We start from the raw sequence: 72,089 nt of genomic DNA, 5'->3' as shown, positions 1-72,089 counted from the left end.
ATAAAAAATTTAGGGACTACGGAGAATCATGGATACATATTTTCAGCCATATGGCTACAGAGGACATTTGATACAGCCAAAATGTTTTAGACCCTGGGTCATTTGTATAGGCTTCTCACGAAATTTAGTTTAAAGTCGAGTAAGAGTCGATCCGCACATTTTTTTCGAGATCGAAATAGGACAAAACTTATTGGCCTGTCATCATTTTAGAATTGTGGATTTTAATAAAAATAATTTTCAGGAACTATGTTTTGGAATTGGGCATTTTTTTACATTTGTGGAGATTTGAAATATATTTTATAATAACTTTTGTTAAATCGTGAATTTAAATAATGAATTGTTTTCTTGGAATGCGGATTTAATTTTTTTTTTTAATAAAATAAAATATTTTTCTGGACATTTTCAGAGACTCTTTAAAATATTTCCAAAAAATTAATTGAGGTCCTGGAATTTTTTGAAATTTTTTTCAAGAACTTTTTAGAATTGCATTGCCTTACCCCCTGGTAAACATTACCATCGTTCTCCACTAATAAACGAACGTTGTTTTTATAAAAACAACAATAAAGGGATTAAGCCTGTCCAATTTGCAACAACAGAATTGTATTTTTTAAATTTTTAAAGGACCTCAAAAAAAAATGTTAACTCCTGTTTTTTAATATTTTTCAAATGATTTTTTGTAAAGTTTGCAACATCTCGTAATTTTGGTCTTAGACCCAAGATGTTATGCATCGATCTTCCTATCTAGCCGAGCTGAGTCGATCTGTAGATGTGTGTCCGTCCGTCCAGTACCTTCCGACTTTTAATTTTTTGACCTCGGGATAAGAATAAACACAGTCGTTAGCCATCTCTTTACAACCCTATGCGACTCTCCAAACGTCTAATTCAAATTGTTTATTTGGTTATTGCCACGGTTTTGTATGTCACCGCCACTCCATTTCATTATCTATTCAAAATTCAATTTGTTAGTCTCACTTTGGTTTCTTGTTACAGCTGCAGTTTTTTTTTCACTTCGTGTCATTGCATTGTTGGCCGTTTCGCATATTTTTTGGTAACATTTCAAATTTTTTTCCTGGTTACGTTTCCACATATTGTCAAAGTATCGGTTTTTATTGCCATATATTTGCGTAGTTTTAGTTTTATTTATTCATTGGGGTTTCAGAACAACTACTTTTATGAATGGGTGTACGACTTTTTTTTGTTTTTCCGATCGAGTTGTAGTTCGAGTTCATCAATTTGTTCGTTGTAGATATTTATGAACACATCATCTCATCAGTTGATACACGGCTGCTGCTGCTGCTGCTGCTGCTGTGTTGCAAATATATTTTCGCCATCCACGCACTCATACAAACAAACATATTTATTAATATTGATAAATATATGGGAACAGTTTCTTTTTTTTTTTTTTGTTTTTTGCGAGAGAGTTTTGTTTCATTTGATTACTTGTGTGACATGGCAAATAATAGTGGATTTTGGTTTTATATGGGAAGTAGGACAGTGTTTCGAAATATTTTATTTTTCAGAAAAATTGCTGTAATTATTTTCGTATTATTTTTACAAAAATTACAGCAATTGTTCTGAAAAATATTGTTTTTTTTTCGAAATTGCCATATCTTGTAAACGGTTAAAGATATTGAAAAAAAAAAAAAAAATAAACGGCAAAAGTTAGCACAAATCAAGCACAACCCAGCACAACTTTTATTTTTTCGAAATTCGAAAATTGCAATCCTGGCATACTTTCAAAATTGTCGTTCTTTTTCGAAATTGGTAAGAGGTATCGAAAAAAAATTAACGGCACAAATGGGCACAAACCGAGTACGACTCAGCACAACTTTAATTTTTTCAAAATTCGAAAATTGCAATTTTCTCAGATTTTTTCGAAAAAAAAATCTTTTTTCGAATATCTCACAAATTTTTTCGAATTTTGAAAAACAAATTTCGGCACAATTGAGCACAATTCAGCACAACTTTTCTTTTTTTCTAAATTCAAAAATTGTAATTCAAACGGAATAAATGTGAATAAATATTTTGTGTTTTGCACCATCGCTCGTTGCTGTGAGACTGGTAGCGTAGCCCGACGTCAAGGAAATGGATGGAAGAAAACAACAACATCAGCAGAAATGGTTCGAAAAGTAAAGAAGCGACTTGATCGAAACCCGCGTCGCAGTGGCCGAAAAATGGCCCAAGGTAAAGCCATTAAAATTCCAAAAAGTGCAAGAACTTACACCGCAACCGAATGAAAATAGACTCAAACGAACTAAAAAGTTGGTTCACTTGGCCGAAAGTGTTGAACTGCCGAATTTGGTTTTCTCCGATGAGAAAACAATTGTTGTCCAGCAGTTTGTTAACAAACAAAAGATCGTGTTTACTTACCAAAGAGGTCAGCTGAAAATGTGCACATTCGGTTGGCCACCAGAACTCAAGCGCAGGCCAAGGTGATGTGTGCCGCCATAACAGCCGATGGTCGCTCTCCGCTCGTATTAATCGACCGTGGCATAAAAAAAATGCCGAATATTATCGAGAAAATATTCTGGAGGGTGTATTAAAGCCTTGGGCCCGCAAACATTTTGGCCGCATACCTTGGACATTCCAACAGGACTCAGCACCATCGCAGTCAACACGCGCCATCCAAAAATGGTTACAAAATGAGGTTCATCGCTTCATTTTCAGCACCAATCCGTTGGACTATTGTGTCTGGAGTGTTTTGAGAAGCAATGTTGGCAGTAAAAAATACCAAAGTGTCGATCACTTCAAGCAAGCGCTTAACCGGGAAAGGTCCAAAATACCGCAGAGAAACATTCGGGCAGCGTGTGCCGGTTTCATTGGCCGTTTGAAGGCCATAATTCGTGTCAAAGGTGACCAATTCGAACAAATCTAAAGTTATTCTAAAATTTGATGCTTTTTCCGACATTTTTTGCTTTTATTCAATAAAATTAAAAAAAAAATGTCAAAATTATGGCGTTTGACTTTGTTGCAGTTTTTTTATCTTAGCGATTCTAAAATGAATGCAATAAATTCGTACAATTTTAGTAGCAAGTCATCTCTACATCCCGAAAGTGAACCTAATACCTAATATTACAATTCTTCCTCGTACACTTTTAGGTTTCTAGCCCTGTCTGTTTGTCGAATCCAATACATTTTTATACCCTCCACCATACATAATATGAAGGGTATAATAAGTCCATCATTCCGCATGTAACCCATAGAAATAATAATTTTAGATATAAAAAAATTATATATTTTCTTGATCAGCGTAAAATTCTTAGACGATACCTCTCCGTCCGTCTGTAGTCTGTTGCAATCACGATAGAGACAAAACGAATAAAGACAGGAAGTTAAAATTTTGCACAGATCAGTCTTTTGTCTGCTGGCAGGTCAAGTTCGAATATGGGCTTTATCGGTCCACGATAACGTATAGTCCCTTTATAACGGTACCCCCCTCCCCCCAATATTCGGTATTTTAATGATTGTAGCCAAATGTTTCAATGAAATTGTCTGAAAATACACAAAGGAGTCCCTTCTTAGTACTTTACCCACTGGAAGAGTGTTGTCAACATAGGTCCACGATATCTTAAATCCCCCATATAACGGTACCTTCCAATATTCAGTATCAACTACATTTTTCAATGAATTTATCTTAAAATCCATACTAGAAGTTCATTCTAAGCACTTTACCCCTGGAAGGAAATGACTGTATAGACCCACGATATCGAATAACCCACATGCAACGGTACCCCCGATATTCGATATTTTGACGATTTTAGGGACATTATTCACCGGAGTTGTTTCAAATTTCGTATTTAGATTTAGTGGTTGGTACTACAAAATTGTATATGCAGGTACAGGTCTTCCTAAAGGACAAATATATCAGCACCTCCCTATATTGTTTTTTTTTTTTGGACGATTTCAGATACAATATTAAAATTTGTTTGCAATTTCCTACATGAAGTTCCCAAAAGGTGCTACAACCTGTGACAGAAAATTGTCTGTGCAGGTCCAGGTCTTAGTATAGCCCCGATATAACGGTACCTCCCTATATTCGGTATTTTGATGATTTTAGCTATCACTTCGAGAAGGATTATATTAAAACAAGTAAAAACATTAAGTTCGGCCGGCCCGAACATTTAATGCCCTACACCTTAGGGTAAAGGAAACATTAGAACCTATTATGATCCACAAATAACAATTTTTAGACATATTCGTGAGAGAAGGTTGAAATATGGGAGCTATACCAACACGCGAACCTATACATACAATGTATCGCAACCGGAGCTAGAATCCTAGAACCCATTACGACCAACAAATACCAATTTGTAGACAAATCCGTAAAAAAATGTGACAAAAATAATCAAAATACCGAATATCGGGAGGTGCGGTTGTATGGGACTACACCAAAACGTGAACCGATATATCTCAAATCTCATATCAAATTGTTCTGCTCTACGTCAAATAATGTGGACTGTATCGTGACTTCAACAAACAGACGTACATCGTTAAATCGACTTAGAATTTTATTCTGATTATGAAAATGTATATATATATATATAAATAAATATATATATATATATATATATATATATATATATATATATATATATATATATATATATATATATATATATATATATATATACTTAATGGGGTCTACGACGAATATGTAGGGAAGTTACAAACGGAAGAACATAGTTAATATACCCTCCTTTCCCAGGTGGAGGGTATAAAAATATATATCGGAGCCGAGTTCCAGCAAATGGAAACGTACATCCTGAAATTCACTCCATTTGGGCTGAGCCATTATTTGCCGATCTGTATAAAATTTGGCAAAGGTATTTTCCGAGCTCTAATATATATGTGGTAACAAATATCATTGTTGTCTAATACATACTACGAATGTGAGGGATTAAAACAGCAAATAAGATGAGACATATATATGGGAGCTCTAGCTATATCTGAATCGATTTTCCCCAAATTTTATGTACTTGCTTCCAAACTGAATTCGGTGGAATATACCAAAATTCAGGTAATTTGGTCAGATATTGGACATTTGGTGCACAATTAAACCGAAATCGGATGAAGATATATATATATATATATATATATATATATATATATATATATATATATATATATATATATATATATATATATATATATATATATGGAAGCTATATCCAAATCTGAACCGATCTTCATAAAATTTGACAGAGGTATTTCTGGGCTGTACCTGATATCTGGTACCCACGATCAGAGTTGTCGAATGCATATTACGAATGTGTGGGATTTAAACACCAAATCGGATGAGCATATGTATGGGAGCTATATCTATATCTGAATCAATTTTCCCCAAATTTGATGTACTTGCTTCTAGACTGAATTCGGTCGGATGTGCCAAAATTCAGCTCATTTGGACTGATATTGGATATTTGGTGCACAATTAATCCGAAATCGGGTGAAGATATATATATGGGAGCTATATCTAAATTTTGAGCCAGTTGTTGCCAATTTCAATAGGGTTCGCCCTTGGTCCAAACAAATATTGTTTGGAAAGTTTCATCTCAATCGGATAATAAATGCGACCTGCATTTTGTTCACAAGAATACATGGACGGACGGGCGGACTGACTGACATGCATAAATCGACTCAGAATATGATTCTATGAAGATCCTCAAAACTAACTATGGGTCTATCTCGCTTCCTTCTCCACGTTACAATCAAATGCACAGAGACATAATACCCGTACTATGTGGTGTAGGGTATAAATATATATTGGAGCCGAGTTCCACAAAATAGAAACGTATGTCCTGAAATTCACTCCATCGAAGGCATATTACGAATGTGAGGGATTTAAACACCAAATCGGATGAAACATATGTATGGGAGCTAAAGCTATATCTGAACCAATTTTCACCAAATTTAAAGAGTTGAAGAGTGCGATTATCACAAATTTCAATAGGGTTCGTCCTTGTGCCAAATTTCAATATTTGCCGAATGGAATATTGCGAATATTGTTTGCAAAATTTCATCTCAATCGGATAATAAATGCTACCTGCATTTTTTTCACAAGAATGCATTAACAGACGGAAGGACTGATATGCATAAATCAATTCTTATCAGGCGTAGGTCAGACATTAATTTTCATTAATGCATTTGTAAACAAAAAATTTCACCTTTTTGCTGGTTTTGCTTTCAAAATGACCTGTGAAGTGTAAAATTTGAAATCGCGATGAAGAACCTTTGATACACCTTAAAATTTCTCCACTTCCCGTCATATCTTCAAAAAGGCTCCTCTTTAAACCAAAATCTGCAAGGAAACACTGTAACCCATTTTTTTTCTATCGCCAAATGTTTGATTAAAATATGAACAGAGAAACTAACGACCATTTGGATGAGTATTTTGTCGGCCATAAAAGTACATTTAAGCTTTAAAAAAATAAAACCTTTTTTCCATTTTCGTCATGGAGATTTTCTCGTTTGACATTGGATAATTTCGGATGCAACAAGCGAAAAAATGGATTCCGCACGGGTATTAACTAAAGAAAATAAAATTCAATTACATGCTGTTGTTGTTTTTTAGAAATAAAAATATTCATTATTTTTTGGAGAGATTAAAATATATTGACAAGTAAAAATGAAAAAAAAACAAGTAAGCAAAGGCTACAGTCGAGCGGGGCCGACCGTTGAATACCCTACAACACTGTAATAAGTGATACAGTTTATATAGGCGAGATACTCGAATGAATTCCTCAAGATATTGTGACAAATAATAAAAGAAAACCATCAGGTTTCGTTCTATAATTTTCGAATAATAACAACTTAAGCTAATTTGCTCATTTCCAATTTATTGGTAGATGTTGCACGTACATGGTCTTCCTAGATCTGGAACCAATATTTCCCAAAGACCTATAATTTCTTAGAAGTGGCAAAAGATTAACATATGTTATTGGTTTTTGACTGAAACGCATCTATATGAGATACAGCCATTTGACTATATTCGTTAACGAAATAGTCAGAAGTGCGTCTTTCCTGTATTTTTGAATTCTTCAAAAAGTCACTGGAATGGACATTTTCGTATTTTGTCTACAAAAGTTGGCAAACTCCTTCACACATTGAATATTTTTGGATGGCCATCCAAAACTGCTTGGCTTTTGCAATGTCCGGTAACCCCCATTCAAATGTGCGTGAGGATTGGGCGATAATTACGACCTGCCGACAATTTTGCAGTTTTTTGGTCCATTTCAACCCCTAAATATATGGCGATCATCTCCAAAAAGAGTAGGCTTCTATTCTGACCCTCATCTTATCCCCATGCAAAATTTCGTAAGAATCGAGCCATAAATGCGATCTGTATATGATATCCTGATATCCTAACTACTTAGTTTTGTTAGCTGTAGAAATATTACCAAATGTTTAATTCAAAATGAAAATATGCCAAAAATATGACAAAATTGAAAAAATATGAGAAAATTTTACAAAATCAATATTTTCATCTTTAGAGAGATATTTTTATGCGATTTTTTTAGACGTTTTTTCTTTCCTGCCAAGAGGCCATTCTGAATTAATGAGAACTGTCGAAATCAGTTCAGCCGTTCTCGACATATAAGAGATCTTTCAAGCATATCTTCTTTGATAAATATATATATCGCACATATTTTGCTATATATCCGATTTGTTGGATGTTAACATCAATGTAAAGGTCAGAAGTAACCTTGTCGTGGCTTTGTGATTTCGCCGGGATTTAAAATATTCGCGGTTTAATGAAAAATTTTGAATTTTTTCAGCACAAAATATATGGTCTATTTTACCCGCTAAATATTATCCGATGACCACCCAAATTGGTAGGCTTCTTCCCAGTCCTAAACTCTAGCTACATGCGAAATTCCGCGTCGATTGGTCTATAATTGCGACCTGTATAGCTACTGCAAAATCCGACATTTTTTCAGTATTTGGTCCATTTCAACCCCTAAACATTTGGCGATCATCTCGAAAAGAAATAGGGTTCTATTCTGGCCCAACCCCGACCTCCATTCCAAATTTCGTGAAGATCGGGACATAATTGCGACCTGTAGAGTGATTACAAATTAACATGGACAGACGGACAGACGGACGGACGGACATACATAGCTAGATCGACTCAGCTCGGCGAGCTAGGATGATCCATATATACTTTCCTATGTGGGAAACCAATATTTCGTGGTGTTACATAATTTTTGGCCCAATCAAACTTATAATACCCCCAACACATAGTGTTGTACCTTTTACAAAGGTCAAATTCAGTGGGCAGCGGCACACAATTGCAGATGTTCTTTTTTTTGTAATCAGCCCACAAACATATTATTTTATTGAAAAATAATTCCAATACAATTATGACATATGCATTTTCGCTTATCAAAATCACTTGTTTTCTTTTCCCACCCATTCGGCAATTCATTGAAAACATTCATTCAGTAGATTGTCATCAGCTCAAAGATTAAGATGAATTTCTACGCCATAATTTGTAGTTTATGTTTTGAACTGGCCCTGGGCCAACAACATTTGAGATATTTCAAAAGTTATGGTAAATCGTAATTTATTTTTTTTTTTTTTATTATTATTGTTTTCATTTTAGAAGTTTTTTTTGGAAAATGAAAATAAAAACAAAAACATTGTTTTGCTTTCAGATCATCCCGGCAAGTGTGTTTTCGGCGATCTGGTGTTATCACCCGGCGAAGAGGGTCAACCCAAGGGCAGTTGTTTGCGTTTGGTTTGTCAACAGAGAGATGGTCTTGGCACACTAAAACTGTGAGTTGTTATTGTTTGACATCGTTTTTGTTTGTTTTCTATTTTTTTATAAACAAAATAATAAATAAATGTTTATTAAATTTTTGTAGTTGCAACAATGGCAGCGCCGTTAAGCCCCGCTGTCGACTTGGTGCCCTGATTAATCCGAATGGCGTATATCCTGCATGCTGTGAGAGACAAGTTATTTGTGACTAGATTAATTGAAACAATTTGTGATATATATGTTATGAAAATTAATTTTTAAATGGAACAGAGGACTATTTGTTATAAACAAATATTAAAAGTGCACTTTGTATTTTTATACCATCCACCATACTATGGAGGATATATTAATTTTGTCATTCCGTTTGTAACTCCTCGAAATACTCATGTCAGACCCAACAAAGTATATATATTCTTGATCAGTGTAAAATTCTAAAAAGATTTAGCCATGTCCGTCTGTCTATCTGTCCGTCTGTCTGTCTGTTGTAATCACGCTATCTTTCAAACGAATTGAGATAGAAGGCTAAAATTTTGCACACGTGTTTATTTTTCCAGTAGGCAGTTCGTAAATGGCCATTTAGGTCCACGTTTTCATATAGCCCCCATATATAAGTACCTCCCGATATTCGGTATTTTGATGATTTTAGCGACATTATCCACCGGAATTGTTTCAACTTTGGTATTTGAAGTTCGAAATGGATACTACAGCCTAAGACAGAAATTTGTCTCTGCAGGTCCACGTCTTCGTATAGCCCCCATATAACGGTACCTCCGGATATTCGGTGTTTTGATGATTTTAGCGACATTATTCACTGGAATTGTTTCGAATTTCGTATTTGAAGTTCGAAATGAATACTACGGCCTAAGAGAGACAATTATCTGTACAGGTCAAGGTCTTCGTATAGCGCTCATATAACGGTACCTCCGGATATTCGGTATTTTGATGATTTTAGCGACATTATTTAACGGAAATAACGTATTTAGAGTTCGTAATGGAAACTACAGTTTGTGACAGAAAATTGTCTATGAAGGTGCAGGTCTTCGTATAGGCCCCATATATCAGTACCTCCCTTTATTCGGTAGGTACAATACTCACCGAAATTTTTTGAGATGTCGTATTTGACGTTCGTAATGGATGCTATAGCCTGTGACAGAAAATTATCTATGCTGGTCCAGGTCTTCGCACAGCTCCGATATAACGGTACCTCCCTGTATACTATATTTTGATGATTTTAGCTACATTATTCGCCGTTTATTTGAAGTTTCGAATTTGAATATAGTAATGACTTATGACAAACAAGGCCTATGTAGGTCCACGTCGTATAAACCCCAATATAACGGCTATATTCGGTGTTTTTAAAATTTTAACAGAACTTGTTTTTTCAAGTTTCGCATTTGAATATTGTAATGGCTTATGGCTACTGGCTACTTGATTTCATAAATATGCTTGACAACATATATAATTTCTAACTAATTTCTTTGGCACGAATTATGGCCTTCAAACGGGCAATAAAACCGTCACAAGCTGCCCGAATGTTGTTCTACGGTATTTTGGCCCATTCACGGCGAAGCGCTTGCTTGAGTTGATCGACACTTTGGTGTTTTTTAGTGCCAACCTTGCTTTCCAAAATACTCCAGACACAATAGTCCAACGGATTGGTATCCGAAGATTTTGGTGGAAATGAAGCGAGGAACCTCATTTTGTAAACATTCTTGGGTGGCGCGTGCTGAGTGCGATGGTGCTGAGTCCTGTTGGAATGTTCAGGGTCTGCGGCCAAAATGTTTTCGTGCCCAAGACTTTAATACACCCTCCAGAATATTTTCACGATAATATTTGGCATTTATTCTGATGCCACGGTCGATTAATACGAGCGTCGGCTGTTTGGTGGCCCACACCATCACCATGGCCGGTGCTTGAGTTCTGGTGGCCAACCGAAGGTGCACATTTTCAGCTGACCTATTTGGCAAGCTAACACGAATGTTTTCTCATCGGAGAAAACCAAGTTCGGCTGTTCACCACTTTCGGCCAAGCGAAACAACTCTTTAGCTCTTTTAATTTTTTTTTCTTTCTGTTGCGGTGTAAGTTCTTGCACTTTTTGGAATTTTAATGGCTTTACCTCGAGCTCATTTTTCAATATTTGCCGAATGGAATATATGCTCACAAGCCTGCAACGCGGGTTTCGATAAGTCGCTTCTTCACTTTTCGAACCATTTCTGCTGATCTTACTGTTTTCTTCCGTCCACTTCCTTGACGGCGGGCTACGCTACCAATATCACGGTAACGAGCGATGGAACGAGACACAAAAGATTTATTCACATTTAATTGCTAGAGTGCTCTAACGATAGCCACTTGTGGTTTTCCAGCCAAATATAATTAAATCACACTATCACCCTTGAATTCCATCACGAATAACTTTTTTTTCTGGAAAATGCTCACAAAAATGATATTTTACGCTTGTAAACAATATAATGAACTGTCACTGGAATAATTTTAACGGCTGTCGGACGAGTAGCTTAGAAATGACAGCAGTCTGAAGTTGGTTGCAGTTTTTTCTGCCCTCTGCTCTTTTCCATTATCCAATACTAAATTTTATACTACTTAGTACTTTTCCCACCATTATTGTACACATTTCCGAAACCACATGAACAGCAACCCTAACAATAAATTTCAGATTTCAAGCAGTATCCTTTCACTCAAGACCAAATATAGTACTAATTAATACTTTTCCTGCACTTGTAGTGCACATTCCAAAACACCTCTTTATCAATACTAAATTTCAAAATTCCAGCTTTATTTGTTCCCCCTTAACCAAACTGTTCCAAATTTTGTACCATTTACTACAATTCGCACCCTTAGTACACTTTTCCAAAACCACCTTCATATATCAAACTTACTTTCCAAACCTTGATACTCATGCCAATTTTTAAGTTTTTAGATCTATCCGTTCGCATTAAACCAAATAGTACCATTTTTATAGTTTAGTACCATTTCAGAACATTTCTTAATCTAAAGCACCGATTATGATACATCTATTCTGCACTCTATCAGTGACTCTCATTCCAAATTTCAGAATTATAGCTCATTCCGTTTGCCAAATACAAGGAATTCAATTTTCGTACATTTTAGGACTTTTTGTAACCATTTAGTACGAGTTTTCAAAAAGCCAGTATTATCACGCGCCTATGCATCAAGACTGAAGCTTGTACAAAATTTATAGATTCCACTTCAGTCATTGAGTATGGGCGTTATTTCACTACTTGGAGGTACATAGAGTGCGTGGTGTATCAAATGTATGAAATTAGCCAATCATGTATATGGGAGCTATATCCAAATCTGAGCCGGTTTTAATACAATTTGTCAAATTTATTTTTGTATCAAACTTCGTTACGCATTCCAAATTTCATTGAAATTTGTGATATTTAGCCGTTTTGGTGCAAATCGACGGAACATATGGGAGCTATATCGGAATCTGAATCGAATAAAATATAACTTAGCAAATTAATTTTTTGCCACCTTTTTTTACACATTCCAGATTTAAACTGAGCAACAGGTATGCATACAATTTTTTATACCCTACAACACTTTGTGTTGGGGGTATTATAAGTTTGATTGGGCCAAAAATTATGTAACACCACGAAATATTGGTTTCCCACATAGGAAAGTATATATGGACCTTCCTAGCTCGCCGAGCTGAGTCGATCTAGATATGTTTGTCCGTCCGTCCGTCCGTCTGTCCGTCTGTCCGTCTGTCCATGTTAATTTGTAATCACTCTACAGGTCGCAATTATGGCTCGATCTTCACGAAATTGAAAATGGAGGTGGGGTTAAGGTCAGAATAGAACCCTATTTCTTTTGGAGATGATCGCATAAAATTTAGAGGTAGAAATGGACCAAAAACTGAAAAAATTCCTGATTTTGCAGTTGCTCTACAGGTCGCAATTATATACCAATCAGTGCGGAAGTTAGCATGGGGCTAGAGCTTAGGACTGGGCAGAAGCCTTCCAATTTTGATGGTCATCGGGTAATATTTAGTGGGTGAAATAGGCCACAACATTTGTGATAAATAAAAGTAAAATTTTCCATTAAACCGCGAATATTTTTAATCCCGGCGAAATCAGAAATAGACGAACAGGTCAATTCTGACCGTTTCGTAGATGCCGATAGTAAATATGTCGGTTATATATACAGAAATATATACAATGTATATATAGAAGGAAGGGGATGTTAGGTAGAATGCTTATATCTTAAGAATGGCTAGACCGATTTCGGCAATTTTTGTCAATTCAGAATGCCATCTTGACATAAAAATATAAAATCTAAAAAAATCGCCTAAAAAGATGCCTATTATCATGTTATTATAGATTTTGTAGAATTTTGTGACTTTTTTTATTTTTTCATATTTTTTATCGCATGCAATTTTTTCAATTTGACTTATAATACTTTGTAATATTTTTTCACCTTACAACACAGGTTGGGGATATTATATAATTATTGCAAATATCGTCCGATCATCACGAAAATTTTCACAAGGGTACGGTTGGGCTCAGAAGGGCTAGGCCTATTGTTTTCTAAGACGTCCGCATTATATTTAGGGGTTGAAATGGACCAACAATTAAAAAATTGTCCTGATTTTGCAGCCAATATTAAGGTCACAAATAGAAACCAAAGGACACGAATTCTCGCATAAAGTTAGAGTTTAAGACAGCAGGTAGAATGGACCACTACTTTTGTGGGAAGAAATACCAACATTTCCATTCTACCGAAACACTGAAAATAACTTACAAGCAATATTCAAGAGGCGAATTTTTGGCTTTTTTATGCTGATTTCGTTGACGAATATAGTAAATTGTCATAGACAGCAAATCATATAGAAGAGTCTAAATTTAGAGACACAGATGGGCCTCTTCCTTTTGGAAATGATCGCAAAATATGACCCAAAAATAGAAAAAAATTCTGTTCACACAATTGAAGCCAATTGACGCGCCTGAGAAGAGAGTTAATGACAGGGAAAGTTCTAGCATTTTGGATGACCATTAGATTATATTTAGCTGTAAAATGGAGCGCAACGACTAACAGCACGAAGGAGTGCGTAAATATTGGGCAAATGCCCCTAGGCAAAATACTAAGGGTAATATCTGGGCAGTGTTCCGTGACGCAATTTCAAAAGCGAAATCTTCCAAAATGGATTTGGACATAAGGGGGCTTCTAACATATTGTAGTGTTGTAGGGTATCACATGGTCGGCCCCGCACGACTATAGCCTTTGCTTACTTGTTTTTTTTTTTTTTTTTTTGAGTTACCCCCAATTCTGTTGTTATTATTTGGAAATTAGCTTGAGATCATTAATTACAAACAAACAATTAAAGGTACAAATACGTTCCTCGTCGCCGATGAGTAGTGCCATCTACATGTGAAGCAAGAAACTATTTTATTTCATCATTGAATGGTTCAAGTCTTTGATTATCATATACATTGGTTTTTGAATTGGTAGTACAAATATTCATGTGCAACCACCCTGAAATAGGGGAAACGGGTTACTTTGAACCGTTTCAAGCTATTGCCAGTGTATTATACATTTTGTAGAACAGTTTATAACAAAACATAATATTTTTGTCATGTTTGTATAACGGATTGTATAACACCCAATTATTAAAATTTAATATACTGTTATAAATACGATTCTAACACATTATAATAAATATAACACAATTTCACAAAAAAATACTTTATTCAACAAATTTGAGTTGGAATAGGAAAATATTCCTACCTGTAATATTATGAAAAAATTATGCATAGCGTAGCAACCAAGTAGGAAGTGTCTGGGTATATCACCAATTTTTTATATTGTCTGTGAGACATTGCTAACATTTCATTACCAGCTTCAATTTTCTCCCAATAAAAAGAAGCCCAGAAGAAACGACTGTTCGAATCTTGAAATTTTGAGTAATAGTCACTCTTCGTTCAAAGGTTTAAGACTGGGTTTTTGGTTATTCGTACTTGAACGGTTCGAAAAGGTACTAATGATGCCCTTTGTATTTGAGGAAGCTGTAGAGCTAGAACTCTAAATTTTGAATGAAGGTCACTGATTTAGTACGATAGGTATACCAAATGGTTTTTGGAAATTCGCACTATAAGTGTACGGAAAGTATTAAAATGTACTAGATTTGGTACCATTTCGTATCGAAAAGTACTAAATTTATTACAACTTAAACTTAAATTTATTACAACTTAAATTTACACTACTGGCGGACTGTAGGATTGGGCTATGGAGGAAGTTTTCGGAATTTGTACTTATGCACTCGAAAAGTACTCAATTTGTACTACATTTGGTACCATTTCGTATCGAAAAGTACTAAATTTAGTACAATTTAAACGGATAGAGCTGGAATCTTGAACTTTGAAATTTAAACTACTGGCGGACTGTAGGATTGGGTTATGGAGGAAGTTTCCGGAATTTGTACTTATGTACTCGAAAAGTACTCAATTTGGTACAATTTCGATTTGGGTGCACCAAAAGGGCTGGAATTTTTGGAAATTTCGAAATATAGGGTGAGATGAAAAAACTGCAATCAACTTCTGACTGCTGTCATTTCCAAGCCACTCATCCGACAGCTGTTAAAATTATTCCAGTGACAGCTCATTATATTGTTTACAAGCGTACAAAAGCATTTGGTTGAGAATTTTCTAGGAAAAAAGTTATGCGTGGTGGAATTCGAGCGTGATAGCGTGATTTCTTTACATTTGGCTGGAAAACCACAAGTGGCTATCGTTAAAGCAATCCAGCATTTAAATGTGAATAAATCTTTTTCTGTTCGAAACATCGCTCGTTACCGTGATACTGGTAACGTAGCCCGATGTCAAGGAAGTGGACGGAAGAAAACAGCAACGTCAGCAGAAATGGTTCGAAAAGTAAAGTGGCGACTTGATCGAAACTCACGTCGAAGTGGCCGAAAAATGACTCGTGAGCTGAACATATCGCAATATTCCATTCGGCAAATATTGAAGAACGAGCTCGGGGAAAAGCCATTGACATTCCAAAAAGTGCAAGAACTTACACAACAACAAAAGCTGTACGTTCGGCCGGGCCGAACTTTTAATACTCTCCACCATTTGGTACAAATTTGGCAATTTCCAAAAAATTAAATCCATTAAAAATTCTGTTAAAATCTTAAAAATACCGAATGCCTATACGATGACGTGGGCCTGCATAGGTAACTTTTGTCATAAGTTATTACAAAACTTGAAGAAAAATCTGTTTATAATGTTGCTAAAATCATCAAAATACCGAATATGGGGGGTGCCGTAATATTTGCGCTACACGAAGACGTGGACCTGCACAGACAATTTTCTGGCATGGGCTGAAGTATCCATTACGAACTTCACATGCGAAATTTGAAACAATCCCGGTAAATAATGTCGCTAAAATCATCAAAATACAGAATATCGGTGGTACGGTATATGGGGGCTATACAAAGACGTGGACCTATATGGCCCATTTTCTGTTTTATGCTGCAGTATCAATTACGAACTTCAAATACCAAATTTGGAACGATTCCGCTAAATAATGTCGCTAAAATCATCAAAATACCGAATATCGGGGGGTACCGTTATATGGGGGCTATATGAAGACGTGGACCTACATGGCTCATTTTTTGACTCAGTATGTAGTATCCATTACGAACTTCAAATACCAAATATGAAACGATTCCGGTAGACAATGTCGCTAAAATCATCAAAATATCGAATATCGGGAGGTACCGTTATATGGGGGCTACACGAAGACGTGGACCTGAACAGATAATTTTCTGTCTTAGGCTGTAGTATCCATTACGAACTTCAAATACCAAATTTGAAATAATTCCGGTGAATAATGTCGCTAAAATCATCAAAATACCGAATATCGGGAGGTACCGTTATATGGGGGCTATATAATAACTTGGACTTACATGGCCCATTTACGAACTTAATCTGCCTACTGGCAAAATATACATGTGTGCAAAATTTTAGCCTTCTATCTCAATTTGTTCGATAGATAGCGTGATTACAACAGACAGACAGACGGACATGGCTAAATCGTCTTAGAATTTTACGCTGATCAAGAATATATATATATATACTTTGTTGGGTCTGACATGAGTATTTCGAGGAGTTGCAAACGGAATGACAAAATTAATATACCCTCCATAGTATGGTGGAGGGTATAAAAAAATATACTCAAAAAAGCTAAAGAGTTGCTTCGCTTGGCCGAGAATATGAAAATGTGCACCTTCGGTTGGCCACCAGAACTCAAGCGCTGGCCATGGGGATGGTATGGGCCACCGTAACAGCCGATGGTCGCTCTACGCTCGTATTAATTGACCGTGGCATCAGAATAAAGTCCAAATATTATCGCGAAAGTATTCTGGAGGGTGTATTAAAGCCTTGGGCACGCAAACATTTTGGCCGCAGGTCTTGGACGTTCCAACAGGACTCAGCAACATCGCACTCAGTACGCACCACCCAAGAATGGTTACAAAATGAGGTTCCTCGCTTCATTTCCAGCGCACAATGGCAACCAAAATCTCCGGATACCAATCCTTTGGACTATTGTGTCTGGAGTATTTTGGAAAGCAAGTTTGGCACTATAAAATACCAAAATGCCGATCACCTAAAGCAAGCGCTTCGCCGGGAATGGACCAAAATACCGCAGAGCAACATTCGGGCAGCGTTTGACAGTATCATTGGTCGTTTGAAGGCCATAATTCGTGCCAAAGCTGACCAATACGATTAAAATTTAAACTTATTCGAAAATTTGATGCTATTTCCGACATTTTTATACCCTCCACCTTGGAAAGGTGGAGTCGGTCTGTCCGTCTGTCTGTCTGTTGAAATCACAATACAGGCCACATTATTTGACGTAGAGAGTCAAAATTTAGCAGAAAAATTTGTCTTGTGTCTAGGATGGTTGGTACTGAAAATGACATATATTGGTCCACGTTTTGGTATAGTCCCCATGTAACGGTACCTTCCGATATTCGGTATTTTGATGATTTTTGCCGCATTTTTTCATGGATTTGTCTAAAAATTGGTATTTGTTGGTCATAGTGGGTTTTAGCTGCGGTGGCGAAACATTGCATGTATAGGTCCACGTTTTGGTATAGCCCCCATATAATGGTACCTCCCGATATTCGGTATTTTGATAATTTTTGCAATTTTTTTTTTTTTTTGGATTTGTCTAAAACCTGGTATTTGTTGGTCATAATGGGTTGTAGCTCCTCGTTTGGTATAGCCCCCATATAGCGGTACCTCCCGATATTCGGTATTTTGATGATTTTTGCCACATTTTTCATGGATTTGTCTAAGAATTGGTATTTGTAGGTCATAATGGGTCTTAGTTCGTGTGGCGAAACATTGTGTGTATAGGTCCACGCTTGTGTATAGCCCCCATATAACGGTATATCCCGATATTCGGTATTTTGATGATTTTTGTCACATTTTTTCACGGATTTGTCTAAAAATTGGAATTAGTTGGTCGTAATTGGTTCTAATGTTTCCATTACCCTAATCTTCGATATTCACAATATCGATATTCACAATATCTTCGATATTCTTCGATATTCACAATAACCGAATTCGAGCCTACCACTTTCATTGAGCTTTTATTAAAAAAAAATCGTGTTTGCGAAATAAAATCTAGTTCATTGCCAATAAATGTTTGAACCATAAATTTTTGATACGGCACATGTGTCATGTGAATTCATGTCCATATTATCTGTCAATTGTATCTTCACTTGTAATTGTTTACGATTTTTAAATTATGTCAGTTGTTTCTGTTTACCGTTATAATTTGTTTTTTTTTCTCTCTCTTTCTTTTTTTTTTTTGTTCGAATTGATATACATTTTATTGTCCAATTTAAGTTTTTATTTTCAATTGTCGCGTCGTGTATTATGTCAACTGTCATCGGCGTTTTGTATTAACGCAAATACAACAAAACGTCAGATTTTGAAACGTGCTAAGTTGTAGCTGAAGTGGTTTACAGTTTTCAGGCGCTTTGCTTTGAATGATGTCTTGATTGAATCGTACGTAGGTCGACCGATTGTCCACTTGATGCCCATATGAATGTCTGCAGTTTATATTTGATGGCATGTCATGTTACATTTTTGTAATTCCTATTGATGAATATTTTGTTTTATTATGATCTGATCTACAATCACAAGTTTACTACTCAAACCGCATTGTAAAGGCTTAAAAATAGTACGCATGATGACCCACTTGTAACCTTACGATAATTATTTTAACCCGGAAAAATCGTTCGCCCGTGCAAAGCAAGAAATGTAGGTCAAATGCCAAAAATGCCTCACAAAAATCCCAGCACAATTCAATTGAATAATACGAAGTGAGACTAAACTTCTCAGCACAAAAAGAAGAGGGTTTCCCTAGTCACAATTTTCTAAATGTTTATACCCTCCACCATACACAGTATGAGGGTGTATTAAGTTCGTCATTCCGTTTGTAACTCATAGAAATAATAATTTTAGACTCAACAAAGTATACGTCTTCTTGATCAGCGTAAAATTCTAAGAACGACAGCCCTGTTCGGTACCCGGAACCCCCCCGAAATTCGGTATTTTGATGATTTTAGCAACATTTCTCATTGGAATTGTCAAGGAGTTCCTTGTGAGTACATTATTCCCTGAAAGAGAATTATCTATATAGGTTCACGATATCGTATAGCCACAACATAACGGTACACCCCCCCCCCCCCCCGCGATATTCGGTATTTTGATGATTTCAGCCACATATTTCAATAGAATTGTCTGAAAATCCACACAAAGAGTTCCTCCCTAGAAGAAAATTGTTTATATAAGTCCACGATAACGTTAAGCCCCCCTATTAGGGTACCCTCCGATTTTCCGTATTTTGATGATTTCAGCCAAATTTTCAATGGAATTGTCTTAAAATCCACACAAGGTGTTACTTGTGAGTACTTTATGCCCTAGAAGAGAATTGTCTATATAGGTCCACGTTTTAGCATAGCCCCCAAATAACGGGACCAGCTGATATTCGGTATATTCACGATTTTTGCGACATTATTCACCGGAATTGTTTCAAATTTCGTATTTGAAGTTCGGAACCCTTACTACAGCCTATGACAATAACTTCGTAATAGTCCCCATATAGCGGTTTTTATTAGATCGGTATTTTTCAACGGAATTTTCCTGAAATTTTTCAACTTTCTTCCAAATGGTGGACGGTATAAAAAAGGCCGATCTTAGCTGTTTTTTTATATATAAATGAAAATGATGTTAGTTACTACGCCTATAACTCAAGAACACTGTTTTAAGCACCCTCCATATCGAGGAAAACTGTCGAATGTATATTGAAATTGGTGAGAATCGGTTCAAATTTAGATATAGCTTAATTGTGCGGCAAATGGTCAATATCAGTCCAAATGACCTGAATTTTGGCATATCCTACCGAATTCGGTTTAAAAGCCAGTACATCAAATTTGGAGAAAATCGGTTCAGATACCACTATAGGCCCGAAATTTATGTTTCATCTGATTTGGTGTTTAAATCCCTCACATTCGTAATATGTATCCCACAAAAATAATATTTGGTACCAGCTATCAGATACAGCTCAGAATTACCTCTGCCAAATTGTATCAAGAGTTGTTCAGATTTGGATATAGCTCCCATAAATATCTTCAACCGATATATCAGTACAAATGACCTAAATTTTGGTACATCCGACCGAATTCAGTCTAGAAGCAAGTACCTCAAATTTGAAAGAGAAAATCGATTCAGATATAGCTACGATATAGCTCCCATATATATTTTTCATCCGATTTGGTGTTTAAATCCCTCACATTCGTAATAGGTATCCCACAAGAATAATATTTGATACCAGATATCAGATACAGCCCAGAAATACCTCTGCCAAATTGAGAGCTGTTCAGATTTGAATATAGCTCCCATAAACATCTTCAACCGAATTCGGGTGCGCCAAATGGACAATATCAGTACAAATGACCTAAATTTGGCACATCTGACCGAATTAAGTCTAGAAGCAAGTACATCAATCAGTTCAGATATAGCTTTAGCTCCCATATGTATATATGTTTCAGCCGATGTGTTCTTTAAGTTTCTCATATTTGGTACCAGATATCTAGTAGAGCTCGGAAATAACCTTGCCAGCTTTTATCCAGATCAGCTAAGATTTGGATATAGAGCCCACGCTATCTTTCGAATGAATTGAGATAGATGGCTAAAATTTTGCACACAGTAGGCAGGTTAAGTTCGTAAATGGGCCATGTATTTCCACGTTATCATATAGCCCACATATAATGGTACCTCCCGATATTCGATATTTTGATGATTTTAGCGACATTATTCACCGGAGTTGTTTCATATTTGGCATTTGAGGTTCGAAATGGATACTACAGCCTAAGACAGAAAACTGTCTGTGCAGGTCCACGTCTTCTTATAGCCCCTATATAACGGTACCTCCCAATATTCGGTATTTTGATGATTTTAGCGTCATTATTCACCGGAATTGTGTCAAATTTGGTTTTTGAAGTTCGCAATGAATACTAAATCCTAAGACAGAAAATTGTTTGTGAAGGTCCACGCCTTCGTATAGCCCCCATATAGAGGTATCTCCCGATAATCGGTATTTTGATGACTGTAGCTACATTATTCACCGATTTTTTTTCTAAGTTTCGCATTTGAATAATGTAATGGCTTATGAAAAAAAATAACCTATGCAGGCCCATGTCGTTGTATTGACCCTATAATATAACGGCTATATTCGGTATTTCTAAGATTTTAATAGATTTTATTGTTTTTGAGAAATACCAAATTCGTTCCAAATGTTGGAGGGTATTCAAATTTCGGCCCGGCCGAACTTACAGCTTTTTTACTTGTTTTTATAAAATTCTTCTCGAAGTCATGCACTCTATATAGCAATGTTTATTCTTATAAAAAATAAAAATGTTTCCGTCAAATTATTTGAAAATCGATTCAGAAACAAAATTAAAACTGGTATAAAGCCAAAGTTTGATAGGTGGTATAATCTACTATAAATAAGTTCCCAATATAAATTCTTTTTTTTACGAGAGCTCTTCTAAATATGCATATCGGTGTAGGGTTTCATATAGTTGGCCCCGCCCGATTTTTGACGTTTCTTTACAGTTTCTCAGTGTATCAGAAAACTTCGTATTTTAATTTGAATAAATTCCCAGGTGTCTCATATTTAAAAATGCACTGCCATTATTCATGTAATTTTGTCCCACATTTCTAATCGGAATTGTCTAGAATATGTTATTTCAAGCTCTAAGTTTGCATGTAATTGCTAATCTGTTTTTAATTTGCTTGGTTACAGGTCGAATATCGAATAATATATTGGGAGAGCCATTATTTTATAATTTTTTTTTTTGTATTGTAGGAGGACAATTGATTAAAAACTAAATTAACTGTCAAAGTCCCATATAGTGAAATTCTGCGGGAGATCTATTGTGACAAAACAATTTAAATTTAAAAATATTAAATTAAAAATTGTTATTGCTTTTTTTAACAAATGTATGTACATATTTCATTCATTTTTCAAAAACAAAACTAATTATTGAAGGGTATTTACAATTCTGAGTTAACAACTGCCAGTTAATGTTGGAGAAAAAAACCCCAACAGATATTTTGTAATGAGAACAATTGTTACAATTTGGGTCGAGGTCGAAAAAGCATTCTGTTAGCCAAGCTGTCAAAGCGACCTTTTCATAATTATTTTTTCCATAGATACCAAATGTGAGGGCTGATGCCAGTTAAATTCGTTGTTAAAACTAATTATTGAACTAAATGTGATGTGGAAACATATGTGACCTTTGTTCGATAATGAATTGACTAATATTTGCTTTATTGTCTAACCTTTAGATTCTTTGAGAATTTGTGGTTACACAAGATATGGCATTGACAAATCGATAGAAAAAAATTACAAATTTATTACAAATGATGTTTTGTTTATTTCTTGGGGCACTTTCATTTTTCGAGTTACAAAATCAGTTTATAAATATAAATTTAATTTGATATATTTTTAGATTTACTGGAATTGCGGCTGAATTGTGAGGCTATTAATAACTCACACAATATTTTGATTAATTTGCGGAGCACTTTGATTGATTATTTCGTAGCTGGTTGCGAATTTCATAAAATGCCTCTGGGCAATGGCTTCCATTTTACCAATCATTTTATTTTGTAATAAAACATAGGTTGAAATAATTGATTTTTTTCTACAAAAAAAAAAATAAATAAATAAAATAAAAATAAATAAATATATAAATAGAAATTAAAAACAAGTTAAAAATATCAGTCGGATTGGCCGACAGATGTATACCCTCAGCCAATGTTCGATTATTTACATATATTTTTATATTTACATATATTTTTAATATTTTATGATTATTAACCCTCTATGAAGTAGGTTTTGAAGGAATGGGCCAATATTATCTATTTCGTATCGGACCTAAATAAATATGATATAAATATTGCAAACTGCCAGGTTTGGACTATATTGGTTACTTTTTTCACTTTCACTTTATATGAGATATGTTGTAATTTTTAGCAAATATTAAAACATGAGTGAGGTACAAGATATACCCTCCACTATTCTATGGAAGGTATATTAAATTTGTCATTACGTTTGTAACTCCTCGAAATATTCATAATAGACCTTACAAACTATATATATTCTGGATCAGCGTAAAATTCTAAGACGATCTAGCGATGTCCGTCTGTCTGATCGTCTGTCTGTCTGTCCATCTGTCTGCTGTAATCACGCTATCGAACGCATTGAGATAGAAGCCTGATATTTACCCGATACCTCCCGATATTTGATGTTTTCATGACTTTGGTGACATTATATACCGTATTTATTTGAAGTTCGTAATGGGTACTACAGCCTATGACAAAATTTTTGAATGCAGGTCGAAGTCTTCGTATAGCCTCCATATAACCGTACCTCCCGAGATTCGGTATTTTCATGATTTAAGGAACATTATTCACCAGCATCGTTTCAAATTTCATACTGGAAGATTCCAATGGGTACTACAGTCTGTGGCAAAAATTTTTGTATGCAGGTTCAGAAATTCGTATAGGCCCCATATAACGGTACCTCGCGATATTCGGTATTTTCATGACTTTAGCGACATTATTTACCGGAATTATTTCGAATTTCCTATTTGAAGTTCGTAACGGGTACTACAGCCTATGACAGAATTTTTGTATGCAGGTCCAAGTCTTCGTATAGCCCACTTATAACAGTACCTCCCGATAGTCGGTATTTGACGATTTCAGCAACATTATTCACCGGAATCGTTTCAAATATCGTATAGAAAGATCTTAATGGGTACTACAACTTATGGCAAAGAAAATCGTATGCAGGCCCACGTCTTCGTATACCCTTAATGTGAAGGTTCCTCCCGATACTCCGTATTTTCATGAATTTTACGACATTATTCACCGTAATTGTAGACAATTTCGTATTAGAAGTTCGTAATGGAAACTACAGCCTTTGACAAAAAATTTCGCATGCAGCTCCACGTTTTCGTATAGTCTCCATATAACGGTTTTCATTTAAGTAGTAGTTTTCGGATTTTTTTTTTTTTTTTTTGAAATTTTTCAATTTCCTTCCTACCAGAAGGGGTTTACAGATATACACATCCTTTTCACAACAGATCTTGTGCTAGCAAAAATGTTTCTATGTGTAAAATTTCGAAGAGAGTTGGAAGCTTATTTCGTTTTCTTGGTGGGTTTTGTTTTTCAAAATCTTGAAACCTATGTGAGGGAGGTACCAGAAGCAATGATCCGATCTCTACCATCTTTATGCCAGATGTTGTGATTATGAACGTATTGGCATGAACCAAGTCTGAATGTAATAATATAATTATTTCGCGTTTTATGTGCTACTTTACATGGATATTCAAAATTGTGACCCGTTTTGGGGGAAGTACCAGAAGTAATTGATCGGTACATCCCATCTTCATAAAATGTTTTTTTTAGTAAAAATAATGGGATGTGTGAAATATGAAGAGAACAGGATGCTTATTTCGTTATTATGATCGTTTTGGTTATTCAAAAATATTGGCCCTTTGTGGGGAAGGTACCAGCAGGAACAGTCCGATCTCTATCACCTTTGTGACAGAAGGAGTGGAACGATATATTCCATCCGCACACCAGACCTTGGGTTAATAAAAATATTGTGATGTGTATAATTTAAAGGCAGTCGGGCTTTTACATCACATTTTATAATTATTCAAAATGGAACTTGATGGAGTGGACCGATACTGCCAATTTTCGCAACCGGCCTTAGCAAAGTTGGAGCAAAATCGGATTATCCGATCTCTTTCTGTGCAGTGAAATATATATATATTTTTTTCTTTTGAAAACTTCGATCTTCTGTGGGGGAGTTGCCAGAAGAAGGAGACTGATATTGTCCATCTCAGAACTCGATCCAAGTTTGATAAAAATATTACAATGTACGAAATCGCTTGATATATCTTGAAACCTATGTTGGGGAGGTATTAGAAGGAATGGTCCGATCTCTACCATCTTTATAGGAGACTAGCTGAACCCGGTGCGCTTCGCTACCCCTTTTGATTTTATATGCATTCAAAATTTTATTTACGAATATATGTTGGTTAAAAAAAAAAAACAAATTTAAAAATTAAAAAAAAAAAATTATTGCACTACTTTAATGCGTAAATAACCAAAACCATTAGAAAAGCAGTAACATGACATACATACACGAAGGGTTTGTCCTTCGGATTTATTTATTTCATAGCAAATACCAAGCGTGCAGTAAACTGCAATCTTTTGAAGTTGAGTGGCATTTCTATTGCAATTAGTGAATTCGAAATAGCAACATACTTCGTCGTAATAAGCGTATTTCAAATCAATTGTTGTGTTGTTTTTTAGTGTTAGCCTAAGGCGTTGTGGGTCAATGGTTCTTATTAAAATCATATTCCAATCTGATCCGATTTAAATATAATTAAAAAAAAAAAATATACTTTTACACCAAACTCCGCCACACCTTTCATATTTCATTGAAATTGGTGCATCAAATATGTGAAATCGGCCGATAATATATATATGGGAGCTATATCCAAATCTTAACTAATTTCCAATTAATTTGTCACTTTTATTATTGTAACCAAATTCCTCCACACATTCTGAATTTCATTGGTATCGGTCATATATATCATGTTTGGTGCATAACATATATGAAATCGGCCGAAATATATATGTTAGCTTTATCCAAACCTCAACTGATTTCAATATAATTTGGCAATTTTTTCTGCTGCCAGATTTCGACTCTCTCGCTTTGGGTGCATCAAATATGTGAAATCGGCTGAGTATATATATGGGAGCTATAATCAAATCTGAGCGTATTTGAATATAATTTGTCAAATTTATTTTTGTACCAAATTTAGCCACTCATGCCGAATTTCATTGGAATCGGAAATACGTATCGTGTTTTGTGCATCAAATATGTGAAATCGGCGGAAAATATATATGGTTTTTTTTATATTTATTTTCTAATCAAAATCCCGTTACATATTCCAAATTTCTTTGGAATCGAACATACATATCGTGTATGGTGCATAAAATACATGAAATCGGTCGAAAATATATATGAGAGCTATATCCAAATCTAAACCGATTTTAATATAATTTGACAAATGTATATTTGTTTTAATTTCCGCTACACATTCCAAATTTCATTGAAATTAGAGATACATAGCGTGTTTGGTGCATCAAATATGGGAGCTATATCCAAATCTGAACCGATTTCAATTTAATTTGACAAATTCATTTTGGCTCCCAATTCCGTTACTTATTTTAAATTTCATTACAATTGGAAATACATATCCTGTTTGGTCTACCAAATACATGAAATCGGCCGAAAATGTATATGGGAGCTATATCCAAATCTGAACCGATTTCAATATAATTTGGGAAATCAATTTTTTAGATAAAATCTATCACACGTTTCAACTTTCATTGAAATTGGGGATACATAGCGTGTTTGGTGCATCAAATGCTTGAAATCGGTCGAAAATATATATGGGAGCTATATCCAAATCTGAACCGATTTCAATTTAATTTGACAAATTTATTTTCGGATTAAATCCCGTCACACATTCCAAATTTCATAGGAATCGAACATTCATATTGTGTTTGAGGCATCAAATGAACGAAATCGGTCGAAAATATATATGGGAGCTATATCCAAATCTGAACCGATTACAATATAATTTGGCATACTTATTTTTGTTACAAATTCCGTTACGTATTCCAAATTTGGAGACTGTATCTTCAACCAATCAATAGATATGTGCATATAAAATCTAAATTTTTGGGAGGTACCTCCGATTCTGATGCTATATCTCCAGTTCCAAGTGGAAATTCAAAAATGTATATAGCCTATGTTACTTTCAGGTGATGTTGCAATATATAAGGGAATTTTCAGGGAAATCTATTCAGCGGTTTTCGAGTCCATAAATTACAAACAAACCAACAAACAAACAAACTAACAAACAAACATACAAACATTTTCCTCTTTTATAGATATAGATTTTGTGTTGATAGAAATATTGACATGTGTGAAATATGAAGAGAACCGGTTGCCTATTTCGGATTTTATAATCCTTTTAGTTATTTAAAACTTTGACTCTTTGTAGGGGAGGTACCAGAAGGAACAGTCCGATCTATAACATTTTTATAACAGATCTTGTATTGATGGAAATATAGAGATGAGCCAAGTCTGAATTGAATCGTATGTTGATTTCGCGTTTTATGAGCTTCATGGATGCTCAAATTCTGACTCGAAGGAGTGGACCGATATATCCCGTCTTCACACCAGACTTGGGGAAATAAAAATATTGGGATATGTGTAATGTGAAGACAATAGGACTCTTTCATAACTATTATAACTATTTAAAATTTTGAATTGTGGTGGGGGAGGTACCGGAATGAATGGGTCGATATATCCCATCTTCACAGCAGATCTTGTGTTAGTAAAAAATATTGGGATGTGTGGAATAAGAAGAAACCCGGATGCTAATTTCGAATTCTATAATCGTTTTGGTATTTCAAAATGTCTAACCTTTGTGGGGGGATGTACCGCAAGGAGTGGACCGGTGTATTTAATCTTCACACCAGATCTTATGTTAGTAAAAATGTTGACATGTGTGAAATTAGATGAAAATCGGATGTATTTTCTTCGGATTTTATGAGAAACATATTAATTCCAAATTTTGAGCCGTTGTGGGGGAGGTACCAGGAGAAATGGTCCGAATGGAATTTTGTGTTTTTTGAGCTTCATGGATGTTTAAAATTTTGACTCCCTTTGTGGGGGAGGCACCAGAAGGAGTGGCTCGATATCTACCATCTTCACACCAAGTGTTGTGCTAGTAAAAATATTGGGATGTGTGAAATTTGAAAAGAATCGGAAGCTCATTTCGCATTTTATAAGAGTTATAATTATTCTAAATGTTGACCCTTTGCATGTCATTTTGTTACCCATTTGCAAAGTTTGCACAAAATTGGATAATATTTTCTTATTTATACGGAAAATTATTTTCTGTGAAATTTTCGATTTTTTGTGTGGGAGGTATCTGAAATTGGATCGATATTGCCCATCTCTTAGGCAACAACTTGATCTAATATTGACAAAAATATTACGATGTACCAAGTGTGGATCAAATCAGATACTCCCTTCGAATGTTATCATACGCACCGGCCAGCCAGCCAGACAGACAGATGGACATATCTTGATCGACTCCAAATGCCCTGAAACGCATTTGCTCCAAAGAGACCTAGGGTCTAAAACCGTTACTTCGATAAGGCACCTTTTGGTCGTATCAAATCGTATATAACCTCTCCAGCCATATGGCTGAGGGAATATTTAGATCTTCAGTTGTTCAGGTCTTTTACATGCCTTCCACACAAAAAAAACAAGTTAAAAAGCAGCATGTTCGGCCGGGCAGAACTTTGAATACCCTCCACCAATAGGAAAGAATTTGAAATTTTTCAAAAAATTAAATTCTTAAAAAATTCTGTTAAAATTTTAAAAATACCGAATACAGCCGTTATATTGGGGTCTATACGACGTGGACCGCAACATTATATAGACATTGTTTGTCATCAGCCATTACCATATTCAAATTCGAAAATTGAAATAAACGGTGAAAATATCGTATATAGAGAGGTACCGTTATATCGGAGCTGTGCGAAGACCTGGACAGACAATTTTCTGTTACAGGCTGTTGCATCCTTTACGAACTTCAAATACGACATCTCAAACAATTTCGGAGGGTATTGTACCTAAACTCGTCAAAATACCGAATATAGGGAGGTGCTGATATATGGGGCCTAAACGAAGACCTGGATCTGCACAGACAATTTTCTGTTATAGGCTGTAGTATCTATTACGAACTTCATATACCAAATTTGAAACAATTCCGGTGAATAATGACCCTAAAATCATCAAAATACCGAATATCGGGAGGTACCGTTATATGGGGGCTATATGAAAACGTGGACCTACATGGCCTATTTACGAACTTAACCTGCCTAATGGAAAAAAAACATGTGTGCAAAATTTTTGCCTTCTATCTCAATTCGTTCGAAAGATAGCGTGATTACAACAGAAGGAAAGACGGATGGACAGACAGACAGACAGACGGACAGACAGACAGATGGACATCGCTAAATCGACTTAGAATTTTACGCTGATCAAGAAGAATATATATACTTTTTTGGGTCTGACATCAGTATTTCGAGGAGTTACAAACGGAATGACAAAGTTAATATTCCACTCCATAGTATGGTGGAGGGTATAAAGAAGATATCGAAGGCCCCTTAAAAGTTTTTTTAATTGATTTTTATTTACCATCCATTGCTCGCATTATTAATTTTTTTTATTGCATCCATTATCGACAGAGATCTACCTACTGTGCTACACGTACTCTCTCTCTCTCTCTCACTCTCTCCCTGTATCCCAGCTCTTTATCCAACTCGCTCATATCGATAACAAATTTCAATCAATCACTCTCCAAATTAACTTTTACATTTAGCGCGATTTGAGGTAATTTGTAAAACACATTTTCGTCGGATTCCAATTAAATTATAACAAACGATTTCAATCACATTCACTTATTCACATCATAGCTGTCAAAATAGGCCTTCACAGAGTGATTTCTCTGGCTTCCAACTATAAATGATAAATTACATGGACATAATTGCAATTTATGGGTAGAGCAGAAGAAAACTCCCCATAGCTGACATTTCCGTCACTTCATTTAACAAATTTGTTTCCAAAAATAAAACAGCGTTTTCAAAAAAATAAAAAAAAAAACTCCAAGAGATATTCATTGAATTGTAAAGCTACCACACATATTTACATGCAATTTTTGCCATGGTCCAATGGAGCCAAACTGACTGCGCCACAGATGATGATGATGATTTACTACCATGTGTCGGCTGCTGCTGCTGGTGTTAGTGTTGGCAAAATTTGCAGCCATAACCGTGGTAATAATAAGACAACATTAAAGCGTTTATCACTTCCAAATTCATATCAAAAAAAAAAAAACGATTTCACTTAGCCATTTTCTCTCCGCATCTGCAACTCCCGTTGTTACTCCAGCAAATCTTCACAAAAATAAATTTCGATTTTCCCCCCTCTTGTGTAATTGTGTGTGATTAGCAGATAAAACCTCTTATTAATAATTGTATTTCTTTAACACTTTTTTCCCCGTTGTTGTTAAATGCCTTGAAATTAAACTTTACAAAATTATTTATTTACACACACACACATTTGCATATTACTTTGTTTACTGCATTAATTTCAATTTACCATTCACCTTCCTCAGCTAAAATAAAATAAAAAAGAAGTGAAATTTCTTTTCAATTCCCAAGTATCCACCGGAAAAAAACATCGAAAACTCTTTGAAATGTGAAAGAAATTACAAATGTTTAAACAATTACAACACCAAAAAACAATATGGGAAATGACAATAGCCGTCACAGTCACAAGGAATGACTCGAAACGGTGGTAACGATAGGTGCAAATACTTACTATTATTTAGTAGTAATACCCTTTATGCCCTACAGAGGGTATATATTTGATAGATCAGAAAAATATGACAAATTGAACTAAGAGGTTAATTTGAACGATATCCACTTCAGGGCATTTGAAGTTGATCTGACCATACCCGTCCATTTGCCAGGGGAACCAGATTTCCCCGAATGCTCGATCCGTTTCCCTCTTAAATTTACCCATCTTAACACTATCAACAAGCATTGCTCGAGTTCAATGATAAGAATAAATTATTTCATGCAAACATACATTATAATCACCAAAACATAGCATAGGGTCAAAATTTTGAATAATTATAACTCTCATAAAATGTGATGCTCTTCACATCCTACACATCTCATTTTTATACCCTCCACCATAGTATGGAGGGTATATTCATTTTGTCATTCCGTTTGTAACACCTCTAGCTTCCGAACGAATTGAAGTAGATTGATAAAATTTTGCTCAAATGTATGTTATGTCTGCAGGACTTTTGGTATTGAAAATGGGTATAGCCTCCATATAACGGTACCTCCCCATATTCGGTATTTTCGCCAATTTAGCGACATTATTCACCAGAATTGTTTCAAATTTGGTATTTGAAGTTCGAAATGCATACTACAACCTACGACAGAAAATTGTTTATGCAGGTCCACGACATCGTATAGCCCACACACAACGGTACCCCCCGATATTCGATATTTTGACTATTTTAAGGACATTATACACCGAAGTTGTTTCAAATTTCGTATTTAGAGTTCGTAATAGGAAGCACAGAATTTTAACGGATTTATTTTTTTGAAAATTTTCCAATTCGTTACAAATGGTGGAGGGTATTCAAAGTTCGGCCCGTTCGAACTTACTGCCTTTTTATTAGTTTTGTCATAATACTCTCTACGCCCTATCGAAGGTATATTATTTGATAGGTCAAAAAAATGACAAATTGAAAGGGTTAATTTGAATGAAATCCATTTTAGAGCATTCGGAGCCGATGTTTTTCGAGTTCGAAAATATGTAAAACCTAAAACCGGGCATTTATTTAATTTATTAGCATCGAACTCGCACAAAATTCTTAGTCACTCCTTTCGATTCCCTGCGCACCATAGCTCAACAATAAGCATAACACTGCGCGACGCAAAAATTATTTCATGGAAAACGGAGTCGGTTATGAAAGTAGTGTAAACAAGTAAAAACACTGTAAGTTCGGCCGGGCCGAACTTTGAATACCCTCCACCATTTGGGACGCATTTCATGTGTGTATATTTCGAGGTGTCACAAGCGGAAAGGCAAACTTAATATTCCCTCCATACTATGGTGTAAGGTATAAAAACTGAGAATAATTTGAAAAGGTCAGTTATTTAAAACAAACCAGAACTGTAAGTTTTGAAGGTAATTACATCGGTATTTTGAAAGTTTCGCCCATTTCTAAAAATATTCGAGTGAAGATTACTTGGAATCCATGTATTTAGGAACACAATATCACTGACAATAATGCGAGCAAAAATTTTTGTAAAATATGTCCAGGCTAAGTCGTATAAATTAAGGGGTATTTCAGATCCTCCTTAAACTGCAACCAACTGCAGACTGTTATCATTTCGAAGCCACTCATCCGACAGCTGTTAAAATTATTCCAGTGAACGCTCATTATATTTTTTCTAAGCGTCCAAAAGCATTTTGGTGAGAGTTTTTCAAAACAAATTTGTTCGTGATGGGATTAAAGCGCGATAGTGTGATTTCTTTATATTTGGCTGGAAAATCACAAGTATCTTTCGTTAGAGCACTGTAGCATTTAAATGTGAATATATCTTTTGTGTCTCGTACCATCGCTCGTTACCGTAATACTGATAGCGTAGCTCGACGTCAAGGAAGTGGCCGCAAGAAAACAGCAATGGTTCAAAGGTGACCAATGCGAAAAATCTAAACTTATTAAAATGTTATGCTATTTCCGACATTTTCTGCTTCCATTCAATGAAATTTAAAAAAAGGAACAATATGGCGTTTGACTTTGTTGCAACAAATGAAACCGCGGTCCGAATGTTGTTTCGCGGTATTTTGGCCAATTTCCGGCGAAGTTATTGCTTGAGGTAATCGACTATTTGGTATTTTTTAGTGACAACCTTGCTAGCGAGGAACCTCATTTTGTAACCATTCTTCTGAGTACGATGGTGCTGAGTCCTGTTGGAATGTCCAAGGTCTGCGGCCAAAATGTTTGCGTGCTCAAGATGTTAATACACTCTCCAGAATATTTTCGCGATAATATTCGGCACTTATTTTAATGCCAGGGTCGATTAATACCAGCGGAGAGCAACCATCAGCCGTTATTGCGGCCCACACCATCACAATTGCCGGCGCTTGAGTTCTGGTGGCCAACCGAAGGTGCACATTTTTAACTGACCTCTTTGGCACGAAAATATAATCCTTTTGTTTGTTTACAAACTGCTGGACTACAAATGTTTTCTCATCGGATAAAAACAAATTCGGCAGTTCACCACATTCGGCCAAGCGAAGCTACTCTTTAGCTCTTCTCAGTTTATTTTTTTTCTGTTGCGGTGTAAGTTCTGGCACTTTTTGGAATTTCAATGGCTTTACCCCGAGCTCATTTTTGAATATTTGCCGAATGGAATATTGCGATATGTTCAGCTCACGAGGCATTTTTCGGCACAGCGATGCGGGTTTCGATCAAGTCACTTTTTTACTTTTCTAACCCTTTACGCTGATGTTGCTGTTTTCTTCAATCCACTTCCTTGGTAACGAGACACAAAAGATTTATTCAAATTTTAAATGCTGGAGTGCTCTAACGATAGCCACTGTGGTTTTCCAGCCAAATATAACGAAATCATACTATCACGCTTGTATACCATCTCGAATAACTTTTTTTTCCTGGAAAATTCTCACCAAAATGCTTTTGTACGCCTGTAAACAATATTATGAGCTGTCACTGAAATAATTTTAACAGCTGTCGGACGAGTGGCTTAGAAATGACAGCAGTCTGAAGTTGGTTGCAGTTTTTTTTTCATCTCACTCTGTATGTTATATTTCCATCAAATTTTCCACACACCAATATTTTTATCTGTATTAGATGAAGTATAAAAAGTGGAATGTTTCGGTCCGCTATATCTGTTGCATCACGCCTATTTCTAAATGTTCTAAAAATTTTACTTATCTCATATAAAGTATAGGAATTAGTCGATTTATTGGAATTGTACCTTCCATGGTTTTATGTTATCCACCGGAACTGTTTCAAATTTCGTATTTGCAGTTTGTAATGGGTACTACAACCAGTCACAGAAAATTGGCTATGCACTTTCACGTCTTCGTAAAGCCCCCATATAGCGGTACCTACCTATATTCGGTATTTTTATACCCTACACCACATAGTGGTAAGAGTATCATGTCTTTATGCATTTGTTTGTAACATGGAGGATCTCTATAGAATCACTTTCTGAGTTGATTTATGTCAGTCCGTTTGTCCATGTATTCTTGTGAACAAAATGCAGGTCGCATTTATTATCCGATTGAGATGAAATTTTGCACAAATCATTTGTTTGGCCCAAGGACGTACCCTATTGATATTCCGTAAAAATTTAGATATAGCTCCCATATATATCTTCGTCCGATTTACCTTTTATTGTGCACCAAACGTCTAATATTTGTCCAAACGGGATGGAATTTGGCACATACGACCGAATTGATCCTAGAAGCTAGTATGTCAAATTTGGTAAAGATCGGTTCAGATATAGCTATAGCTCCCATATATATTGTTCATCCGATTTGTTATATTTGTTACCCACAGCCGTAATATGCACTCCGTAACAACGATATTCAGGGAAATATATCAAATACAGCTCGGAAATATCTTTGCCAAATGTTATCCAGATCGGTTCAGATTTGGATATAGCTCCTATATATATCTTTAACTGATTTCAAATTAATTTTGTACTAAATGGGTAATACAAGTCCGAAACTAAAATATTCAAATAATTGTTATGCGGAGCTCTACTAAATTAGCAAAGTGGTGTAGGGTATCATAAAGTCGGTCCGCCAAACTTTAGGACTTTCTTTACTAGTTTTTTCGGAAAATTCCCAAATTCCTTTCAAATAGTGGAGGGTATTCAATGTTCGACCTGGTCGAGCTTACTGCTTTCTTATTTGTTTATGATAATTCATTGAATAACTTTTTATTCACATCAAAACATTTGTTCAAATATTGTGTTCTGCCATTGGTATTCTATGTAGTTCATTAACATTCTAACTTTGTTATGACGCCTTTCCCTCCCTCCATTACTCCCTCCACTTCCAAACAAAATCTATGACATGGTTGTGTTACTACCTCAACCAAGCACAAGTTGAGGTAACACATCATAGGTACTTACAGCCGGATTATGAACTTTCAGTGGGGATTTAACCAAAATTGTTTCTGTTGTTGTTATTGCTTTCGTTGGCGTTGCTTTGTTTTGCGGTGTGGTGTGGTTTAAACTCCCCAAAAATAAAAAACACTTCAAAATAAAAATCCAAATATACTCATTGTCAGTTGCGCAATTGTGACACTTAACAGCAGTTCGCTCAACAATGAAAACAAAAGTTTTCATTAAACGATTTTCGGTGTCGTTGCTTCGGAGGGGGGGATTTTGTCTCACCTTTACTTTGTCGATACATATGTGTGTGTGTGAGAGTGTGTGCGACAGAGTGTGGCGTGTTGTAGGAAGTAAAGTTATGTTGAACTTACATCGCGCATGCGTCAAAGGCTGTGCAATCTGTCATCCGCGTTTAAGAGGCCCCACCTTCCCCCAGAGTGGCTGATGGCCGGCCTGAAATACGGAATTGAGTTGGTTTATGTGTTTCTTTTTTTTTTTTGGTTTGTTTCATTTGTTTGTTATTCGCTTTTGTAATCTCTTCAATGTTATTTTGGCAGAGCATTACAAATCATGTTATATATGAATGAGTGGTTGGCCAGCATGCTGAACTCAGGCAGCCACCGATCGCTAATACACATGTTGCTGAAGATTACTATTTTGCAGACAATTGGAGATTTGTTTCTTCTTTAGCGGATACTCAATGAACGAATAACTATTATTTTTGCGATTTGCGATTTGCACAATGGGATGGTGTGTGAATGCACATAACGTATTATATGCGACCTAAGTGTGAATACATGGGCGGGCATAATATTTTGCAATTGAAATGTGTTAATAAGAAGTGTAATCCAAGTAAATTATTTCAAATTATTCATTTTAAAAGAATTTGATAACAGCACTGCGGAAATAACCTTGTGTGAAATATTAAGGGGTGGCTATCATATTGCATTGCTTCTCAAACAAAGTTAGTCCAGTTATGAAAATAGCACTTAATTAAAATTTGGATGTAATTTCTTCTGCAAACTTCAAAATAAAAAAAATAGACAAGTAAAAAAGCTGTAAGTTCGGCCGGGGTGAACTGTAAATACAATCCACCATTTGGAACGAATTTGGCAATTCTCAAAAACAATAAAATCCGTTAAAATCTTAGAAATACCGAATGTAGCCGTTATATTGGGGTCAATGCGACGACATAGACCTGCATAGGTAATATTTTTCATAAGCCATTACAATATTCAAATGCGAAACTTAGAAAAAAAATCGGTGAATAATGTAGCTACACTCATCAAAATGCCGATTATCGGGAGGTACCTTTATATGGGTGCTATACGAAGGCGTGGACCTGCACAAACAATTTTCTGTCTAAGAATTTAGTATTCATTGCGAACTTCAAATACCAAATTTGACACAATTCCGGTGAATAATGTGCTACAGTCATCAAAATACCGAATAGGCCGAAGGCACCGTTATAAGAGGACTAGGCGAAGACGTGGACCTGCACAGACAATTTTCTGTCTTAGGCTGTAGTATCCATTATGAGCTTTAAATTCCAAATTTGAAACAATTCCGGTGAATGATGTCACTAAAAGAAGGACTGGTTCGATCTCTACCATCTTTAATTAACATTTTGACCCTTTGGTGGGAGAGGTAATTGGAGAGTGGACCGATATTGTCCATTTTCACACCTGATGTAGCAATGATGCAAATGTTAGGATTTGCAAGGTTAGAGCAAAATCGGATCATCCTTTCTCTTCCTGTGCAGTAAAATATTTTTACACACTTAGCCATATGGCCACAGCTATATACAGGTATATCCGGTTTTAGACCCTAGGACTCTTTGGACCAAATCCGTTTCAGAACATTTGGAGTTGATCTAACGATGTCCGTCCGTCTGTCTGTCTGGCTGGTGCGCACGATAACTCTCGAAGCGAGTATCCGATTTGGTTCAAACTGGTTACATCGCAATTTTTTTGTCAAACGTAGATCGAGTTCAGAGATGAACAATATCGGCCCACTCCCCCATAAAATGTCGAAATTTTCAAAAAATATATTTTTTGCACAAAAAAGAGAAATGATAATCCGATTTTGCTCCAACTTTGCAAATCCTAATATTTGGTCAGTGCTAGATCAGGTGTGAAAATGGACAATATCGGTCCACTCCATCAAGTACCTCCGCCACGAAAAACTCTCATAAAATGTGATGCAAGAGCCCGATTGTCTTCAAATTTCACACATCCCAATATTTATATTAACCCAAGGTGTTGGCCAAGATGGTCGGATCGGTCCACTCCTTCTGGTACCTCCCACAAAAATGGTCGAAATTTGCAAGAAAAAATATTTCCTGCACAGAAAGGGAAGCAATATTCTAATTTTGCTCTGATATTTGCGTCAGTTCTACGTCTCGTGCCAAAATGATAACATTGGTCCACTCCATCAAGTGCCTCCCCACAAACGGTCAAAATTTTGAATAATTATAACTTATAAAAAATCTAATGTAAGAGACCGATTGTCTTCAAATTTCACAAATCCTACTACAATCCACATGATTTCTTTATATTCGGCTGGAAAACAACAAGTGGTCATACAATCCAGCATTTAAATGTGAATAAATCTTTTGTGCCTCGTACCATCGCTCATTACCGTGATACTGATAGCGTAGCCCGACGTCAAGGAAGTGGACGGAAGAAAACTGCAACATCAGCAGAAACGGTTCGAAAAGTAAAGAAGCGACTTGATCGAAACCCGCATCGCAGTGGCCAAAAAATGGATCGTGAGCTGAACATATCGCAAAATTCCATTCGCAAATATGCAAAATGAACTCGGGGTAAAGCGATTGATTGATTGATTGATTACACCGCAACGGAAATAAAATAGACTCAAAAGAGATAAAAAAAATTGGTTTTCTCTGATGAGAGAACATTCGTTGTCCAGCAGTTTGTAAGCAAACAAAATGATCGTGTTTACTTGCCAAAGAGATCAGCTGAAAATGTGCACCTTCGGTTGGCCACCAAAACCCAAGCGCCGGCCATGGTGATGGCCGCCATAACAGCCGATGTTCGCTCTCCGCTCGTATTAATCGACCGTGGCATCAGAATAAATTCCGTATATTATCGCGAAAAAATTCTGGAGTTTGTATTAAAGCCTTAGGCACGCAAACATTTTGGCCGCAGACCTTGGACATTCCAACCAAACTCATCACCATCGCACTCAACACGCACGACCCTAGAATGGTTGCAAAATAAGGTTCCTCGCTTCATTTCCAGCGCAAAACCTCCGGATACCAATCCGTTGGACTATTGTGTCTGGAGTATTTTGGAAAGCAAGGTTGGGAATGGGGCAAAATACCGCAGGGCAACATTGGTCTTAGTACTCTTGGTACTTGGTATATCGTAGTATTATTATCAAACTTAGATCGTGTTCGGAGATGGGCAATATCTGCCCACCTCTTCCGGTACACCCCCCCCCCCCCCCCCCCACCAAAAAAAAAAAGGCCAAATTTAAAAAATATATATTTTACTGCACACAACGAAAACTATTAATCCTTTTTTAATTCAACTTCACAAATCCTAATATTTTCATCAGTGATATTTCAGGTGTGAAAATTGACAATATTCACCCACTCTATCAAGTACCTCCCGCACAAAGGGTCAAAAGATGAACATTTATGACTCTAATAAATGTGATTTAAGAGCTGATTGTCTTCATATTACACACATATAAACATTTTTTCTAACACATTCGGGCAGCGTGTGACGGTTTCATTGGCCGTTTGAAGGCCATAATTCGTGCCAAAGGTGACAAATCCGAACAAATCTAAATTTATTCTAAAATTTGCTGTTATTTCCAACATTTTCCAATAAATTTTAATCTAAAAATGATGGCGCTTGACTGTGTTGCATTGTTTTATCTCAACCTGTGTCTGGCGGTAAAACCGACTGATATATTTTACTTTGCTTAAATACAAGCTCGATCTAAATTTGATAGTAATATTGCGATGTACGACATTTTGACTATATCGGATACTACCTGCGGAGGTACCAGACCTTTGATAGTCTCCAAATTCTCTGCAGTAAAAATGGAAGTCTTGAAGTTTTTTTTTGGATGTGGCCTATATTTATCCTTTTTAGACATATGGCCGAGCCTAAAGAAAATTAAAAATTTCCTGATCTACTGGTGTAATGCATCACATCGTAATGCATTTTATTATTATATTCATTGTGCAGCGAAAAAAAAATACATTAGCATGTCGTCACTGACCGGTTATTTTATGATGGGTTTAAGCCTTTTTCAGGTTATTGTTTTTTTTTTAATTTGGTTATTTACATTTTTTTCAAATCTCTTGTACGAATATCGTTAACATGTAATAGGGAGGGAATGGCCCATGCAAGAGTTTTCAACTTCAACAACTGTTTTGGCTCGAAATTAGTTTATGAATGGCATGTCTCCAAAAAAGACCACTTCAAAATTGTATCGGATAGATGACCGATTTTTGTTCATTCATGACAATGGCTGCGTTTTTTGCACTTTTTGTTGTTATGATTTAGTTTTCATTTTTTTCGCTCGACGATCGCTTCGTTGGTTATGATGATAACATCCATCCGACGTTTGCTCTCAAACAAAAGCAAAGCTCTTGGCTTTGGTTAACTCAAACAGCCAGCCAGCCAGCTAACCAAGCAGACCGCCATCCACCGCATATGTTTTTTTTTCATACAACAGTTGTTGTCGGCTTTGGTTTTGCTCTTAGCGTTGATGTTTGTTGCTGCTGCTGCTGCCGTTTTGTTGTTGGCCTTTTTCGCTTTTTGTATTATTTACGAAATATTTGTTGTTGCTGCTGTTGTTGTTTTTTTCGCTTTTTTCATTTCAGTTACAAGCCACCAACAAATTTCAATTTCGTTCAGTTACCACTCGGTACGGGTACTGAACTGTTGTATGGCCGCCAACCAATATTAGTCAACCAAAATCGAAATCGAACGAATAATATTTGCCATAATTTGTTGAAACTGAATAAATAAAGGAGTAAACTACCAAAAAATTCAATAAATATTGACGACATTTTAATATATCCTGTTTACAATAAGTGTTTCACAGCGAGCCAGTGATAGTGTTTAAAAAGATGTGAGTTATAAAAATAATTAAAAAAAAATATTTAATAAAAAACAAGAAATAAAACTAATTCGTTATTAAATATAAATAACTGATGGAAAATTAAATACATTTTGAAGTGTTAAATTGAAATTGAATGCCAAAATACATACAAAATACTGAAAAAAATTAAAAAATTAAAATTCAACTCAAAATATTATTATTTACATAAAAATATTAGAGGTATCCTTGGAACATCCAGGACTTGTAAGGATTTTAAATTCTAACCCAAAATTTCTCTCAAGGTAACATTTATTTTAAGATCCAGAAAATTGTAGATTAAAGCTCATGCCGTAGTGGATAGCCTGTGGATTAATTATGGGTTCAAGTAAAGGGTGTTTTTTTTTAAACCCGACAGAACTTGAAATTGTAAAAAATAACACAAAAAATTAAATTTTATTCAATTTTTTTTTTTATTCGAAAGATCAATACGTGACATTAACATTTGAAAATGATTTCGGGCATATGGGCACCGCGGCTGTTCTTGACGAAGTGCATTCTGGACGTCCAATTTTTGGCAGCTTTTTCGAGCACTGCTGGTCGTACGTCAAGAATAACACGAACAATTCTGGCCTCCAAGGCCTCAATTGTTGCTGGTTTATCAGGATAAACCAGTGACTTCGCGTAGCCCCACAGGAAATAATCGAGAGATGTCAAATTGCACGACCTTAGAGGCCAATTGACAGGTCCACTTCTCGAAATTAACTTATCGCCAAATTTTGATTTCAATAAGCCGATGGTTGCGTTCGCCGTATGGCACTTAGCGTCATTCTGTTGAAATTTTTAAACAAAAAATCATTGATCATGGTGCGGTAACGATCTCTATTGACCGTAACGCGAGCTCCGGCCTCATTTTTGAAGAAATAAGGTCCGATGATGCCATCAGCGTGAAAACCGCACCATACGGTGCATTTTCTAGATGTAATGGAGTCTGTAGGGTCTCCATATGCGGCAATTTGGCTTATTAACCCATTTACGCCGGCTCCCTTATTATTGGGAGAAAAATTTTGAAACTTAGTGTAGTATGCCATAATGTCACTCATATTCCGCGCACAAAAATTCAACCCGTAAACCCAAAAATGAGCCTCATCGCTGAACACAATTTTGCGATAAAACAACGGGTCATTTGCCAACTGCTCTAGAGCCTGATTTTCAAAGTAAATTCGGATAATTTTGTAGCGTTGTTCAAGCGTAAGTCTATTCATGATGATTCGTCACATTATACTGAAAGAAATAAAAAAAAATTCATCAAAATTTAATTTTTTTTTTGTTACTTTTTACAATTTAAAGTTCTATCGAGCTTAAAAAAAAACCCTTTATATGCTAATCTATTAAACAGGGTATTATATCTTTGTGAGAGACAGACCACAGTTCCAATAGCTGCAAAATATATATATCATACAATTTCATTTTTAAGTCCACCAAATTCGTAATAAGTGCTCATTAACAATGATATTCTGTATAAAATATCAGATATAGGTCGGTTCAGATTTGAATATATGGTCCACACATATACTTTCATCCGATTTCAATTTTATTGTGCTCCAAATGTATAGCACCAACCCTAGTAGGATGCATTAAGACACTTATGATCACCTCCCAAGATTCGGTATTTTCATGATTTTAACTCCATTTTTCACCGGAATTGTTTCAAATTTCGTAATGAATACTACACCCTATAACAGAAAATGGTCTATGCACGCTTCTATATTATATTATTTTTTCATTTAATATTTATTAATTATTAATTTTTTATTTTATTTTTTTATTTATTTTTTTATTTATTAAATTTCGTATTTAAATTTCGGAATCGGTGCTACAGCCAATGACAAAAAGTAATCCCTATATAACCGTTTTCATTTAGCCGGTATTTTTCGATAGTTGCCAAATTCCTTCCAAATGGTGGAGGGTATTAAAAGTTCGGACCCCGATGATAGCTCAAGGGATTGATATTGAAAATTCCAGTGCTCAAGAAGAAATAGTTCCTTACTTCAAATAACTCCGCAACTTAATTTCTTGACAAGCTGTTTAGAAATTTTGTCTAATTCTGTCTATTGATATCACGCACATAATTTCACACACAACTTTAAAATTTGGCAAGATAATTTGTATTGTGTCCAGGATGGTTGGTATTGAAAATGAGGTATATCAGGCCACGTTTTACTATAGCCCTCCTCGTTTTCGTAATGGTACCACCCAATATTTTGTATTTTTATGATTTCAGTTATATTTTTCGGCGGAATTGTTCCAAATTTAGTATTGAGAGTTTATAACGGGATCTATCTGTATAGGTTCAAGATTTAATAAAACGTTTTTTTTTTTTCGGATATTTAATGATTTAACGATTTAAACCACATTTTTAGTTTAGTTGTCTAAAACTTTGTATTTATTTATTGTCCGATATAGGTCCACGTTTTCTTTCTTTTTATCGGATTTGTTTAAAATTCGGCATTTTTCGATATCTTTATTGATCCAAGATTTCTATATAAGGGTACCCACTTCGGTATTTTGAAACTGTATTCTTCTATTAATAATTCCGTTTTACATAATGGTGGAGGGTATCAAAAATTCGGTCGGGCTGATGTTTTTGTTTTTTTTTTTTTTTGTTTTTACTTGTTCGCCCTTTGAATACATCTGACGACTAAACTCTAATCCCTTGCAAAATCATTAGTCGATTTGTCTGAAATTGTAACTTGTGCAGCAACTGCAAAATCAATAACATTTTTTGGTCTATATCAACACCTTTAATATTTTGCGAATATCTCCAAAAAATAATTGGTTCCTATTTCCACTCTAACCCTAACTCCATGCAACATTTCTAAATGATAGTTCCATATTTGCGAATTGTAGAGTTAATAAAAATTAAAATGGACAAAAGGGTGGATAAAAATACATATCTAGATTAACTCTGTTCGGCGAAATGGGTCATAATGGGTTCTAAAGCTTCCTTTACCCTAAGGTGGATGGTATTGAAAGATGTTTGTTTTTATACCCTCCACCATACTATGGAGGGTATATTAACTTTGTCATTCCGTTTGTAATTCCTCGAAATACTCATGTCAGACCCAACAAAGTATATATATTCTTGATCAGCGTAGAATTCTAAGTCTATTTAGACATTTCCGTCTGTCTGTCCGTCTGTCTGGTGTAATTACGCTATCTTTCGAACGAATTGAGATATAAGGCTAAAATTTTGCACACGTGTTTATTTTTCCAGTAAGCAGGTTAAGTTCGTAAATGGACCATGTAGGTCCACGTTTTGGTATAGCCCACATATAACTGTACCTCCTGATATTCGGCATTATGATGATTTTAGCGACATTATTCACAGGAATTGTTTCAAAGCCTGTGACAGAAGATTGTCTGAGCTGGTTCACGTCTTCGTATAGCCCCCATATATCGGTACCTCCCGATATGAGGTATATTGATGATTTGGGCGACATTATACACTTGAATTGTTTCATATTTGACATTTGAAGTTAGAAATTGAAGCTACAGCCTAAGACAGAAGATTGTCTGTGCAGGTCCACGTCTTCGTATAGCCCCCATATATATTGGTACCTTCGGATATTCGGTATTTTGATGATTTTAGGCGCATTATTCATCGATTTTTTTTCAAGATTCGCATTTGATTATTGTAATGGCTTACGCCAAAAGTTGCCTTTTAGATCCACATCGCATCCATTCATTCGCTATTTTTAGGATTTTAAAAGAATCTTTAACAGATTTTATTTTTTGAAAATTGCCAAATTCGTTCCAAATGCTGGAGAGTATTCAAAGCCGACCCACGCGAAGGCAGACCTTCAAAACTTCGAGCAAAATTTCATTGAAGCAAAATTTCATTTTAGCTTCAGCCGTTTTTCGTCTGGACTTTGATTCTCAGTCAATCAGTTACTTAGTTTAATAGTATTTCATATATACAGAAAAATTCTGAAGAATTCGTGTGTGTCGAAAAGTTAGGAAATTAGTATTTTCAAAAGTTATCTCTCGAGAATGAAATGTTCGATGTGAGCCCAAAATAGAAATGTCCCTTATTTTAATGTCACTGAAAATATTCGCCACATATTCTGGTCCAATTGCAAGTGATTTAGGTTTTGGTCTCAAAATATCTGACACATTTCAAGCCTACTTGCTGGGTAAGTGGAAAGTTTGAAGTGAAATAGTCTGTATGGACAACCTGTTTCATTGTGGATAGAACATCAAACATGTTTTTGCAGATTAGTAATTAGACTAACAGCTAAGCTTCAAAATCTAAATTTATTTCCCAAATATTTCTCAATAGAAATTTGAATTTAATATAAGCTTCGCATTATTAATATCGCACAGAATATATTTACAAACATTACAATGTCAAGATACTCTACTCACATTGACAATTCCACAATAAATTGAATGCAGCCCCAACGAAAGCTCATTACATAGTCGAACAAAGTGTTTTACGATGACAAATTTGAACTCCTGACATGAAGTAATTAAAAAATTGTGCATTTCTTTTTAATTAGAAAAAAAAAAATCCTATTTATTTTATTCAAACAATATGCACACATTGTGTTTTATTACAAAGTGCTGCTGTAAAAAAGAAAAGAAACTGCTGATCCAAAGCAAAATACAATAACAACACGATGGGTGTGAAAATCTTGGCAGAGACGAAAAAGTAAAAGTGACGAGAGATAGTCATCTAAATCTTCAACAGCATCCGTCCAGCATTAAAAGTCATGAGTAATAACAGCAACAGCATCCAAACAAAGGTGGCGACATAAAAAACAATGATGAAAAAAAAAAACATACTTTTACATACAACAACATTGTGCAGAGGAAAAAAACAACAACAACGTTCCCTACTCAAATGTCAACCTTAATAGTGTCCACCTTGATGTGTTTTTTTTTTTTTTTGGCTCTTCTAAATCCCATAATCATGCATTTAAATGTGTTTTATCGCCACAAAGCATCTGTCCAAGCATTCATTCATTCATTATCTGCCGCAATAAATCACACATCAAAAATTCAAAATTATCCAAAAAAATTGAAATTGAAGTTTGAGTATGTGTCCGAATGTAAAAGTTAATAACGATTTCAATTTGAACTCTCTGTCACCGCCTCTTTGACTCGCTAACTAACCGATCGAATGCCATGACTTGGCCCAGAAAACCGACATTCACAAATGCCACTTTTAATGAAGTCGCTATTGTTGTCCACGCTGTGGACAGATGTATTGTTGTTATTGCACACACATATGACAATTGCCGCGGCAGTGAATGAGTGATGATGTCAGAAGTTCAGTTGCAAATTCGATGATATGACATACACTTCTAGAAAATCGAAAAATTTTCTAAAAAAAAGTAAAAAACTGTAAGTTCGGCCAGGCCGAACTTTGAATGCGAATTTGGCAAATCTCAAAAACAATAAAATCCGTTAAAAATTCTGTTAAAATTTTAAAAATACCAAATGTAGCTGTTATATTTCGACGACCTGGACCTGCATAGATAACATTTGTGATAAGCCACTACAATATTCAAATGCGAAACTTAAAAAAAAACAGTAAAGAAAGTTTTAAAGTCTGGCGGGGCCGACTTTATGATACTATACACCACTTTGCTAATTTAGTAGAGCTCCGCATAACAATTAAAAGTTTTTATGGGAGAATTCAATCATACACCCTATGATTATAATTATAATTTAAAGTTCAAAGGACTAAATATGCCGAAGCATTTGTATCTTTTAAATTCGGACTTATATTGCCCATTTGGTGTACAATATAGGGTAAATCGGATAAATATATATATGGGAGCTATATCCAAATCTGAACCGATCTCGATAAAATTTAGCAAATGTATTCCTGAACTGTATTTGATATATCTCACCAAATAGTGTTGTTACGGAGTACATATTACGGCTGCGGAGGACAAAAATAACAAATCGGATGGACAATATATATGGGAGCTATAGCTATATCTGAACCGATTTCGATCAAATTTGGCATACTTATTTTAAGGCCTAATTTGGTTTTATGTGCAAAATTCCATGCTATGTGGGCTAATATTACACGTTTGGTGCACTATAAAAAGCAAATCGGACGAAGATATATATGGGAGCTATATCCAAATGTTGACCGATTATCTCCAATTTCAATAGGGTTCGTCCTTGGGCCAAACAAATGATCTGTGCAAAATTTCATCTGGATAGGGCAATAAATATACGAAGACGTTGACTGGCACAAACAATTTTCTGTTTTAGGCTGTAGTATCCATTACGAACTTCAAATACCAAATTTGAAACAATTCCGATGAAAACATTAGCTAAAATCCTCAAAATATCGAATATCGGGAGGTACCGTTATATGGGGGCTAAACGAAGACGTGGACCTGCACAGACAATTTACTGTCTTAGGCTGTAGTATCCATTACGAACTTCAAATATCAAATTTGAAAGAATTCCGGTGAATAATGTCGCTAAAATCATCAAAATACCGAATATAGGGAGGTACCATTATTTGGGGGCTATACCAAAAAGTTGACCTATATGGACCATTTTCAATACCAAAAGTTCTGCAGACATAACATACATTTGCGTTAAATTTTATCAATCTACTTCAATTCATTCGGAAGCTAGAGATGGACGGACATCGCTAAATCGACATAGAATTTTATGCTGATCAAGAATATATATACTTTGTGGAGTCTAAAATGAATATTTCGAGGTGTTACAAACGGAATGACAAACTTAATATACCCTCCATACTATGGTGGAGGGTATAACAGGTTAAAAAGTATCAGTCGTATCAGTCAGTTCCGACAGATATATACCCTCAGCCTTCAGTTTATTTCGCTTTCTATGGGCTTTTTGTTTGTCAAAATCTTGAAACATATGTGCGGGAGGTGTCAGAAGAAATGGTCCGATCCCTACAATCTTCATAAAAGAACTTGTAATGATCTTCATAAAAGATCTTGTAGGATGTACCAAGTCTGGAATGAAATCGGATGTTAATTTTGCGTTGTATAATCTTCATGGATATTCATTCCTTCTGGTAAGTTTGTCGTTTAGTCACTCCTCAATATAAGAGTTTGAGGCCTCACAAAGATATATTTACTTGATCAGGATAAGATTATATGTCAATTTAGTAAATTTTGCCGTGGATCGATTAAAAGAATATGGATAACATTTCTCTCAAATGTATTTAAGATCTTTATTTGGTCTTTAGTCTCCATATAGCGATACAGCCCAATATAAGGTATTTTTGGAGGCCTGGTAACATTTTTCAACCGAATTTGGTGGAAATCGGTAATTTGTGTTCCCTGCAAAAAACTGTCCATCTAGATATTCCTTTTTATACACTACACCACATAGTGGTAGGGGTATTATGTCTTTGTGCAATTTGTTTGTAACATGGAGAATGAAGCGAGGTAAACCCGTGGTTACTTTGAGGATCTTCATAGAATCACTTTTTGAGTCGATTTATGCATGTCAGTCCGTCTGTCCATGTGTTTTTGTGAACAAAATGCCAAACAATATATATGTTTTGCCCAAGGACGATCCCTATTGAAATTGATGCGAATCGGTTCAAATTTAGATATTTAAGGTTTCTTGGGCGTTTTAGACAGAATTTTATTTAGCTATAAATTGGCAGCATGTTTACCGATTATACAAGAAATATCCTTGCATAGAATTTATTCCTATATACGTTTTGGTATAGTCCGCATATAACTGTATCACCAGATATTCAGTATTTCGATTATTGGTGTCATACATTTCACCGGAAATATTTCAAGTTTTGAATTTGATGTCATCCTATGACAGCAAATAGCTCGTACAGGTCCACATCTTCTCGTATTGCCAGCATATACGCTTTACTCCCGATATTCGGTATTTTGATAATATTAGAAACATTATTCACCTGAATTATTTTAAATTTGGTATTTGAAGTTCGTAATGGATACTACAGCTTATGACAGAAAACTGTCTGTGCAGGTTCACATTTTGATATTGCCCCCATATAATGGTAACTCCTCATATTCGGTATTTTGATGATTTTAGCCAAATTATTCAGCGATTTTTTGTTCAAGTTTCGCATTTGAATAATGTAATGGCTTATGACAAAACTGGCCAATGCTGGTCCACGTCATCGTATGGACCCTCATATAAAGGCTACATTCGGTGCTTTTAAGATTTTAAAGGAATTTGTAACTGATTTTATTTTATTTTTTGAAAATTGCCAATTTCTTTCCAAATGGTGGAGGATATTTAAAGCTCAGCCCGATCGAGCTTACAGCTTATTTACTTGTTTAAATCTAGTTAGAAGCTTTCTTTTTAAATAATCGTTGCAAGTCAAAATCTTCTACGAAATTATTCGTATTCACGTATAGCCTCCCTGTATTCGGTATTTTGATTATTTAAGAAACATTATTCACGGAAATTGTTTCAAGTTTCGTATTTGGATATCGTACTGGCTCCCTTCGTGAAGGCCCCAATATAAATTATTTTTCAACTATTTTTATTTATTCATTTTTTTTTTTTTTTTTTTTTTTTTGAAAATATGCGAATTTCTTCCTTTTGGTGGAGGGTATTTAAAGTTCGGCTTGGCCGAACTTAATGCTTTTTACTTATTTTTTTCAATATCTTAAGTTTATATCATCCCTTTAAAGGGAATTTTTAATATTTTTTGAAATTTGAAAAAATACCCCTTCTGATGATTCGTTTGAGGGTTATTATTTTCGTCGAAAACAATCCTAGTATTTTTAGCTGCCTTATTGTCGAAGACCCTACATGACCAAGATCAACGAGTTTCCAAAAATTGTAATCCGAACATTTGAAGAAAAAATGAAAGAGGGGGATCTTCCCCCTCTACTTAGGTTACTTTCCAATTTAAACTTTCAAAATTACTTTCATAATTTCCTGAAAATTTTCTGTTATTATTGAAAAAAATTAAATTTCTTACTAAAGGTTAGGTAGTACATTAAATAGTCGGCCAGACCTACTTCTTAATCCCTTTATTATTTTTTATATTGCTCAGTGTTATTTGTATACGCCTCTAAGGAGATTTAAATTAAGTTGACATATTTGCTTCTAGGCACATTTCGCTGCAATGTGCCAAATGCCACTCTGTTTGTCCTAATATTTCCCATTTGGTGTACAATGAAATTCAAATCGTACCATTAAGAACCGATTGTCAAGAATTTCAATAGAATTCCTCCTTGGGCCATACAATTGATTGGTGGAAAATTTCACCTCAATCGGACAATAAATGCGACCTGTATTTTTTTTACAAAACACATGTAGAGACGGGCAGACAGACATGCATAAATCGACACAAATCATCAAAATCTACTGCATATGGGTATCTATCGTTTCCCTTTAAATTTTACAATAAACTGCACAAAGACATAATGCCATGTACAACAGTGGAGTATAATAATAGGCTAGACTATTTCCCACACATTTCAGATATTTCCTCATACATACTTCCATAACCAAAAAAAATGTTTGGGGAAATTTTTTTCTCCCAGTGCTATGGCTCTGCCTTACATTTTCCAGAAAGATCTCATGCATGATTATAAACTCTTTGAAAACGATTGCAATTAAAAAAAACCCCATTACTTAATAAAGATTATGCAAAAAAAATGCAATTAACTTTAATCCACTCACAATTTACAACATCGGATTTTCTCCAAGTGTATGCATTTTATGTGGAGCTGTTTTTTTATGTCATTTTATATAATCTCCAGATGTCACTGGGTATTCAACTTCAATTGCGATTACTTAATAATTGTCATTACATTACAATACGCCAGTTAGACGAGCAAATGAATAAATAAATGAATGGACAAGGGGCACATCTGTGTGGCAATTGTTGGTTGGGTATTCTGTGCGCATGCGCCTGTCTGCCGCGCTGTCTCTGGCATACGAATCATCAAGAGAGAGAGAGCTAAAGCATTTTGAAAGAGAGCTTTGCTGCCTCTTTGTAAAGAAAGTGTTATTAACCTTTTGCGGCCACAACGCGAGCCCCAGCTCCTCTATTGGGGCCTGTGATTTGTGGCATTTCGAATGTCGTTTAATGTTTCCACATTTACAGTTCGTTCGAATATGGATGTTGTGGTGATTTAATTTCAGTTTTTTTGGATCTGAAACCGTTTGACTGTGACGCCCATTAATCTGTCTACTCACGTTGAGAGTTGTGGTTGTTTTTTTTTTTATTAATTTCAATTTGAATTCATTATTTATGACACTGACTCTAGGTGTGTGTGTGTGAGTGCACATATTTATGCGACAATTACAAAATATTTACTTTCTCGCATTGCATAGCAAGTACTTGACTTTTAAATAATAATAATGTTGTGGAAGAGGGCAATTCACCTTTTGATTTGTTTCAATTTTTACAACTCTACGGCCGGCCATTAAATTTTTATTTTCTTCATTTGTTGGATATTTATTTTGAAAATTGAAAATGATTTGCATAAACCGAATTCTGTTGAATGGTTCACTTTTTTAATGTTGGGTAATAAAGCGAAAGACAGACCCAGTGCTTTCTTAGACAATTGGGTAATTTTTTTCCTCTGCAATGGATTTGTTATTATTTTTTCGTTTCTTTTTTTATTTTTTTTTTTTTTTTGTCAATTGTTATAAACAAGATTTATTATTGGAGCAAATAATTAAATCAAATATTGGCCAACGTAATGGGAATTAATATCTAAATTTAATGCTTTCATGTTGTGTAATAGTTTCAAAATGCATGTGGGTTTTCGAATATGAGATGATTTGGGTAAACAAATCGTGGGAAAATCTGGGGGCGGATTTGGATAACAAACTTTGTTTAGTAAACAAATTATAAATTTTTATACCCTACACCACAAGGTGGTCAGGGTATTATGCCTTTGTACATTTTTTTGAAACAGGCAAAAGGAAACGAGATAGACCCATAGTTCCTTTTGATGATCTGCATATAATCACATTTAGGGTCGATTTATGCACGTCCTTCCGTCCGTCTGTCCATGTATTTTTGTAAACAACGTACAGTTTGCATTTATTGCCCTATCCAGATGAAATTTTGCACAAATCATTTGTTTGACCCAAGGGCGAACCCTATTGAAATTGGAGATAATCGGTCAAAATTTAGATATAGCTCCCATATATATCTTCGTCCGATTTGCCTTTTATTGTGTACCAAATGTGTAATATCAGCCCGAATAGTGTGGAAATTTGCATTTACAATCAAATTAGGTATGAAAAGTATGCCAAATTTGATCGAAATCGGTTCAAATATAGCTATAGCTCCCATATATATTGTTCATCCGATTTGTTATTTTTGTCCTCTGAAGTCTAATTGGGATGGAATTTGCCACTTACGACCGAATTGAGTCTAGAAGGTAGTATGTTAAATTTGGTGAAGATCGGTTCAGATATAGCTGAGTCCTGTTTGAATGTCCAAGGTTTCCGGCCAAAATGCCCAATGCTTTAATACACCCTCTAGAATATTTTTGGCATTTATTCTGATGCCACGGTCGATTAATACGAGCGGAGAGTGACCATCGAAAGAAGGTTCTATCCACGGAAGACCTGAAAATTATATTCTACTCATAGAAGGCCTAAAGAAGGTCCTCTAGTTATAGAAGTCTAAAGGTCTTCTAAGCATGGAAGACTTAAAGAAGGTCTGCTATCGCACCTGAAGAAGGTCTTCTTAGGATAGCAGACCTCTATCAGGTCTTCTATGGATAGAAGACCTATTTCATGTCTTTTATGGATAGAAGACCTATTTCATGTCTTATGGATAGAAGACCTCCAAAAGGACTTCTATGGATAGAAGACATCCGTTAGGTCTTCTATGGATAGAAAACCTCCGTCGGGTGTTTTATGGATAGAAGACCTCCGTCGTGTCTTCTATGGATAGAAGACCTCCGTCAGGTCTTCTATAGACAGAAGACCTCCATCGGGTCTTCTATGGATAGAAGACTTCCGTCAGTTTTTCTATGAAAAGAACACATCTATCAGGTCTTTTATGGATAGAAGGGCTTCTTGAGGTTTTTTATGGATAAAAGACCTCTGTCAGGTCTTCTATGGCCTCCGTTAGGCCTTCTATGGATAGAAGACCTCCGTCAGGTCTTCTATGGATAGAAGACCTCCGTCAGGTCTTTTATGGATAGAAGACCTCCGTCAGGTCTTCTATGGATAGAAAACCTCCGTCAGGTCTTCTGTAGATAGAAGACCTCCGTCAGTTTTTCTATGAAAAGAACACATATATCAGGTCTTTTATGGATAGAAGGGCTTCTTGAGGTTTTTTATGGATAAAAGACCTCTGTCAGGTCTTCTATGGCCTCCGTTAGGCCTTCTATGAATAGAAGACCGCCGTCAGACTTCTATGGATAAGAGTCCTCTTCTATAGACAGGACATCTTATTCTTTGGATAGAAGACTTTCTTCTATGTATAGAAGACCTTCTTCCGATCTTCTATGGATAGAAAACCTTTTTCAGATCTTCTAGGGATAAAATAACTTCTTCTGAGGGTATACGACCTTCCTCAGTTCTTCTATTGATAGAAAACCTTCCTCAGGTCTCCTTCAAAACTACTATTCCATTGACCTCCACGCTCATCAATCACAGATTTTACATGACCTCCCAAAAAAAAAAAAATCCCAAACATTTCTTCAACATTTTGACATTGATCCATCAGGTGGCCCATCCATCCATCCATAGCTAATTTTATTGGAGGAAAAATTAATGGATTTTTAAATGAACTGCATAACAAAGGTAAGACCCCAACGACGACCTCTCTTAGCTTAAACAAAAGCCAAAAATAGTTATTATATTTCATCAATGCCATCTCCAACTCCACAATGGTATCAATCATCCAAGCCGTAATAGATCCCACCAAAAAAGATGCATCCACCACAACAACAAGACAGCTAACTAACCGCAAAACAAAAAGTCAGATGTTAATTAAAATTGAGGGGTTTGGGGGAGAATAAATAAACAAAACACAACAAAGCGAAATGATGATCATTGTCGTCATCATGAAATTCGATAAAATAAAGAAGAATCAAAAAAACCTTAGTCATGCTGGTCTCAAAAAAGATTTAATAGTGTGCGTGAGCCTGGTCTATTATTGACCTAGGTTATGATATATTTTTAGATAAATAAATATCTTTTGTCAGTGGCAGAAGCAACAGCTTTAAACCACCTCAGGCGTTGCTCCATATTTGCCCTTTCTCTTGGTGTATATTTCCATGTTTTTTTTTTTTTTTGGTTTTTTATTTTTAAATGACCCATTGTAGCTCTTTGCTCGTGATGACCATTAGTAAATCCGCCATAAAAAAAATTGGAGAAATGTTAAGGTTAAACTCGTGTTATTCATTTAACCACCAACTGTTATAACTGTCAGTTGATGATAATAAATAGCAGAGGTTCATGTGTTAGCGTAATAATTGAATTCCGCCTAACACTAGCTTTTTTTGATTTTTATCTCTCTTTATTCAATATTCAAATTGTAAAATTTGTGTAAAATTTTGAAAATCGTATGGAAAAAAAGGCTTTAATGCTTTCTAATGGAACGAACAATGTGGTATAAAGATAGCGTACATATGTCAGTATCAGGGTCCTACTTTATGATACCTATGGTTATTAGAACTACCGGTAACAAATGAACGTATGTATTTGAAATTTATGTGAAATATTTCATACCAACGGCGATTGTTAAACATTCCCAAAATAACGTTCGTACCTCAATGTCAGAATTCGACAGATACTTCAGTATCACATTTCGGGTTACCATCTCTATCCAATCACCCAATACCAAATTTAGCTCAATTTTGTACTTTTCGAACAAACCGCAAACCGAGCTCGAAATCCCAACCTAAGATACCAACAGTTATCTAATTACCAAATTTCAGAATACCACTTAGTACTTTTCGCACAAATATAGGGCATATTTCCAAACCACCGACAAATCTCAAAACAGATACCATCAGTAGCATAAATATGAAAATTTAAAATAGAATCTCTTCCCCATCACCCAATAACAGATATATAGTACCACCACCATATTTCAAGGTTATATATGAACAATGACCCTAATACGGCATTTAAGATTTTAAGCACTACCTGATCACAATACACCAAATTGTACCGAATATAGTACTATTTCGTACTTTTCCTGCACATGTAAACCACCTCTTTATTTCAACTTACCAACAACATGGACCCAAAAACAAAATTTCAGATTCATCCGTTTACCCTAAACCAAATTGTGCTAATATACCGTCCGTTTGTCCGTCCGTCTGTCTATCCGCCTGTGGAAATCACTCTAGCTTCTGAACGAATTGAAGTAGATTGATAAAATTTTACTCAAATGTATACAATGTCTGCAAGACTTTTGGTATTAAAAATGGGTCATGTAGGTCCACGTTTTGGTATAGGCCCCATGCAACGGTACCCCCCTATATTCGGTATTTTGATGATTTTAGCGACATTGTTCACCGGAATTATTTCAAATTTGGTATTTGAAGTTCGTAATGGATAACAGCCTAAGACAGAAAATTGTCTGTGCAGGTCAACGAATTTGTATAGCCCCCATATAATGGTACCTCCCGATACGCGGTATTTTGATGATTTTAGCGACATTATTCACCGGAATTGGTATTTGAAGTTCGTTATAGATACTACAGCCTAAGACAGAAAATTGTCTGTACAGGCCCACCTATCCGTATAGCCCCCATATAAACGTATCTCCTGATATTCAATACTTTGTTTTGTTAGCGACATTATTCACCGATTTTTTTCAAGTTTCGCATTTGAATGTTGTAATAGCTTATGACAAAGGTTACCTATGCGGGTTCAGGTCGTCGTATAGACCCTAATATAGCAGCTACATTCGGTATTTTTAAGATTTTAACAGAATTTTTAACGGATTTTATTGTATTCGAGAATTGCCAAATTCGTTCAAAATGGCGGAGGGTATTCAAAGTTCGGCCCGGCCGAACTTACAGCTTTTTTACTTGTTTTGTCATAGTACCCATTTCAATTTTTAAACACGAAATTTGAAAGAATTCCGGTAGAAATATCGCTATAATTGTCAAAATACCGAATATCGGAGGGGGCGGGGGTATCGTTTACCTATACAGACAATTTTCTTCCAGGGTTTAAAGTACTCAGGCATGTAGGAGTGGAAGCCAACACAAGTGATTACATTTCACCACGGTTGAGTTTTGTCCCACTGACACCCACATACCTGACATGAACGCCCGGGTCTGTTGCAATCCACCTTTCCGCGGCATAGCTGTTTATACTGACGGTACAAAGATGAAATGGCACTCTTAATTTTCGTGAATCCTACAAGCTCAGAAAAGCCTGCAGCGTGTCCCGGCGGAAAACTTTGCCGTCAAAAAAACCATAGACTTATTGGTCACGAGCAATAACAAGGTCAACGGTCCGGTGACTATATATGTCGAGAGCCAAGCGGCGCTAAAAGCCTTAAAGTCTTTAACCATTTAGTCTATGGGTGTTTTGGAATGCAGGGGATCATTGAAAACACTGGGTTGTACGTCAAGCTCTGTTCGTTTCCTGGTCTTTATAACATTCCAGGCAATGAAACTTCAGACGAGTTGGCTAGGCCGAGGGTTCGAATCAGCTATCATTGAAGTTAAAAACTCGGTTAAACCAGCCCTGCGCCACTTGTTATAGGTAATTCATCGACACTACTCTGAGAGAATTCAACAAAAATGGCTAGATGAAAGGGTATCTAATATCTCCAAGAGAATTTGGTCTATACTCTCTGAGAAGACAACAAAATCGCTATTATCCTTGTCGAAGCCTAATATAAAACTTGTGGTGGGCATCATCACAGGTCACTGCATGGTTTGGGTAATGACTTGGAAATGGAGCAGCGATGATATTGATTACTGCGGAATCTGTCAAGATGGGGAAGAAATTGAGGCGATCAAACGATATAGCCTTTATTCGAACTTGACCTGCCTACAGATAGAAGACTGATCTGTGGAAAATTGTAGCTTCCTATATCAATTGATTTTGAATCTAGCATGATTGCAACATGCGGACGGATGGGGGTAACTTGCTTTAGAATTTTGCGCTGATACCAACGAAATGACGAACTCAATATCCCTAATATGTATTTATGGTGGAGGGTATAGAAATGTGGCTTAAAACCTCTTTTTATCATTCCCTCCACCTTAACCTTGTCATTCCGTTTGTAACATCCCAAAATATTTGTCGTAGACCCCATAAAGTACATATATTAATAATCAGCATTTGGTATACTCCCCATATAACGGTATTTCCCGATATTCGGTAATTTTATGACCTTTGCCACATGGATTTGTTTGCAGCAGTACCTCCCGATATTCGATATTTTGATGATTTTTGCCACATTTTTTCATGGATTTGTCTGGAAATTGGTATTTGTTGGTCTTAGTGGGTTCTAGCTGCGGTGGCGAAACATTGCATGTATAGCAGTACCATATAGCAGTACCTCCCCATATTCGGTATTTTGATGATTTTTGACACATTTTTCACAGGTTTTTTGAAAATTTGTGTTTGTAGATCATAATGGGTTCTAGTTCGTGTGGCGAAACATTGTATGTATAGGTCCACACTTTGGTATAGCCCCATATAACGGTACCTCCCGATATTCGGTATTTTGATGATTTTTGCCAGATCTCTTCGCGGATTTATCTAAAAATTGGTATTTGTGGGTCTTAAAAGGTTATGGCTCCGTCGGCAAAACAATGTATACATACGTTTTTGTATAGCCTCAATACAACGGTACCTCCCTGATATTCAGTTTTCTGATGTTTTTTGCCACATTTTTCCACAATATGTCTAAAAATTGGTTTTTGTAGGTCAAAATGGGTTCTAATGTTTCCTTTACCCTAAGGTAGAGGGTATTAAAAGTTTGACCCGGCCGAACTAAAAGTTTGTGTTTATATCCTACACCACATAGTGATAAGGGTATTATGTCTTTGTGCATTTGATTGTAACATGGAGAAGAAAACAAGATAGACCCATAGTTACTTTTGAGGATCTGCATAGAATCACATTCTGAGTCGATTTATGCATGTCAGTCCGTCTGTCTGTCCATGTATTCTTGCGAACGAAATGCAGGTCGCATTTATTATCCGATGGAGATGAAATTTTCCAAACAACATTTGTTTGGCCCAAGGACGAACCCTGTGGAAATTGGAGATAATCGGTAAAAATTTAGATATAGCTCCCATATATATCTTCGTCCGATTTGCCTTTTATTGTGCACCAAACGTGTAATATCAGCCCGAATAGTATGGAACTTTGCACATACAACCAAATTGGGCCTAAAAATAAGTATGCCAAATTTTATCGAAATCGGTTCAGATATAGCTATAGCTCCCATATATATTGTTCATCCGATTTTTTATTTTTGTCCTCCGCAGCCGTAATATGCACTCTGTAACACCAATATTTTGGGACAGATATCAAATACAGCTCAGAAATATCTTTGCAAAATTTTATCGAGTTCGGTTCAGATTTGGATATAGCTCCCATATATAACTTCGTCCGATTCACCTTTTATTGTGCACCAAACGTCTAATATTTGCCCAAATGGGATGGAATTTGGTACATACGAGCGAATTGAGTCTAGAAGGTAGTATGCCAAATTTGGCGAAGATCGGTTCAGATATAGCTATAGCTCCCTTATATATTGTTCATCCGATTTGTTGTATTTGTTACCCACAGCCGTAATAAGCACTCCGTAACAACGATATTCAGGAAAATATATGAAATACAGCTCAGAAATATATTTGCCAAATTTTATCGAGATCGGTTCAGATTTGGATATAGCTCCCATATATAGCTTTATCTGATTTCAAATAACTTTTGCACCAAATGGTCAATACAAGTCCGAATTTAAAAGATACAAATGATTCGGCATATTTAGTTCTTTGAACTTTAAATTATAATTAAAATGATAGCGTGAATGATTGAATTCTACCATAAAAAACTTTTAATTGTTATGTGGAGCTCTACTAAATTAGCAAGGTGGTGTAGGGTATCATAAAGTCGGCCCCGTCCGACTTTAGGACTTTCTTTACTGGTTTCTTGTTATCTACTGAATTTCCCACATGAGCTCTAATTTGATAACCAATTTTCAATATTTATAGACTAAATTTCACATGGTTAACAACCTATTTTCCATTGTAATTTTCCGCCAATTATTTAAAAATACGCCATAAACACATAAATTTTCTCCACTCTCTCAAGCTCATATCGCTGCAATCTCAATCTCATTAATGTATATAGTGCGTAAGAGGCTGCCACTCCTCCTGCCAATTAAAAGCGAAACATTCACAACTGATGATTAGTTTTTGATTTAGTTTCAAACAGCCATGATGACGGGCGCTAGACTTTAGGCCTCCAAAAAGAAGACCAAGTCGGAACGAAAAACACTTTCCGTTTTGGTCTTGTGAACGGGCGAGCGAACGAATGAAAGAGTTTGTAACATTTAATGCCAAGATTTTTTTTTTTTTGGGGGGGGGGGTGGGTGACTGAACGTCATTATCTAAATATGTGCGGCTGTCTATCATGATGGGTACGACGAAATCAAACCCAAAACCATATTTCGTGCAAATGTGATATTTATAATGTTGTTGTTGTTTTTTTTTTTTTTTTTTTTTTCAAAATTTGTATTGCTAATTAAAGTATTTTAAGGAAAAATAATTATATGTTGCAATATGAGTGCTTGGAAAAGAAACACACACCATTAACATGCAAGCCTAGCCTACATGTTCGATACGGTAGCAAAAGCCATGCAACATCCTTTCAACACATCGCTTTTGTTTATGAATTTATTTGTACAACCAACAAAAAAGTAGGCGTGTTTTGACGTTTCAAGTAAATTGTCAAGCTTACAAAGAGAGCATCGCCATCATCGCCACCGAGCTAGGAAACTTACTTATATGGCCGACTGAAGAGCTCTAGCACAGATCCACTTATGTGTGTCTGATGTCGATGGTGTTTTATTTTTTGTAACACCACTTACAACTCCATCATGTGGAAAATCCAACACCAAACATAGACCAGATGATGATCGTCATCATCATCATCATTATCCATCTAATCATTGGTGGTGTTTAACGGCTGGAACAACGCCAGCTGCTGCTGCTGCTGTTGTTACGACTTTCACTTTCTGTTGCTTTTCATTTCATCACTGCTGTTGCTTCTTCTTCTTCTTCTACATCTTTTTCGCTAACAATGAGAGTCAAAGTGGCATCAACCAACCAGCCGACCAACCAACATTGGCAACGTTTGGCCGCAACAACGGCATGTTCGCCTTGTAACGAACCACACTAAAACGAGGTAAATGTTGATGATCTGATCTCTGGGTTGAATTTAATCCCAGATTGCAGCAATGCTGACAGGCTGGCTGGCCTGTTATGAAATCTGCACAGTTTGTGGAAACAAAGTAAAATAAAACAAGTATAAAAGTTATAAGTTCGGCCGGGCCGAACTTTGAACACCCTCCACCATCTGGAACAAATTTGAAAAATTTTCAAAAAATAAAATCATTAAAAAATTCTGTTAAAATCTTAAAAATACCAAATGTAGCTATTATATTAGGGACTATACGACGACATGAACCTGCGTAGGTAACATTTGTCATAAGCCTTTACAATATTCAAATACGAAACTTAAAAAAATCGGTTATAATGTCGATAAAATCAAAATACCGAATATCGGGAGGTACCGTTATATGGGGGCTATACGAAAACGTGGATCTGCACAGGCTGTAGCTTTCATTACCAACTTCAAATATCAAATTTGAAACAATTCTGGTGAAAAATGTCTCAAAATCATTAAAATACCGAATATCGGGAGGTACCGTTTTATGGGGGCTATACGAAGACGTGAGCCTGCACAGACAAATTTCTGTCTTAGTCTGTAGCATCCATTTCGAAGTTCAAATGCAAAATTTGAAACAATTCTGGTGAAAAATGTCCATAAAATCATTAAAATACCGAATATCGGGAGGCATCGTTGTATGGGGACTCTACGAAGACGTGGACCTGCACAGACAATTTTCTGTCACAGGCTGTAGCTTTCATTACCAACTTCAAATACGACATTTCAAACAAATTCGGTGAGTATTGTACCTAAAATCATCAAAATACCGAATATAGGGAGGTACTGACATATGGGGGCTATACGAAGACCTGGACCTGCAAAGACAATTTTCTGTCACAGACTGCAGTTCCCATTACGAGTTCGAAATAAGTAATTTGAAGCAATTCTGGTGAAAAATGTCCCTATAATATCGGGACGTACCTTTATATAGGGGCTATACGAAGACGTGGACCTGCACAGAAAATTTTCTGTCATAGGCTGTAGTATCCATTACGAACTTCAAATGCGAAATTTGAAACAATTCCGGAAAATAATGTCGCTAAAATCATCAAAATACCGAATATAGGGAGGTAAAGTTATATGGGGCTATACGAAGACTTGGACCTGCATAGACAATTTTCTTTCACAAACTGTAGTTTCCATTATGAGTTCTAAATACGTAATTTGAAACAATTCCGGTAAATAATGACGCTAAAATCATCAAAATACCGAATATCGGGAAGTATCGTTATATGGGGGCTATACCAAAACGTGGAACTACATGGCCCATTTTCAATACCAAAAATCCTGCAGATATGTCATGCATTTGAGTAAAATTTAATCAATCTACTTCAATTCGTTCGGAAGTTAGAGTGATTTCCACAGATGGACAGACGGATAGACGGGCATCGCTAAATCGATATAGAATTTTATGCTGATCAAGAATATATATAGTTACAGACGGAATGGCAAAGTTAATATACCCTCCATTGTATGGTGGAGGGTATAAAAATTCTGAAATTTCATATTTAGATTACTGTTAGTATGTGTGTTTAGGACTTTACGGTGGTTTGAGAATGCGTCCTATATTTGCACGAAAAGTACCAAATAGTACTAAATCTGGTATATGGTGAAGGAAGAGAGCTGAAACCGTGAAATTTTATACTGCGATAACTGATGGTGTCTAGAATTGAGATATGGAACGATTTTGCAAATGAGTACGAAAAGTTACTAATTTTGGATCTAGGATAGAGAGATGTTAATTTTTTTTTTGTCTTATCTTTGTTATTGAAATTCCTGTAAATTTCAATATCTTTTAATATCCGCCATTAAATTCAAATCCTGATCTGTTAATATTTTTTAATGGATATTAATTTTTAACCTACTTTGAAATGCATTCAACCGATCTATCAATATTCCGAAATTTCTTTTGTTTATTTTTTTTTTTTTTTTTTTGCGCGAAAAGCATACAACCCCTCCGCCGTAATTCAATAGAAATAGTAAAAATAACAATTTAAAAAATATAATTTAAAATAAACAAACAATACTGTGCTCCATGCGGCAAAAAAGAGAAATAATCAAACAAAACCACAAGGCCATAAAAAGTAAATAAAGTCATCAAACGTGAAGACATAAACCTCAAATGTAGCACACAACAGCCTTCAGCCAAGATTTCGATATCGGTTTGTTTTCTCACATTAAATATAGGAGTATATTCAGCATTGTGGAGCAAGAAAAGAGTCATTGTGCTGCACGGTGCGAATGAATTTTTGCCAGGGTTGCCAGGGTTGATATGCAAAAGTGGGTATACAGGATGAGATGAAAAAACTGCAACAAACTTCAGACTGCTGTCATTTCTAAACCACTCGTCCGACAGCTGTTAAAATTATACCATTGACAGCTCATTACATTGTTTAAAAGCGTACACAAGCATTTTGGTGAGAATTTTCCAGAAAAAAAGTTAAAGTGTAACTTATTTATATTTTGGCTGGAAAACCACAAGTGGCTATCGTTAGGGCACTCTAGCATTTAAATGTGAATAAATCTTTTGTGTCTCGTACCTCGCATGTTACCGTGATACTGGCAGCGTAGCCCGACGTCAAGGAAGAGGACGGAAGAAAACAACAATATCAGCAGAAATGGTTCGAAAAGCAAAGAAGCGACTTGATCGAAACTCGCGTCGCAGTGGCCAAAAAATGGCTCGTGAGCTGAACATATTGCAATATTCCATTCGGTAAATATTGAAAAATGAGCTCGGGGTCAAGCCATTGAAATTCCAAAAAGTGCAAGAACTTACACCGCAACAGAAAGAAAATAGACCCAAAAGAGCTAAAGAGTAGCTTTGCTTGGCCGAAAGTGGTGAAGTGCCGTTTTCTCCAAGAGAAAACATTCATTGTCCAGCAGTTTGTAAACAAACAAAATGATCGTGTTTGCTTGCCAACAGGTCAGCTGAAAATGTGCACCTTCGGTTGGCCACCACAACTAAAGCGCCGACCATGGTGATGGCCTATGATCGCTCTCCGCTCGTATTAATCGACCGTGGCATCAGAACAAATGCCGAATATTATCGGAAAAATATTTTGGAGGGTGTATTAAAACCTTGGGAACGCAAACATTTAGGCCGCAGACCTTGGACATTCCAGCAGAATTCAGCACCATCGCATTCAGCACGCGGCACCCAATAATGGTTACAAAATGAGGTTCCTCGGTTCATTTCCAGGGCACAATGGCCACCAAAATCTCCGGATACCAATCCGTTGGACTATTGTGTGTGGAGTATTTTGGAAGCAAGATTGGCACTAACAAATACAAAATTGTCGATCACCTCAAGCAAGCGCTTCGCTGGGAATGGGCCAAAACGGTTTCAGTGGCCATGATTCGTGCCGAAGGTGATCAATTCGAACAAATCTAAACTTATTCTAAAATTTGATGATATTTCCGACTTCTTTTGCTTTCAGCAATAAAATTAAAAAAGTGAACATTATGGCGATTGACTTCGTTGCAGTTTTTTTTTATCTCACCATGTATATATATACAAATGTTTAGGCTAATAATTGGAAAATATGGTAAAAACCATAGCATAACTTATATCAGGGGTTTGGCTTCCCCATAAAATTAATTCGAAACACTAAAAATTGATGAAAGTAAGCGAAAAAAAAAAAACAAAAACTTAAAAAAAAGCTTGAAATCTGGGTATGCCCTTATGTAGGGCCTTACCTAGAAGTGGACCGACATGGCCAATTTTTCAAAGCTCTCTATTAAATGTTGGGAAAGATAACCTTAATTATTGTTGTTCCTTTGTATATTGGAGCCCAAGTTTGCCCTATGAACTCAAAACCCTTTAGATGTTTTGATCTACAAACAACTTGGAATTTTCCAAAATTTTCCAGACTAGCTTTTGGACAGACATCGGTCCGGCCGAACGTTTAATACCCCCCCCCCCCCACATTATGTAAAAAACATTTTTATTTAAAAATATCTGGATTTATCTTTTATCCCCAAATATCAGCGAGATCGGTTAAAGAATGCAGTTAAAGTTTTAAAATAAAATAAAATGGGTGGATCTGTTATATGGGGACCTTGGGCCAATGTAGACAATGTTTTTACTACAAATAGCGAATTTAAAACAAACAAAAAATAAAAAAATATCGAATATCTGCAGGTACCATTATATTAGGGCTAAAGGAAAACATGTACTTATTATTGACATTGATATGTCACAGAAGGTAAAACCCATTACAAACGGTATGATTAAAATTATAATTTAAAGTTCAAAGGACTAAATATGCCGAAGCATTTGTATCTTTTAAATTCGGACTTGTATGGTCCATTTGGTGCAAAATTAATTTGAAATCGGATAAAGATATATATGGGATCTATATCCAAATCGGAACCGATCTCGATAAAATTTGGCAAAGATATTTCTGAGTTGTATTTCATATATTTCCCTGAATATCGTTGTTACGGGGTGCATATTACGCCTGTGGGTAACCAATATAACCAATCGAATGAAAAGTTTATATGGGAGCTATAGCTATATCTGAACCGAACTTCACCAAATTTGACGTACTAGCTTCTAGTTCGGTGCCAAATTTGGACAAATATTAGACGTTTGGTGCACAATAAAATGTAAATCGGACGAAGTTATGTATGGGAGATATACCCAAATCCGAACCGATCTCGATAAAAATTTAGCAATGGTATTTTTGAGCTGCATTTGATATATTTCCCCAAAAATTGTTGTTACAGCGTGCATATTACGGCTGCGGAGGACAAAAATAACAAATCGGATGAGCAATATATATTGGAGCTATAGCTATATCTGAACCGATTTTGATCAAATTTGGCATACTTATTTTCAGGCTTAATTCGGTCGTGTGTGCATACTATTCGGGCTGATATTACACGTTTGGTGCACAATAAAAGGCAAATCGGACGAAGATATATATGGGAGCTATATCTAAATTTTTACCGATTATCTCCAATTTCAATAGGGTTCGTCTTTGGATAGGGCAATAAATGCGAACTGTAATTTGTTTACAAAAATACATGGACAGACGGACGGGCGGACATGCATAAATCGACTCAGAATGTGATTCTATGCAGATCATCAAAAGGAACTATGGGTCTATCTCGTTTCCTTTTGCCTGTTACAAACAAATGTACAAAGACATAATACCCTGACCACCTTGTGATGTAGCGCATAAAAATGGAAGAGTTGGAAACTTGCATCCTCTACATATTTAGGTTATTGTATCCTGTAAACGTTCAAAATGATATATAATAATGGAATAATCTTCAAATCTGCTGAATTTTATTTTATTTTATGTTTGTTTTTTTTTATTTATTTATTTTTTTTTTTTTGAAAAAAAAAATCCTGTACCTACTAAAAAATCACTCTTTATAAGAAAGGCTTATGACTAATTAAATGCAGATTCCAAATTAAAAAACGAGCTTTGTGGTAGATGCTGAACTGGTCTTAAATAGTTTTTTTTACGCCATTGATAACAGTAGCAATATAGGTAACCCTCTTTAGGAAAAAAACGTCAAGAGTTTGTTCACCGCACACTCACTCTAACCATTGTCTGATATCATATTGTTTGGACTGTTTTTGTTGTTATTCCAAGCCACGCTGCGGCGTTGTTGGGGCCAGTTGTTAGTTGTGAATGGACTTCAATGTCACGGGTTGTTTGTTTGGGTTTCTTAACATTTGTTTGTATACTCAATGCAGTCACCAGCTGTTTGTATGTTCCCTCTCATTTAATATTCTCTTGTTTCTCTTTCTCTCATTTTTTGACTTTGTATTTAAGCTTTGTGTCACTCCAAGCTTTGAGTCACTCACTCCTCAATTCGATATTACATAATAGTTGTTTAAGCCATGCTTACAGCACACACACAACATTGCAAATCTTGATACCCCTCGTTTTATTTGTTTTTAAAGTCGTCACAAACCGGAATACGGAATTACAACTAAATGAAAAAAAATCGTAGTAACGCATGCGGATACATAGCGACCGAGCTTTGCAGACAAACTTGACTGACGATTTGATGAGGATGATGATGATGGAGATAATAATGTGAATGATAGCAACCGGCAGTTTTATAATTTTGCAATCTCAAAACAGCTGTTGCTACCAGCTATGAAATGAATAAGAAATTATCAAGAGAAGTTCACAGTTCAGTTCAACCTTTATTTTTATTTTTTTAAATATAATTGTTTTGCACTTAAAGTTATTACCACGGCCAAAATTATTTTTTTTCAACACTATCTAAAAATAGAGCTTTAAGAAAATTACGCCTTGTATAATGACGTGTTTTATATTAATATGGTATAATAATAGTAAAAGTTTTGTAATAACAGTATTTGTTTGTTACGTGCTCCATCGGCATGTGACAATTATTTATAGGTCATATAGATATAAATTAGGGCATGCAGTTCATTTGACTTCGGTATTGGATAGATCACAACTGAACAAGTTATAAAGCTGTAAGTTCGCCCGGGCCGAACTTTGAATACCCTCCACCATTTGCAGCGAATTTGGCAATTCTCAAAGTCAATAAAATCCGTTAAAATCTTAGAAATACCGAATGTAGCCGTTATATTACGGTCAATACGACGACATGGACCTGCATAGGTAATTTTTTCATAAGCCATTACAATATTCAAATGCGAAACTTAGGAAAAACAAGTAAAAAAGCAGTTAGTTCGGCCGGACCGAACTTTAAATACCCTCTACCATTTGGAACTAATTAAAAAATTTTCAAAAAAATAAATTCCATTGAAAATTCTGTAAAAATCTTTAAAATACTTAATATCGGAAGGTGCCGATATATGAGGGGATATACGATATTGTGAACCTATATAGACAAATCTATGTCTGGGGGTAAAGTGTTCACAAAGAACTTCTTTGTGTGAATTTTCAGACAATACCATTGGAAAATATAGCTAAAATCATCAAAATCCCGAATATCGGGGGATATACGATATTGTGGACCTACATAGACAAATAACTTTCAGGAGTTAAAGTGTTCACAAAGAACTTCTTTGTGTGAATTTTCAGACAATACCATTGGAAAATATAGCTAAAATCATCAAAATGCCGAACATAGGGGGTACAGTTATACGGAGGCTATACGAAGGCGTGGACCTGCACAAATAATTTTCTGTCTTAAAATTTAGTATTCATTGCGAACTTCAAATACAAAATTTGACACAATTCCGGTGAATAATGTCGTTAAATCATCAAAATACCGAATATCGAGAGGTACCTTTTTATAGGGGCTATACGAAGACGTGGACCTGCATACAAAATTTTTTGTCTTAGGCTGTAGTATCCATTTCGAACTTCAAATACAAAATTTGAAACAATTCTCGTAAATAATGTCGCTAAAATCATCAAAATCTATCCCAATTCGTTCGAACGATAGCGTGATTGCAACAGACAGACAAAAACACAGACGGACATCGCTAAACCGACTTAGAATTTCACGCTGCCCAAATTTTGCTCTTTTGTATTTTGGCCCATTCCAGGCGAAGCGCTTGCTTGAGGTGATCGACACTTTGGTATTTTTTAGTGCCAACCTTGCTTTCAAAAATACTCCAGACACAAAAGTGCAACGGATTGGTATCCGGAGATTTTGGTGGCCATTGTGCACTGGAAATGAAGCGAGGAACTTCATTTTGTAACCATTCTTGGGTGGCGCGTGTTGAGTGCGATGGTGCTGAGCCCTGGTCTGCGGCCAAAATGTTTGCGTGCCCAAGACTTCTATACACCCTCCAGAATATTTTCGCGATAATATTCGGGATTTATTCTGATGCCACGGTCGATTAATACGAGCGGAGAGCGACCTTCGGCTGTTATGGCGGCTCAAACACCATCACCATAGCCGTCGCTTGAGTTCGGGTGGCCAACCGAAGGTGCACATTTTCAGCTGACCTCTTTGGCAAGTAAACACGACCATTTTGGTTGTTTACAAACTGCTGGACAACGAATGTTTTTTCATCGGAGAAAACCAAATTCGGCAGTTCATCACTTTCGGCCAAGCGAAGCAACCCTTTAACTATTTCGAGTCTATTTTCTTTCTGTTGCGTTGTAAGTTCTTGCACTTTTTGGAATTTCAATGGCTTTACCCTAAACTCATTTTTCAATATTTTTTGAATGGAATATTGCGCGATATGTTCAGCGCACGAGCCATTTTTCGGCCACTGCGACGCGGATTTTGATCAAGTCACTTCTTTACTTTTCGAAACATTTCTGCTTATGTTGCTGTTTTCTTCCGACCACTTTCTTGACGTCGGGCTACGCTATCAGTATCACAGTAACGAGCGATGTTACGAGCTGGAAAAGATTTATTCACATTTAAATGCTGGAGTGCTCTAACGATAGCCACTTGTGGTTTTCCAGCCAAGTATAAAGAAATCTCACTATCACGCTTGAATTCCATCACGAATAACTTTTTTTCTGGAAAATTCTCACCAATATGCTTTTGTACGGTTGCAAACAATATAATGAGCTGTCACTGGAATAATTTTAGCAGCTGTCGCGCGAGTGGCTTAGAAATGACAACAGTTTGAAGTTGGTTGCAGTTTTTTCATCTCACCATATTGTCTCATATCCTTGATCAGAGTAAAATTCTAAGTCGACTAAGCCATGCCCGTCCGTCTGTTATAATCCCGCTATAGTCCAAGCGGGGTTTTTTTTTGTCTACAGTCAGGTCAAGTTCGGTATATTGACGATTTTAGCCACAACTCCTAACGGAAAAGTATAAAAATCATATTTAGAGTTCATAATATGTTCTGTCTTCTGTGGCGGAATATTGCAGTTATAGATCTACGTTTTCCTATGGCCCCATATAAAAGTTCGTCCCGATATTCTGTGTTTTGACGTTTTTAGCCACATATTCTGACGGAATAGTTTAAAATTCAGTATTTATAATTTAGAATATGTTCTACCTTCTTTGGCCGAACTTTGTCTATATAGATCCACTTTTTTGGACGATTTTAACCACATTTTCTAACGGAATAACTTAAAATTTGGTATTTAAAGTTTATAATTTGTTCTCCTCTCCTATGGCACAATACTGTCTATAGAGGTCCAACGTTTTCCAATAACCCCCATATAAAGGTACTTCCCGATATTCGATAATTTGACTTTAGTTTTAGATTTTAGTTGAAAATTCGAAATTTAGAGTTCATATTAGAATATGTATCCTGCAGCAGAACACTGTCTAAATAGGCCCACATTTTGCTATAGATTCGACATAAAGGTCCTTCCCGCTGTTCGGTATTTTGACGATTTTAGCCACATTTTCTAAAGGAATTTCACAAAAGTTTCGGCATTTAAATTCCGTAATGAGTTGATCTGGTTATATAGAACAATTTCTATATATAAGTCAACATTTTTCTATAGCTCCTATCCTTTGATATTCGGTATTTTGATGATTGTAACCAACTTTTCTTGGACACTTTTTTGAAAATTTTTTTGAATGTTCCTAAGAGCAAGAAAGCTGCCTTTCTGGTTCCGTCATGACAGACTCCATACAGTGGGAGATTGCTAATTTTTTTTGTTTTTTATTTTTTTTTTTCTAAATGTTGACCTTTTCTGTCGAAAAAGTATCTGAATAAGTTATTATATCTTTATAAAAAGGCGGAAAATATGTTGGATCGGAGAGAGCTCCAATCAATGTTTGTTGTTTTACTCTACTGACCTAATATCATCATCATATTTTCCTCATATTAAAATCCGGCATATCCTATTCCCAATGCTTTATTGATCACCGCTTATAATCTCCAAGACAAATACAATTATGACTAACAAACAACCCAATATTTGTTCATGACCTACATACCACCCGGCATGTTCACTTGAAGAATGATTTCCTACCCTTGAATTGCGTTCAAGTCACAATATTTCCGGTAAAAGCAAGCACTTCATTGATTGCTTTTATCAAGTGAAGACTTCAACGAAGCTGTTGTGAAATCAAGGCTTTAAATATTTTGGCAACCTGCAATTAACATAATTATCTGCACAATGTAAAAGTAAAAAAAAAGCGGCAGCAGTGAATTTCTGGAGCGTAACGGCGAATTCGTCAACACGATTTTTTTAGTTATAAAAACAAACCCGTAATTGGCATTCAGTTTCAATTTCTTGTCATTCGATGGCGTTAATAGCGTTTGCTAATTGTTAATATTTTCCGTTCTTTATTTTCTCTTGCAGAGTCACGCAAACGTTGAAAGGAAACACTTTTTGGAATAGAAACAAGCAAAAGGCAATTGTCACCCAAGGAACAGAAGCGAAATGCAGGCGAAATTTTTAATTTTACTTTTTATGTTGACTGTATTGGGGCGAGTGGCTCGGGCTCAGTATGGCCGCGGTGAGGCCCATGTAAATCCCGAAGATACCGGCTATACCCCTGCCAATGCGCGAGATCCCAGCAAGACATTCAAACCGGCCATATTGAGAACGGAACTTAGATTTGGTCGAAATTTGGATCCCGAAAAGGTACGAGTGGTTACCGTCAAGTCGGACAAGGGTGATGATGTCGAGCTTTTGGTGGGCAAAAATAGTAGACGGGCTCGTGTGGGACAAACACAAAGTTTCTTTGTACGTTCCTCGGATGTTCGCAAACCCGAGCAGCTGAGATCAGCCAAGAAGTCGAGTAATCCCGAGGACCTGTTGTTGGCCCATTCACCGGCTTTACTGAAGCAGCAAGAGTTATCCAATGAAGCCAAAGCCTACCAGCAGCGTAAAGAAGATGCGGAAGCTCGCTTGAAACAATTGGAGCAGATAAAGCTTATCAAGGCCCAAAGCTGGAGGCAACAGGAAGATATGGTAAATCCATGGTCCTCTAGACCCAGGGCAGCACGACGTATACGTTTTGAGGATGATACCCCAAATCACACTTTTCAGAATATGGAAAATATATATTTTCAGCAGCAGCAGCAGCAACAACAACAGCAACAATTTTATCAGGCCAGGGCCAACACTCGTCCCTATAGCTATGGAACCCTTGAGAGACCTCATAATTTCTCTTTTCCATCGGAAAAGTCCGTTATTACCTATCAAACTTATCGCCAGGAACAACAACAACCCCAGTGGCAACCCATGGAAGTTCGCAATGGCAATTATAGGCAAGCAACCGTTTCCTATACCCCCGAGAGGTCCTACAGCCAACAATCGTCGCCTCGAGACAATTTTGAGCGTAATTCCCGTCATGTGCCTTCAGCTGGTGGCAATGAAAATAATTTCCACGAAGAAAACCGGCAACATAAAGTACCTGTAAATCTGATTACGAAAAAGAATTATGCTCCCGCCAAGAGAACCCATATCCGGGTGCCAGCACCCATTGTTGTTACCTCCTCCACAGCGGTGCAGCAAAGTTCGGCGCCTTTACAACAGCCAATGAAACAACAGGAACAATCTCGCCCCCAGCCACCACAGCAACCACAAATTCAATACGATTTTGTGCCCCAGCCAGCGAGACAGCAACAACAACAACAACAACCACAACAACAAAAACTACAAAAAAGAGAGCAATATAGTTCCGTACCCCAGGCCCATGCCACCTCCTCAGCCTCTCTGACATTCATAGAATCCGATGAGCTCCCCAGCAAGTCCTTTACCCGCTCACCCCAAACATCGGCCACAACCACAGTTGTCGATGGACCCGCAGTCACCGTTATCGAGGGTATACGAGTACCCGATGCTCCCGAAGATAAAGTAAAAACCTGGCGCAATGCTCGAGTGCTCAACAATCAATTGGTGCCATACCCAGAGGGTTATACGCCGCCTAAGGTACAAATTCAAACGTTCGACAGATAGACACAACAACTTAATGCGGCCAGCATAAAAGTGTCCACACAAAAAAAAAATCTTGTCCTTTAGAATTTATTGAAAATTTTTAACTAACACCAGCACATTTTACGCACAAACCGTATGTGTGTATATGTGCCTTCGCTGCGGGAACATGAACTTTTTTTCAATATTTATTTATTGCCGTTTTCATTGTCCCCATCAATCCAATTAGAATTTATTTAAGCTATTGTTATTTATTTATAAAAAAATTATTTTGAAATTTTGTTTATTTTTAAAAAAAGTTACTATGTAATTTAAGAATTTAGTTAGTTATAACAAAATATAAATAAATAAAATATAAATATTTTATTTTTAACTTATTTTGAGCAAGGCAAAGGTAAGTTCCCTAGATCCTTATCATTTACCAACTTCATATCTTCACCATAGACACCAATAGTGACATCTATATCAAATTCAGGATTTTACCTTAATTCCTTCACCCAATACCAAAATTTAGTACTTTTCGTACAATTATAGTACATATCCCAATCATACACTCCCACAGAAGTCCCCATT

The 72,089-nt window shown here is 35.9% G+C and overlaps 2 protein-coding genes across 2 annotated transcripts; both read left to right on the top strand.

Moving 5' to 3' along the window:
- Nucleotides 1-8,459: 8,459 nt before the first annotated feature.
- Nucleotides 8,460-9,100, top strand: LOC131801235 (uncharacterized). The gene is made up of 3 exons (XM_059119646.1): nt 8,460-8,551; nt 8,655-8,775; nt 8,865-9,100. Exons 1-3 carry the CDS (start codon nt 8,470-8,472, stop codon nt 8,968-8,970), a joined length of 309 nt encoding a protein of 102 aa, XP_058975629.1. The 5' UTR covers nt 8,460-8,469; the 3' UTR covers nt 8,971-9,100.
- Nucleotides 9,101-40,233: 31,133 nt separating this feature from the next.
- LOC131801228 (uncharacterized) lies at nt 40,234-71,829 on the top strand. Its single transcript, XM_059119591.1, has 2 exons — nt 40,234-40,338; nt 69,936-71,829. Exon 2 carries the CDS (start codon nt 70,017-70,019, stop codon nt 71,538-71,540), a length of 1,524 nt encoding a protein of 507 aa, XP_058975574.1. The 5' UTR covers nt 40,234-40,338; nt 69,936-70,016; the 3' UTR covers nt 71,541-71,829.
- The last annotated feature ends 260 nt before the right edge of the window (nt 71,830-72,089 follow it).

Source organism: Musca domestica, unplaced genomic scaffold (genome assembly GCF_030504385.1).
Source record: "Musca domestica strain aabys unplaced genomic scaffold, Musca_domestica.polishedcontigs.V.1.1 1, whole genome shotgun sequence".
NCBI lineage: Eukaryota > Metazoa > Arthropoda > Insecta > Diptera > Muscidae > Musca > Musca domestica.
The sequence above is the reverse complement of the archived record's forward strand: the minus strand, read 5'-3'. Positions and strand labels throughout refer to the sequence as shown.

What these genes read in the sequence shown, in the direction of transcription:
- LOC131801235 (XM_059119646.1), top strand. Translation starts at nt 8,470, where the DNA reads ATGAATTTCTACGCCATAATTTGTAGTTTATGTTTTGAACTGGCCCTG. An exon ending in GAGATATTTCAAAAGTTATG is followed by an intron (nt 8,552 to 8,654) that starts GTAAATCGTAAT and finishes TTTTGCTTTCAG; the next exon opens with ATCATCCCGGCAAGTGTGTT. An exon ending in GGTCTTGGCACACTAAAACT is followed by an intron (nt 8,776 to 8,864) that starts GTGAGTTGTTAT and finishes AAATTTTTGTAG; the next exon opens with TTGCAACAATGGCAGCGCCG.
- LOC131801228 (XM_059119591.1), top strand. Translation starts at nt 70,017, where the DNA reads ATGCAGGCGAAATTTTTAATTTTACTTTTTATGTTGACTGTATTGGGG.